This window comes from Lampetra fluviatilis, chromosome 6 (genome assembly GCF_964198595.1).
Source record: "Lampetra fluviatilis chromosome 6, kcLamFluv1.1, whole genome shotgun sequence".
NCBI classification, from domain to species: Eukaryota; Metazoa; Chordata; class Hyperoartia; order Petromyzontiformes; family Petromyzontidae; genus Lampetra; species Lampetra fluviatilis.
This window is the reverse complement of record NC_136280.1, coordinates 6,735,114-6,790,784: the sequence shown is the minus strand read 5'-3', so window position 1 is coordinate 6,790,784 and position 55,671 is coordinate 6,735,114. Positions and strand designations below refer to the sequence as shown.

Sequence of the window (55,671 nt, the reverse complement as noted above, 5' to 3'; positions counted from 1 at the left end):
TAAACACATTTTAAACAAATTGTCTCTAATTGTGCATCTGCTCCAACCCCCAAGCCACTATGTAAATGGGAAAATGTTGCCAATGATGTAAATTACTATACCAACATTTTTTTAACTCGACTATAAGAAATCAGAAGGGGGGAGGAGGGGGGGAGCTAAACCCCCTCCAGGCTCCCCGCACTCCTCTGCCATGATGCTACGGGGTCGCTTGCTCAGTGTGGCACTGAATAACGACTTCGTGGGTGTAATGGAGCCCACGGTGATGACAGTTGGAGCAGTGGTTCTTAACCTGGGTTCGATCGAACCCCAGGGGTTCGGTGAGTCAGTCTCAAGGGTTCGGTGGAGGTTAAGACACACACCCGACTCATATGATTGTGCACTAGTAAAACATATACCTATGTTTTGAATTTGAAAAAATCATATTTTATTTTTCCAATTAAGGGTTCGGTGAATACGCATAGGAAACTGGTGGGGTTCGGTACCTCCAAAAAGGTTAAGAACCACTGAGTTGGAGGGACAAATGCAACGGACCACGGTAGACAAGATGGATGCCATGGACCTCTAGGAGTACTGTACCTCCTCCGTAGCCGCCAATTCCTCGGCCTTGGTATCGAACCTGTTGTCCATTTCCATAGCCGAGCGGCTTGTCGTAGAGACCTGGTCGACAGCAGCATTACCAGGGGGTCACAACCAACCGCAAAATACAGCGGCATAGGGACGAAACCTTCAATGTACACAATTCCATTTAGAATATGCTTAACAGGCTCAAGGCACGGCTGGTATTCTAATGCATGCGTCAGGTGGAGTATATCTGATTTAATAAAAGTTCCATCCTTGCCAAAAATTGTGTTTAGAGATGTATACAAATTGACTTTGCTTAAAATTGTCCCCTTTTATCCCTCTCACGAGCTGCCAATCATCACCATTATAATGATCTTCAAACAAGGCACGACTATGAACGTGCAAAATGACTGTAACACGAACAGATCATTATTATGCTTGTTCATCCAAGGAAGCCTCCCTTAGTCTCCAGACTCCTTTTCAGGAGTGTCCTGCCCAGTTGTCTTCGTAGGGGGTGACATTGACGTGTGCAATGCTAATTGAGCATTTTGCAGGTCATTTTGCAGCGGTGTGAGTATTTGGCCAATATTAGAAACCAGAGAACCTGGAGGAAACCCAATGCAGAACAGGGAGGAGAACATTCAGACTTCACACAGAAGGGCGCGCGAGTTGCGAATCGCGAGGCGCGAGCGTTGCTACCACTCTGCACCACCCCACCGCCCGTTTATTTCAAACAAAAGAAATGTTGCACAGTCCCTCTCTTTATTTCACCCTAGGATAATCTAAATAAACCTGTACGATAACAACAAGACAACTAAACTATTTAAACTAAGTTAACAAAAACTATTTTAGCAGGTAAGGCCTACTGAGCTATATAGCTCTTTTTCAGAAGTGACCTGACCACAAATGATAGCCCGATGAAGTGGCTTATCGCGTGCAACATTTATAGCAGCTAAATACTCTAAACGCTTGTTTCTAAATGTGGAGGGGAAAAAACGGAGGACCCGGAGAAAAATCCACACGACCACGGGGAGAACATGCAAATTCGATAGAAACAGGCGCCAGGGGTCGGGATCAAACCCACGACCTCCTGCATACCAGACGAGGTAGTTAACATCTTGCCACAACACCAATTGCTAATATAATTATTACCAGTATATTAAGACTTTTTTTAGGAGGTTCCTGCTTGAGGCATTTGGGCCATGATGAAGTACAGCACTGGGTTTGCCAGCGAATGACATAGACCCTACAACAAATGCGTTGGAGTGTTTTTGTGTGTGCCCATCATCTACCAGCAACTGTACAACAACAAAACCCAAATCACATGGGTCACGTGCTTTGGAGGAAAAGCACGCTTTTGTTAAATTCATTCAAGTAAGATTGTAAAATTATTCTGCACAATAAAATCTTCGCATATCCTGGAGGATTGCAACTGGCTACAATTTTATAAAGTCTGTAAGAATACTCTTTGGTTCTTTCGGTAAAAATCACGTAGGCAGAAAAAATAATATATCACGACGTTTCGATCACCACACAAGCAATCGTCTTCAGGTGGTCCCACCCGAGGACGATTGCTTGTGTGGCGATCGAAACGTCGTGATCTATTATTTTTTCTACCTACGTGACTTACCGATAGAACCAAAGAGTATGGATTCCTGCAGTCACGAAAGCTTCAAATCAAGTCTGTAAGAATGTTTGGAAATAAGAACCCCTTCTAAATGTACTCCCTAATGACTAACTCGTGCTCATGTAGTTTATAACTACAAATTTGGCTAGACTCCCAAATGAAAGTAAACCAAAATATCCCTTCTGTGTTGAAACTGCACCGTTAATGTCTACAAATCCCCATTCGGATTAAAACGCGTTTGAGCTCCTGCACACACCACTTACAAGTCTTGGTGGAATTCAGTAGGTGCCTCACTGGTTGTAAATTTGTAGTGATGTTTGTTTCTTTTTTGCAATTCTCACACGGTATTCCGCAGAGAGATAAAAAAAGTCATGTGTAAATATTTGGGCAGGTAATTCGTTTAATTTTAACACCCACTGCATTGTGTGACTGCGTACTTGATCTCCCTTAAGAGCTACCCAATGGTGCATGCACATTTTAGCAGCTTGATGTAATAGCATTCATTAGTTCTGAAAATGATATATAATTCAACCTATCCAAACAATCTGCAACCCTGCTTATTTCATTCACAGGGACTTCAGATCTGCTTTGCATGGTCACCTTTCAGAGGTTAACATTGATGATATTCTGCAAATAATTTGAATGTGCCTGGAAAAAAACGAAAGCAGTCACTGTGAACTCAGCAATGGATGAAAAATATCCGAGTTTTGTGGACAGTTGTGTCAATTGATGAGGCTTTTAAAAAAAACATACGCACCCGAAATATAAATTTATAACCATTCATCCATGAAAACCCGCAAAAGCGGCCGTAAAATTGGCGCTTGCTGCACTCACTTTTCTGTGTCGAGAGGTGGAGCACAGCGAGAAGCAGGAGACCTTGCAGTAGAGCATGCATGGCTGCAGCAGGTGTAGCCGGCTGAACACGAGGGTTACAAGAGGCAGATGATGATGATGATGCGCTGTAGAGGCAAAGCACTCACAGAGGAAGAGACGCTACAGCACCGCAATGTGCAGATCGACGCCGGGATGCCCCTTATGACTGTCTCCAATTCCCGTGACTGATGCCTACTTGGCTCGCGTTCAAGCTTGCTCAATAGGCTAATGTGCAAATCTCCACGTGCCATACCCCATGAAATATTGATTTTTTTTTTCCATACTTAATGGTATATAGTGGTCACGCCTGACCCAGGCACTCTGCAAACATCTATAGTTAAATAAAATATTTCACAGCTTTGGGGGTGCACTGCAATGGTGCCCTTCACACATTCTGGGAATATAAACTCATAGGTATTTGCTTTATGGGCCTGATATATAATTAATACTGTTACATAACTGGTAGCCATGTAAGACTATATCCGAGGTTTTAATAATTGAAACAACACAATATATATAGTCAAGCATTGAAATCAAGGCATTCTTTGAAGATATATTCACGTGTAAATGTACATTCATTTCATTTTACATCAGCTCCTATGAGAGTTCACATCAATTATACACACCAATTATAATACCAACCATCAATAAGATTCGTTTTTTTACTCCTCAATAATAATAATTGTCAACAAATAACACTGCTAATTTGTAGGAATCTCCTTTTTGGCTCCTGAAGGGCTAAATAAAAATTGTGACAAATGTCTGAAAGGGGCACGAGTTGGGAGTATACTGCTCTATCACTCAGCCGTGATGTACAATAAGTAACCCATATAAAATCCCTTGGCTTCCTGAGCACAAGGGCCACACGGGAAGCGTTTCATCTGCATCCAGGAAGATGTGCCAACGGGGCCATGCAAAAGTAGCAGTGGGCTGCAAAGGCGGCGAGCAGACAGGCAGTCTCCACACGAACAAACACTGCAAGCGGCTGTGCACAGAAAGTGAGATGAGCCGCGGGGCAAAGACCGCCGGGGACATTTTGGCACCGCAAGGGTTCCGATCCATCCCAAAAGGGGGTTATTAACATGGGCGGGCTGACACACATGACGACGGGCCTGCTCGCATCGCTCAACGAAATGCCATTAATTGGTTCGTGCGATTCTTTTTTAAGCGAAAGAATTACGTAATTTGGCGCCGATCGTTGGACGAAAACGGTTGCGTTGAGTGTTGTTACTTTATATTCTGTCTGTTGACCTTGAGCAAACAAACGAATGTGGGGTTTTTTTTTAATTGTCGTAATAATTATTGTCATGAAATATAATAATCATCATCGTCAGCAGCGATCTATCTAAATGTATAAATATCATTGCTTAATTGTTGGAATCCTTTGTTATATGCCCTAATAATCGTTGGATATTGTCTATCCGCTGCTGGATGAAGGCCTCATGCTGTCTCCTGGTCGCGTGAAGTCACAATGCATCTCACTCGTGCATATAAGCAGAAAAAATATATATGGCGCAAATCAAATACATTTATTAAACACACATGTGTGTTTTTGTTTCTAAACAATATTATACTTGATTTGATTTAGAAATTTATGCATGGTTATTTTTAAACAGTATATCATATGGGATGATTGTGGACGAGCATTTTACTTTTTTTATATCAGGTTTAAAATCTATGATTGGTTTCTCATACTTATATGCAATGCAAGTTTAAACTTTTGGCCTGCATGTAATATAGTATTTGTGATCTCTGGCTCTGATGACTCGATATTGATTTTTGCGTGCAAATGGAGATGCTTATTACAATAACTAATCAATGCAGAAAATCTGAAATTAATTTCTGAAACAGCATCTCGCGTTCACCATACCGTGGCTGGAATTACGAATATTGTACTGCTTATTAACATCTATAACAATTATATAACCAACATTATCAACACAGCAAAACCTCTTATCTGCGACGATGTGGGCCGGAAATTTTATAACCGGGATATAAATACTGTATACTAAAATTTTCACACAATTCCTCTCATCCGCAAAAATAATACCAAATAGGAATCCATTCTGCAAAAGCGGGACAGGAAAAACGCTGTTACAAGGCTCTTAAGAAAATCTTGATTTGAAGCTTTCGTGACTGCAGGAATCCATACTCTTTAGTTCTTTCGGTAAAGTCACGTAGGTAGAAAAATAAGAAAAAATGCATGCCTCTTTAATGCAACTGAATACAAATATGCATTGGCAGCATTTGGCTTATTGCCACTTTGATGTGTGCATCAATTCAATAAATCCGCACGCTTCATATTTTAAATTGCAATTTTTCCTCCGATTGTTTCTGTTTCACGCTGGCTCAGACTTCACTAGGGTTGCCACCTGTCCTAGTTTCTCCCAGGATCTTTCTATTTTCAAGACCACTGTCCTGCGAAATCTGTAAATCTTCCTAGGACATTAAAAGTCCAGTTTTTTTTGTTAGTTACATAGTCATACACCGCTCAAGACAATGCATTTAAGTGTATTTATCCCCTCTTGATATGCCCCGGGTTTTCTTTTTATATCAGAGGTGGCAACCCAAACCCTAGCACAAGGCCTTTTGGCACAGCAAACAGGGGTCGTGTTCGTTCTTCACAGAGAGGTCTTTCTCTCGGCAAATGTCACTTCACACCCGATCTTTTTTTACATTCCCGCGAAATTCAAAGCCAATAAAAAGTGATGGCCAGCCAATATTTGTTAATAAACCTAGAAAATCAGCGTGATTGTCAGCAAACATGATTTGCAGTTGAAGTGCATGTGTGGCACATTAGGAATAGATCACTCTTTTAATTATATCCTTGTGCAGCAAGGGAGTAACGTGTGGTTCTGTGAAAGTCCTGATGTGCTGTGCAGTGCATCAATGCACGTGTGTACAGCAGCATGTGATGACTGAGTTGGGCCTGTAGGTGGCTGGCAGGGTTAATGAATAACCGCACGTGTAGACCAGCCACATGGTTAATGGCGTCTCGGAAGGATTGCTGCGTGTAACACGCGCTGTTGCATTTTACAGAGTGACGGTGCTGTTCTTCACAAGATTAATATTAACCACAATAAATAAATGTGCTTGCCCTCGATTTGGAGCACCTGCCCACGTCCTTCATTTCGAGTGTGCAACATATGAATGCAATTTAATACATTACTCCTCATGTGTGAACTAAAGAAACACTCAACACAGGCATCCAGGTGGCTCAGAGGTCATAGGTTAGAGCGCTGAGATGCAACTTCTGAAATCCTTGGCTCGAAACTAAGCGGCCACCAATGATGAAACTCGGTTCCAAAGTGTAGTTAGCTGATGTTCTCAAACCAATCACCACAAAATCCCCAAAATATTAAATGTGATTCTGCACTTACTTTGACGAATTAAAACAATCACAGTTGGAATGTCAAGTGACAAACATTACTTTGTTGTGGTGGGGTGGACGGGAAAGTGTTGCCCCCCATCGTGTGGATCTGAGGTCACTTGAAAGAATATCAGAAGTAGCTTCGTGGTTTCCACTTCCATGGACTATTCTCTAACATGCAGGCTTGTACTGCTCCGCAAGAGATCTGAACAGATTATTTCTCAAGCGGGACTTTCAGGGGAAAAAACGAGTATTTAATAGTAATCACAATATTTATTAGGTTGAGGGAAATTATCACATATCAGATTCAAGCCACGGAATAGACACACATGGATTACTCTGGCCAATTATGTAAATTGGTTCATTTTACAGTGCACTTTCATCGTGAGGTCCAGCGCACTTTCATATTTAAAACAGTTATAGAGCTTTTGTTGAAGGAGTTTGGAAAGGTGTGTTTGCTAGATGGTGCTGGACATTGAGGAGAGCTGTTTCGGTGGAATTGAGAAGGCAGAAACCGAATTGGAATTGGGGACAGAGGAAGTGAGAAGAATTTCGGAGTGAGAATCGTTTATGAAGAAGACGTTCCAGAATTTTTGAAAAGTAAGGCAAAATAAATAGAAATGGTGGTAATTGCCAGGAATGGTGGGGTCAAGTGAAGGGTTTTTGAGGGGAGGAAAAATGATGGAAGATTTGAAGGTGGAGGGGAAGACACCGTTGGAGAGGGAGGAGTTAAAAAAGAGTCGCAAGGTAGAGAAAGTTAAATTTCGATTTAAAGCTTTCGTGACTGCAGGGATTCATCGTCTTGGTTCTTTCGGTAAAGTCACATAGAAGGAAAATAATAAAAGAATAAAAATACAAATAAAACAATAAAATAATTCTCACGACGTTTCGGCCACAACGCAAGCAGCCATCTTCAGGTGGAAAACAGGTCTGTCAAGTAGACAGAGTCTGAATGGCACGCCCCAGGCTTGGAGCGACTTTTTATGCTGGGATGGAGGGGCGAAGAGCGCCTTGACAAAATAATTTGCATATCAAGAGGAATTTGGCATATTTATGGGAAATGCAGATATGCGATTAGTAAGGTAGAGAAAGATAAAGGGGGAGAAGGCAAGAAAGAAGGTAGGCAGGAATGGGGGTCAAGAGGGGGGGGGGAGAGGTTTGGTGAGTTTTGGAAATGACCATGGAGAGCTCAGCCGGATAAGTCAGGGTGAAGGTGGAGATAGGAGAGACAGTGTGCGCATAGAGGAAAGGAACGGGCAAGAGACAGATCAGTAGGGGGGGGGGGGGGGCAGGGGTTAGACACGTTGGACGACCGAATAAGTTCAATCTTAGAGGAGGAATAGTGGGAGAAGACCAGAACGGAAGGGGCATTGGGAGGAAAGGAAAGGGCATTGGGAAGAGGGATGGAGGAAGTTACTGATGGTGGAGAGGGAGTAGACGAGGGTGTTGGGGCAAGGGAAGAGGTGAGGGATAGGAAGTACGACTGATTTTCGCATATTCGTGATCTGAAGGAAATTTCGAAAGAAGAGAAAGGCGAAGTGCGTGAGTCTGCAGCTGAGGGATCGGCTGTCCAGCAGCGCTCGGCTCTGTGGACCGAGCACCGGTCATGTTTAAGGGACAAAGTCGTGACCGATGGGGGCCGAGGGGATGGGGGAAAGGAATGCAGAGGCGCAAGTGTGTCGAGAGAGGAAGAAAGTTGCGAAGCGAACGCAGAAGGGGCATCATTTGGTGAATATGATAAGATGGAGATCAGCAAAGATGGATCAAGAATAGGGAGATTGCGGTGGAAGAATGGGGCGAGGGGGTGGGGGATAGAGGTGGGAGGAGAGGGCAACGTGATGGTCAAAGTGGGAGAAGGTGATCGGAAGGGGGTGGAGTTCAGCGGTGATGGGGGAAGCTGTGCAATCGCAGAGGAAAATTAAGTCCAGAATGTTGCCTGGTGTATGGGTCGGGAGGGAATGAAAGAAAGTGGAGATCAAATTAACCGCTTGGAGAGGTGGAGAACTGCGGTAATGGAGGGTGAATTGAGGTGGAGGCTGAAGTCACCCAAGAGAACGAGGGGTTTGGGAGAGAGCGAGAATAGAGGCAAGCAGGAAGTCGGGATGGTCGAAGAAAGATGCGGGAAGGACAAAGGTGAGCAATGCATTATAAGGAAAGAAATAGAATGATGGAAGGAAACAGGAGAGAGTTGGCACTCGACAGAGCAAAAATCAAGATGTAACACAGCGAGTTGAGGGGTTGGAGACGAGAAAGAGAGGATGAGAATGTCAACACCACCACCTTTCATGCCAGTAGTTGCGGGGAGAGTGATCAAATGAAGAGCGTGAAGAAGAGAGGGCAGTAGGGGCTGCAGTGTTAATTGAACACATCCAAGAGTTTGGGTGAGGACCAGGGCATCAAGATGAAGGGAGAAGCAGGCCTCCCGAGTGGCAGCGGTTGTCCCGCAGAGCGTGAGTTCCAGAGACCGAGCTTGAAGTGGAGGTGGTGGGGAGTGGCGGGTGCAGATGAGATCTGGTGGGTGGTGGGAGGGAAAACATTGATGGGATTGTCGGGAATGCAACTAACGGCGACGGGAAGCAGATGGGTGAAAGGAAATAGGCACGGTGGATGGGAGTGGGTGATGGCCGGGGGTGGGAGCGTGGGTGGGGAGTGAGAGGAGTGGATTGCAGCGAAGGTACTCCCCAGATTGGAAGGGGTGGGGGCCGCAGGTGCATGACGCGCGCCACCTGCTGCCACGACGTGCGGAATGATTCACAATGTCATCTCTTGCTGGCCCGTTGTCTATATCTATTAAAGGGAAATTTGTGAATATGTGTGTCTGTTCGAAATGTTTAGCATACTTCCCGACATGCAACAAATTTCAAATTTGCCATGTGGGTACTTTCCAGACTGTACACCATGCAAAAATTATAAAAATAGACTTTTGTATTTTTTGGGGGGGGGGGGGGGCGGGGGCGCAATAATGCATATACAGTATTTTGCACGGCAAGTGAGCGGTGACGTCACATCTGTGATGTCACCCGCATGCGGCAGCATCACGCAGTGTGCCTGCTGACGTCACGCATCCCCCCCCCACCCTCCGCGTAGGCCGTGTATTAATCCAAGACAAGAATCCAAGTCTCGGGCGAAGCCGGGGAGTAAAGCTAGTTTATAATTAAAAAAAAAAGACCTATACAAAAATATCCGTATTCTTTGGTTCTTTCGGTAAAGTCACGTAGATAGAAAAATAATAAAATGATGAAAAAATCACGACGTTTCGATCGCAACACAAGCAATCGTCATCAGGTGAACAAATACAGCAGGCGGACTGCTGAGGCAGGAAGAAATATCGCGAGAGAGCTACTGCAGCCAAAGGTTATATATGCTTAGAGTGGGCGGGGCTAGAGATGGAATTTGCAAGTAAATGCAAGATCGCAGAGCCAGAAATACCTCGTCTAACTATGTCCGTATTAACCACAATACTTGCGGTCAGGATGCAAACAAAAACAATTCGTTGGATGTGATGCATGTCACTCGGATGCTTCGCTTATTTCCATGTTTTCCTTACCATTTAAAATGTTCCAGATTAGATTGGTTACGCACAAGCCAGCAATGGTTAAAACAATACATATTTACAGCTGGATGAAGGTTTTTATCATGCCGCATCCGTCATGGGATGGGGGTTGTTTGACCAAACTTCACCACGCAGAAGGTGAGGCTGACAAAGGGGAAAACGACGCCCAGGATAGATTCAGATATTTACTTTCCACTGATGTTAACCGTGGCCAGGAAGCGAACTCAAGTCGCTGGCTTCATCGTGCACTCAGCAAACAGCTGCACAACCATTCCACCCAGCATTAATAATCAATATTCATTCTCAAGCCATCAAACGCATTGCATAAATATAGAATAAATTTTATACCAACGTGACTTTACCGAAAGAACCAAAGAGTATGGATCCCTGCAGTCACGAAAACTTCAAATCTAGATTGATTTTGAGTAACTGATTAAAATAACCGTTTCACTGCCTGATGACAGTAATTCTTATTTTTTTAATGTTTGCATTTACGTTTTATTATTTCAGCACAATTAATGTAACATGAACAGAAACATTGAGCCCTTTACTTTAAATTGTGCACATGCAGTAAAGCTGTACCGTATTTCAACAAAATCTATTCACGTGATAATAACAATAATGTTCCAGTAGAGGACAGTCAGACCTGTTTTTCTTGCAGGGCACCATTTGCAAAATCACCAGCATCAATAGCTGTAAGCACAAATAAACTTTGACCACCACCATCTAATCTAATCTGTATTGAGGTATAAAAAAAAACAGGCGTTGTCTGGACCCTATGACAACGGTAGAATGTTTCTAAAGTCCGTCAACCGATACCCATCAGGCGAAGCGCGTCCTCTGAGGTCAGGGTCCTCTGCATGTAACGTGCTGACAAGCACTTTTATTCCAACAATAAACTTGCCCTGTGTTATTTTTGCTGTTGCATATAGATCTGGCACCTAGATCCACATTTACGTGAAATGTTGCACTTTTTAATTCGCCTCCAGTTCCCTCGTCGTCTTTCTAAAAATCGATGGGGGGTAGAGTGAAATATTTCCAACTCACTTTAATCTTGCACCAGCTTCACGGCTCGCATTTTTTGTGTCACCCCGTTTGTTCGGGATCATTCGTCTTGTTTGAGGTTAATGACAAACATTTAACGAGACATATATTATTGAGGTGGCCGGGGGTGGCTCAGTGGTCAGTACTGAGCCGACACTGCTGAGATGCTGGCTTCAAATTCAGGGTTTCAGATGCCTGCTATTGTACAGAGTTCTCAACTGTAGCACATTGATGACGACAACAACAACAGCAACAAAAACCCCATCATGAGAATGCATCTGGTTTTCCACTTCATATTGACAAAACAAATGATGGCTCCGAGAATAAAAACACGTTTGAGTTTTACTGCAATAGGATTTGGTGAACATTTCTAGAGCAGGACATGTGGGAAAGTGCATACGAAGTCAATGTAAGGCATCACAGAAGCAGTTATATAATGCTTGCTTACATTGGCTGTTCTCTAACACTGCACTGCTCTGTTAAATTTCTGTCTGTGCACTTTGTCTCATGCCACAATGTTGGTAGAAAATCTGGAATAACATTGGGGTTTATTTTTTGTTACATGTTTTGTTACCACAATGAGTCAAACATTAAAACATACATTCATGAAACATTTGTATTCTTTACCTTTCATTTCAAAAGTGCGAATCGTTACACCATGCCAACATCGACGTTGCTTTTAATGCAAACTTTATGTAATACATCCACGATGCCCTATTCACAACATTGTTGAATGATTATTGTTACGAGACCTTAACAAAAACTACACCAAGGTCAAAGGTGAAAAGGTCACCATGGTCAAATGCCACTTATGCCATGACACCTCACCATGGCTTACTGTTGCTGGATCTCGTAGTTACATATTGCCAAGCCAACGCCCAGACATTACCATTCGCTTTTACAGTGGACCTATCCCACAACCATCATATCTGGCTTTCAAATTCCCCCTCGGTTAATAATCGGTCAGTACACTCAAGTGCCTTTCTCGGAAACATACCCTCCCCCATTATGCACGCGTGTCTTTGAATACAAGCTGAGGCTGTCGATGCTCAGAAATGAAACCAAACTATTTGAAACGATTGTTTATTTTGCCAATTAAGGCCCAATGAGCGACATTGGGGCCGTCCATAAATGACGTCACGCGATTTTTGACGATTTTTGACCCCGCCCACCTTCGTCACACGGCGTCACAAGAGTCAGACTCCCCCTCAAATATGACGTCACAAAGCTCTGCCCCCCCCCCCCCCAAATAAAACATGCTTCAAATCGCTTTAAACTATTGTCATTATAGTGCGTATTTAATGTGGCGCTGCACTCTCATGTTGTAGGAGAAAACATTTATTAAAAAGTCAATTTAATTAGGTAGAACGTGTTGTCCATATTTATTTATTAAAGTTGCGCATTTTGATGTGACGTCACATTTCTCACACCCCCCCCTCGTCACACATCGTCACAAATGTCTGACCCCCCCCCCCCCCTAGTTGCATGACGTCATTTATGAACGGCCCCTTACGAAAACACAAAGAGTTTGCATTTGGAAAGGATTTGCCTCTTGCCCAATGACAAACGACTGCTTTAACCCCCCACTCGGCATGATCATCACGAGCCAACACTGTCCACTCAGCAGTGTAAATAAGTACACCAGTTCTTCAATTGGCGGGTCACGTGTGGTGGGGTAAAAAACCGTCGAGCCAGCATCGAAGAGTAGGTTAAATATCCTCAAAATGGGCTATCTTAGAGTTCCATCTATTGGATACCCTAAACATGCAATAAATGCCATATATGGTAATCATATACATATACTTTTTTTATTTGCCCAAAAATTCCCAAGTCAGCAAACATTTGTAAAACAGATCAAAGTACATTTAATCCGATAACAAATGGCACTGCAGGTTACAATAATGTTGCAATAATTAAGTCGTCGACTAAAAAGACAAGTGCAATGAGTATCTATGTACTGATACTATTTGTAAAAGCATAAAGTAGCTGTTTTGTAATACGGTTCAATTGGGTCATGCTAATCTAAAGTTAAAACGGACACTCTTGTGAAATATTTCACAATAAAGCATCATTATAACACACATGCTACTCCGACACACATTCCTGATTGTGATGAGTAATGAAATGTCTGTGGTATTTATGACATCATAAAAAAATCTCCCCAAGACGGCCTCGACCTTGACCTGGTGGTGAACTCATGCTTGTCGAGAGCTCTGTGCCCCTGGTTGCAGCTGTACCCCCTCTGTGCCCCCACCTCCCCTTTCATTCCCCTCTGGTCCGGGGCTACGTGTTCTAACAATCTAACACTTGTAATACGGCACCCTTCAACAAGCAAGACCAGGCCCACTGGGGGGGTGGTCTGTCTTCACCTTTACAAGCACGCACGAGTCAACTCATACAAGCATCCAGAACTTTCGTGACTGCAGGAATTCATATTCTTTGGTTCTTTCGATAAAGTCACGTAGATAGAAGATAAAGTGAATCAAATTGAAGCTAAAAATAATAAAAATAAAGTGAATAAAAATAATAATACAGTTATTATTTAATTATAAATTAGTATTATTTTTATTTACTTTATTATTATTATTCTCTTTACGTGACTTTATCGAAAGAACCAAAGAATAAGCTTATTCTCAGTTCATGGATTGCCCTTCGTGGCTCACTCAGAAGCGCAGACGGTGTGGAGGAGGGGGGTGGGGGTCACAAGCAGCAGTTGATCCCCCCCCCTCCCTTGGAAGTTCTAGACGGCCACTCTATGCCACAGACCAGTTGTGGTTCCAAACCATTTGAGCCTCTGGAACTATTTCGTGTCACCCCGATGAACACACGTCCCGTCAGACCCTCTCTCCTACGCCGGGTTCCCTCCTTCACCTCAGCCAGTAGCTCAGCCAACCTGACATTTGATTTCTTTGGAAGACCTGTACGCTGGATTTTTAAACACATTTTCTCAAAGTTTTCACGCTCAGAGTGTTCACCTGTATGTCAAATATTATTATCTTTTGGAATGCCGTTAAGAAATGTGCATTATAGAACAGCAATTGTGTTTATATGTAAACGTTTAAGTTATTCAAAAGTTACCAAATATGGCCTCGATGAAGCTGCATGGGCAAGGGCAATTATTCTGACAACTTTATAGGTACTCTGTGTTATTCATTAAGCCAATTAAATAGATTTTTTTTCTCTTTTGGCTCAATAGTCTGATAGATATATACCTACGTGTATAGCATTTGCCTATCATGTCATTTGCCTATCATGTCATTTGCCTATCATGTTATTTGCCTATCGATAATGTTATTTGCCTATTATGTTATTTGCCTATCGATAATGTTATTTGCCTATTATGTTATTCGTCTATCATGTTATTCGAATAAGGATGTAATGATTTGCACACTGGACTTGCAATCCAAAGGTTGCAGGATAAAACAGTGCTGGATTAAGCTAGTGCGGGGCCTGTAGCATATGTTATAAAGGGGCCCTAAATAAATAAATAAACACGTAAATATTTAACAAAAATGTACTTGCATAGTAAAGCAATTGTATTTTTTCCTTTGCTATACAGCCAGATAATATGGCAAATCGCTAACCTTAAACACCCAGTCGTTCATAAATCTGAAGGCAGTATAGTACTATAGAAATGGAGCAAGTGCAGAATCACTGAACCGGAATTGATAGCTTGAAAGCATTTAGCGCGGGGCCTTTGAAAGTGCGGGGCCCGTAGCATATATAGCTACTTTTGCTACGAGGATAATCCGGCACTGGGGGTAAAGCGTGGGTACTCCAACTGGCCAGCTTAATGACAGTATTGGCATCATCAGCCATGTCACGATTTACTTGGCTTCTACGGGGTTTTCCTGCCTTCGGGAGACAGGATGTTAGGACATTTGCCAATTTTACGAGGTCCATAAACACATATCCCAAATACTGTAAGTATGTGATTACAATATTTGAGTCTACTAAGCTACTTAACTACCTAATCGTCGCTCCTCTAGTAATGTACATCAAGCCAACTAATATAGAACATTTAATCCCCTGAACGTTTAATTCATGACAAACACCAGGCCATGGTTAACGCAGAGGACCACTGAGCATTTGTCCCACAACGGTCGAGTTCGCGTCATTGCCATTATCCCGCAGCTGCCTTGACACTTCAGAATGCCCTTTGTATTTACTTATAACATCAGCCTGACATGCAGATCCATGGACCCAAACCATTGCGCAACAGATTACCAGTGTGTTAGCAAGGGCAGTAACTAGATAATAAAAGCAGTGTAAGCATATGCATTTCCAGCCAGTACGCTAGGGGTGTGTGAACAATGCAGTACAATATACACGACCTTTAACCACAATAATCTTTCACATTAACATCTAAAGCCAGATACATTTGCAAACACCTCTCTAATTCATAATCAACGTTTTTGGGTTTAGATCGCGTTATTTATAAATGTGTCGTAACCCTCCACCACCCGACACGGCCAATCAGCAAAAAAGTGTCACGTTGACAAAAGACAAATAGTTCACTGCTTTAGCCCACCGGTGTGTTGAAGCCACAACATTTACAATTTGAGTACGACGTTTCGCTGGTGATGCTGGATGCAATTACCAGCGAAACGTCGTACTCAAATTGTAAATGTTGTGGCTTCAACACACCGGTGGGCTAAAGCAGTGAACTATTTGTCTTTTGTCAACGTGACACTTTTTTACTGATTGGCCGTGTCTAAACCCAAAAACGTTGATTATGAATAACATTGGTCGCGAAAGCCTACGTGTTAAACCTCTCTAATTGCAGATTGAAACCTGTAAATTACATAACAAGAAGTAAGAGTGCAGGTCAGGAACAAAAAATAGTTAACAACAGAGATCTGCACCAGCTCCAAAGGACCGCACGTTTGCCCATTTATTATTTTTAAACCACCAACTCAAAAGAGTCGAGAAAATGTGGTTAGCAAACAGGCAGCAAAAACACAACTGTTGACTCGTTTTAACCCTTATTAGGACTCATCAGTTCAGTAGGGTCACCAAATGTTTCTGCTGTTACAATATGCTTTTGAGCACCCGATGTATGGAGATGACTATTTGTGAAAATGGCAACACATACAGTTCTTTGGAGTTGGTGGTCTGGAAAAGGCTGAGAGCTTTTGTACATGCAATTCAAATTTCAGTGTGTCGTTAAACAAGCACCTTTCTACTTATCTTAATCCACCACCTGGCATCATATTTCACACAACGGTATTCTGAACTCATATACTCTAAAAAACTAAACTATTTATGTATCTATTAGCTACATTTTTAGAGGTGACCTGGCCACACATGATAACTCATCGAAGTGGCTTATCATGTGGGAAATTATAGCGGCAAAACAATCTAAACGCACGTTTCGAAATGCGAAGGGCAAAAACCGACGACCCGGAGAAAAATCCATGCAACTACAGGGAGAACAAGCAAACTCCAAATTTACAGGAGTCGGGGTCAGGATCAAACTGACGACCTCCTGCACACCAGGCAAATGAGATAACATCTTAGGCCCTGGGGAGCCCGTTAAACCGCAGTTGCCTTGAAACTTGATTTATGACTTTCCGATCCATGGAGTCAACCCATTGCACAACGGATTACCAGATGTTTAAATAAGGGCGGTAGCTAGATTATAAAGGGAGTGTAAAACATACGTATTTTATAGTCATGTTAACATGCTGGGGGTGTGTATAATGCAGTGCAATATACACAACCTTTAACCACAATATATTTTTTTATCATATTCAGCTATGCTGGATGAAGGCCTTCGAAGGCCTCTGCCATCTCCCATGATCCCGCGGCGTAATAATCCACCAGCACTTGTGAACGAGCTGATTTAAACGCTCCATCTCCTCAGTGGGCGACCTCTTGGAAACGTTCCATTCCTTGCCTTAATCGACCATCATCCCTTCTCGCTACGAGTTGTACACTTACTTTTCTTCAGAGGTTGAATGATGTAATCTAGCACAGTACCGTCTGTTTTCTATCAGAGGGGTAGGTGAAACTTGAGTTGCACTTGCCTAACATACTGGAACTCTACGGGGTGGGAAAAACCATGTCAGTTTTGCCCAGTGCCCCTGTACTTTTTAAAACAGCATGGTTTGATCATTGGTTCTGAGAACTAATGTGAATCCGCAGAGGTGGAGCTAGTGGCGAGGCCTTCAATCCAGCTAGATCATGGCCAACGGTACACAATATGAGGGGGTGGCCACAGTGCACGAAGCACTGCACTACAAACCAGCTGACATCGAGTTCGATTCTCGGTCAGGGAGGACATCGGTGACGAGTGATGTCTGCACAGGTCCCGGGTCCCTTGCTTCACCAACCTGCATTGACCAGCAATGTGAAAATTTACCAAACAACCCCCATGACTGACACAGTGAAGGTAAAAGCCTTTATTCTAGTAAGGGACTAAAAAAATGGCTGTAAATATAATGGACAATTGTAAACGAACTAAAGCAAGTGCAGAAGCCCAATTGATGTCACGCTTGGGATTTTTTTTTGTTATTCACAGTTTATGAGCACAGGCCCAAAAAGTCCAAAACGCCAAGTCTGATGGTTATGCGTCAACAGGTTTCCTGAATTGAGCAGGATTCATAAGAACTTGGCAAAAGAGTCGGTAGGACGGAATTCCGAAGTTGAGGAAAATAAGAGCAAAGAGAAGTGTTGTCGTCTGCGGTGAGACGGTTTGGACACGGTTTGGTCGACCGAGACCTCAACATGAGCGGAGGAATCAATAACCTGACGTTCACAGCGATAGTAAACCACGGGCAGGGTAGTTGTGACAGTAGAGAGAAAATAACTGAAACGGCACAATGCCATCGTACTGGGCATTGCACCTCTGCTTGATTGTAGACGTCTTCCACGTGGTATTTTGTCAAGTTTTGATGTACTGTATTAGTTGTTTGCACGTGACTGCAGCCGAATTGCTTTCCTATGCAGGTCCTTTAGCTACAAATGAACAATTCTACAAAAAAACATATAGCTAGCTACCTTGAAATGAAGTATATGGTGGATTGTAAAGCACCAAATGCTTTACGACCCTACATAGTTGTGTATCTTAGCAATTACTTTGAAAACGGTTTCATCTTGAAGAGGATGTTACTCTAAATCTTGACTTATCTACGTGACTATACCGAAAGACCCAAATGATATGAATGAAGTTACTCTGTTTCCTTGATGTTTAGAGTTGTGCGTAGCCTGGCCACTCGAAAACAAATGTAGCAGACACACACTGAGAGTAAGACATTACCTAAAACAATCCCATGACCCGGTCATGACCAAGAGATAGAGCTCATTGAAGGACCACTAGTGTTAGGCAACCCATGTTATCTAGCCGACGATGCACTAGATTGGGTGGATTGCTTTAGGATGACGTATTAGGGTTCAAAGTTAACAGTTGTGTCCATAACCACTCAAATAATAGAATACATTGCTTTGGAGTTTGGCATTTCATGGACAGCCACATATATAAACTGTACATCAAAACAGGATACGTATTTTTTGTATCGGGTTGACATGCTGTAATGACCCCTCTTTTAAAAATGTCCAGAATAATTAATCAAAATGAAAAAATTGTAATGAAAACCTTAATAAAATCATAGGATTAGGAGCAAATTAGTTTGGCATAACTGAACGGCTAGAATATGTTCTTTGAAATCAAATACAATGTGAATTGATGTTTAATTTTTCTGAGGTTGCATTGCCTGGATCCTGGATGAAACTGCTTGCGTGTAAAATAAATAGTTGCAGATATTTCGATTTAAAGCTTTCGTGACTGCAGGGATACGCTCCAAGCCTGGTGGTGTTTCATTCAGACGCTGTCTTCCCGACAGACCTGTAGCTCACCTACCCACTCACTCACCCATCCACTCACCCACTCACCTACTTACTCACCCACTCACCTACTTACTCACCCACTCACCTACTCAAAAGTCCATCGGCTTGGAACTCACCTACCCACTCACTCACCCATCCACTCGCCCACTCACTCACCTAATTATTCACCCACTCACTTACTCAGAGGTCCGTCGGCCTGGAGCTAACTGCCACTGCGCGATGTTCGAGACTCTTCACAGACATTTAACCAGTTTAGTAGAACATGCAAGACAGAAATGTTCAATTGAGCTCACAATGTTTGAATAATGCGCATTCTGATATAAGAGTTGTGTGTCTATAAATGTACTTGTCCTGCCTGATGCCTCTTGAGACCTCACATGATAACTATAACCAGTGTTTAATTTCAACCGGCACAGTTTGCAACACTGTTCAGGGAATAGTTTTTGCACACCACATCCATGTCAGCTTATTTCCCCATAAACCTGTTGATGGGTACAATAACGTAGAATTAGAATGGATAGGTGTACCTTGTACTCCCACAGTTACGGAAAATATTGGATGAGAAATTAAGCCTTACCAGCAACCATTGGTACAAAATTATGCTTACGGACGAGAATATGTGTACATTACTTTGGAAAAATGAATCTATTTGGAGTGTTCACGTTCTCCCCATGGTCATGTGGATTTTTATCCAGATCCTCCGTTTTTTCCCTCCACATTTAGAAACATGCATTCAGACTATTTAGCTGCTATGAATTTCCACGTGATGCTTGCGGACGGGAGTACGTGGACATGACTTGCCTGGTACAATAAAACGTAGTTTAGTTTTAGTTGAGTTTACAATTCGCCGTGGGATTTTTGTACATTCTTTGCCACGAGCATAGGTGGAGTCTGCATTCACCTTTAAGCTCCTCCCTGTCGATGATTAACACTGCGAGATATAAACCCCTTCCTTGCCTGTCCCGCACCACAATGCATTCTCCATTCACTTTCTTCCAAGCACCCCCGCACCTGAATCGGGAACGATTTTCGTCTTGAACGTGTGGCGTCGTCGTGAAACCCGTACGCGTGCCACGATGGAATCGACGACGACCACGCTCACGGGGATGCCGACGACCCCTCCGTTTAAAAGCACCAACAGCATCAACAATGCGGCCGACATCGCCGTGATCGCCTGCTACTTTGTGTTTGTCCTTGGTGTCGGCCTGTGGGTAAGAGGGGGGCGGGGGGGGTGCTCTGCCATGTGTGACTTGCATCAAAGATTAAATGTCACGTATGCGTGTGTGTGTTGAACTTCTTTCGCACTGCGATCAGTTGTATTCAGTTTTTTCAGCGAGAATCTAGACGGCGATCATTTAATTGTCAATAATTTTTCTAGTCCAGTCTACTAAAGCAGTCAAAAATTAAGGTCATTCTTAGTAAATGCCGATGTAAAATAGAAGGGTGTGTAATTACCCCCCCCAATATTATCAGGTAAGCCAATCGGTAAACTAAGTAAATTGCACGGTACAGAATAGCCCATAACCATTTTTGTTGTTCGTCAGTGCACTGCAGTCTCCAATGACGTGACTAAATAATGATCTCAGTCTGTCTTCATTCTTTCATCGGCATTCCGTGGGTAGTTGTCATGATTGATAACATTTCCACGGTCATAGTTGGGTTAAAATAAACTACTTTGTTGGCGGGAATTGTCGTCACTCGTTGCGTTAACAGAATGAATACTTGTTGTGTTGCATAGCATTCAATGGAAGAAAAAAATTCAACCTGCTTGGGCAATGCAAACATTATTAAGTTGGCACAAAAATTTTATAAAATAAACTTATCTAGTGCAAGACGGTAAATGATTGTGTATTAATAAAAATAGAGATTTCTGAAACATCTTGAATCCATGGAGATCTCTGCGTCATACTGCTGAAGCCTGCGTTTTATTGTCACGCTTGTGGGAATAGCACTTGAACGTTCTCAAGTTGGGCTTCTTGAACATAAGCTCACTTTGGGGTGTTGACTCGAGGCTTTTTCCCCCCCTAGCATTTTAGCACAGATACAAAATGTGTTTACAGTTTGTTTTCACGGGGGAATGTCATTGAATATTTATAAATCAATTGAGGGTGGAGTGATGGTACAATTGTTGGCATGTTGGCCTATTTATTTGTCCTGGCATATGCTGGAAAATAGGCATTTACATTATTGCCCAACTGACTTGTAACGTTTTGGCCACTCCACAGCCCCTCCAGTGAAGGTTCTCCAAAATCCGGCGAAATGTTGGGATTGTGGACTGGGGGTATGGAGGCCGAACGGATTTATTAATTTTTTATTTATTTTCTCCGTGATTATTATTTTTTATTTATGTATTCATGTTTTTTTTATTTGATAAGTAGTGGCTTTTGTTTTTGTATTATCTGTTATCTAGTACGAAACTAGATAATTGGTGTGCAGCGTTGTGGGATGCAATTGCATGAATTACGCTGGATAAAAAAATTGTATTATAGAAACCTGGCAAGCCGAGGTCTAACATCAGTGGCGAGTGATATCAGAACCGGTTCTGCCCTCTGTTCCCATCACCAACCTGCATAGTGAAGTAAAAACCCACGAGCGATATGGCATGGGGAGGTGTTTATCCGTTGGTGGATTTAAAATGTCTGGAATTCATCTATACACATATTTCATGATATTAAATCATGCGCCATTAGCATTGATACCATTGCATTCCTTACAAGCCGAGAAATGAACAGTCCAAATTAGGTGCAGTCATTTAATGTCAATTTAGCGTACATTCCACAAATCTGAATGGGCTGCTTAGGGTATTGACTGTGTTTTATCTCAGTGTCGATAAACACTTTTCCACGGGTGAATATTTCTCCTTCTGCTATGGTTGAACATTTTAAAAACTTCAGTTTATTTACTAAACAAAATCTGTACCCAGGTGTGTGAAGTGTAACTTTATTGCATTGGAAAACTGATATCACCTTGATTTCGGCACAAAGCTACAGCCTTCATGCCACTTGCTCCTGTCAAGTGTTTCTGTGCCTACACGTTATGTGCTGCTCATCAACACAACGAACGTCGTCAAGAGGTCACCAGACGTCACAACATCGATCACCTGCTATAACTAGCAACGTACAAAAATTGGCCTCGACAGGGCCAAGGTCAAATACGTTTTTGGTCGGTCCTCCGCATCCACCAGCTGAATGCAGAGCAATTGTCAACATGTACCTGTGAATACCTCTCGAAGATACTCAACGACAACAAAATAGATGTCATCGCTCTGCAAGAGACTCGTACCGGAATCGAAGAGATTGCCGCAAGGTACCGGATCCATGGCTACAACCTCACCGCCTCTTGTCAACGCAGCGAAGGGCTGTATTGCCACATACATCAGATGCCGGTCATTGAGATAAAGAAGGCCACAGGAACCTATCACACCGTAGTAAGAGTAGGCCGAATATCCCTGGTTTATGTCCATAAGCCACCGAACACCGAATGGCTAATCCCACGCTCCCATCCCTCCCTCATCCGGCAGTATAACGGTGACAATGCAGATTGGGGATAGCACACAAATAATGCAGCAGGCAAGCAACTGGCAGACTGGGCCTCGATTGACGATGTCCATCTGCTCTTCGACCCCAAAAAATCCGATACTTTCTCCTCCACAATGTGGAACACAGACCACAATCTGGACCTCTGCTTCCTCTCAAAAGATAACAGAAGAAGCATCCTATCAGCTTCACGAATCACGCTTGGACTTTTCCCCCAAAATCAATATTGCCCAGCCGTTGTGCAAATAGGCATCGAAGTGCCACTTATAGTATCTGCACCGAAGCCAAGCTGGAATTTCTGCAAAGCAAACTGTGGCTGCTTACACATGCCGAAGTTGAAGAACGGATAGAGCGTTTTGAGTCTAGACCAGAAACCTTTGAGCAATAAACCTAAATCCTCATAACAGCAGCCACGAAATACATCCGCCGTGTGACCACCGTAAGCCATACACATACTCCAAGCTGGTCAGAGGAGACCCCATAGGCAGTACAACAGGAGAAGCAACCCGCTGAAAGAGTCGCTAAACTCTGAACACCTCAAAGGATGGAGTGGAACGGTGGGGTCACGAGATTTTGCTAATTCCAGCGCCAATGCATGGGCACTCCTCGAACCACCTTGGAGCTCTCCTTTCTCAGTCATGTACCACCGGACAAAAAGAACATCGGAAAATTCTGTCACTGCCTTGCTTCTTCAGAACACGAAGACGCCGCCCGACGAGACGACTCGACAGGAGGTGCAAAAAAGAAATCTTCCACAACCTTCAGCACTGCCCTGCCACCTCCGCCACGTCTTCCCCTTACACCCGGCTCTGTCGGCCATGAAAACAAATCGAACCTTTGATTTGCCCAGAAGAAATTCTAGGTCGTTGAAAAGTTTGTTCGTTTTTTTTTAAAGTATAACACAGCAGACTATTGACAACGAGGATATTTTACGTTGTTACTCAAACGTTCAAATGGCAGTACTCTAAACTGACTACAATGTGTAAACATAGAAAAAGCATAACGCAACAAAAATACTTAAAATAATACATCTTGGGGCGTTTGACACATTTTATTTTGTTATAAAGGTTTTTTTATTAGTTTATGAAACTCATAATAAACGTTGACAGAACAATCCCCGATAGATAGCAGAAGAAAGGCAATAGTTTAAATGTTACACTTTAGAAGGAGAAAAAACGGGCAACAATGCCTTTCGACTGCATTTGAACTCCAAAGTTCACTGAATATCTTCAGAATGTTTCTTAGCACAAGAAAAAACAAAGAAGTGGTGGCACATTGATTAGTGCACTGGACTATCAACCCAGCAACCTGAGTTTGATTCCTGGCCATGGCTAACATGAGTAATGAGTGGAGAGCTCCCCCCCCCCACCATTCACCTAGCCGCACTGACCAGTGTGGTGAAGTATGGTCAAACGTTCCCGATGATAGGGTGTGGGGAGACCTTCATACAGAAGTGGATTGACAATATAATGTAAATTAGAATCATTAAATTATGTACATACAACATAGACATGAACAACACTGCTTAGAGTCAGTATGCATTGAACATGTATACTGATTTGTTTTAAAATATATGCTTTTAATTATGTGTTTGCAAGTGCCATGATAATTGACGGGTTGAGAATGAATAGCAGACAAAACAATACTTATCACAAAAGTTAATTTCATCATTTTTATTGCAACTTATAACCCTTTAATTCTTGGGACGAAGTTGCCATTAGACGCTATATAATTTCAAATTATAATTGCATTTTCATTACCGTATAGATGTAAATCAAGTACTAATATTAACATAATATTTTAAAACCATTACCCATGTACACTCACTGACGTTTCAAGGCTTTTCTAAAGGTTTGCTTAAGATGTTGAGCCAACCTCTCTGAGTATTTGTCTGTGTGGAAGGAAAGTTAACTGTGTGTGTGTGGAAAATACATACATACAAAGAAAGAACACACCTATTGATTACATCTTTATATGACAATAAGACGAAACTCATAGTTGTGACCATTGATTCACATGGACATTAAAATGCACATCAGAATTTAAATGTTACGGGTACCGTGCAATGCTCTAAACATATATGTACAGGTACACTGGTGTTGCTAACTCCCTATCTACAATGTGTTTGCTGTGCCTTAAGAGGGTTTATACAACTTTCGAGTGGCCGTTGAAAATAGAGTGCATTGTAAAAGTGTGAGCTGTTGCTGAATATGTTGTGCTTTTAAGTAAGAGTTTTGCATTTCATAGTTCCTACGTTGACTTGGAAGACGCTTTAACAATACCGATGGAATATACGCTTAACACGTAGGCTTTCGCGACCAATATTGTTCATAATCAACGATTTTTGGGTTTAGATCGCGTTATTTATAAATGTGTCGTAACCCTCCACCACCCGACACGGCCAATCAGTGAAAAAAGTGTCACGTTGACAAAAGACAAATAGTTCACTGCTTTAGCCCACCGGTGTGTTGAAGCGTGGAACCACAACATTTACAATTTGAGTACGACGTTTCGCTGGTAATTGCATCCAGCATCATCAGCCTCACCATTCTGGCGAATTGCCCGATGATGCTGGATGCAATTACCAGCGAAACGTCGTACTCAAATTGCAAATGTTGTGGTTCCACGCTTCAACACACCGGTGGGCTAAAGCAGTGAACTATTTGTCTTTTGTCAACGTGACACTTTTTTCACTGATTGGCCGTGTCGGGTGGTGGAGGGTTACGACACATTTATAAATAACGCGATCTAAACCCAAAAATCGTTGATTATGAGGAATATTCGCTGGTTACTTCGTAATGATATGGCTGTGGTATTGACGACTGTGTCAGAGTCTTTGTAATTTGTACTTTGATTATAGCATGCCAGTACCCAAATTAGATGTCAGGGCGAGTCTTTGAGACATGTGGAAATTAAATGGACCCATAATGATTTTGTTTTAAAATACACCAAGTCACATGTAAATGTAACGTCATTCATATTTAACATTCATTTATTACTGTATCTTTCAGCTATTAAAAATCCCAAATGTTCCAGTCAGAGACTTCTGTTAAGACATTATAGGATCAGAAACATAATGATGATGATGATGATAATCAATTGCTTTTATGTAAAATTGTGTCGTGTTCACAGGCCATGTACAAAAGTAACCGGAGCACTGTGGGAGGATTTTTCCTTGCTGGTCGCAGCATGGTGTGGTGGCCTGTAAGTGCCCTTCATTTTCAAATGTTTCTGACAGATTTCTCAAAAATATATATATTGGATCATCTGTAAGAGAAGTATCGTGTCCCCTATTGCAGGCAGACTGACAGAGTTAATGCATTAAAACTTTCAAACCTTACTTGAAAAACGTGTGAAAAAACTAATGGTGTCATTCGTCTAAATCTTTAATGGCATGTCATACCAATTGCATTTTCAACTCGTAATAAATATAATGGCCCATAATACGCCCAAATTTATCCAAATATTAGAAGCTGAGTAGGATTGAGGCAGTGTAGTGATTGTTTGGATGACCACAACGCTTGAATAGGTTGCCATGGGGCTGCAAAATCAGTTGTGTTATTGTACTATACTTGTATTCGTCTGTATCTAATGCTCTTAAGGCACACTGATCACCATGGGGAAGTATGGCCAAATAACCCCCATGACCCGCACAGGGTGAATAGGTCTTAATCCAACAGAGGATTTAAACTATGGGCTCCACACGTACAGTGCATTGAACTCAAAAACATTAATGTTTGAAGCATTTGTGCTTCTCACCTTCGAGTTTTAAACTTTACACCGCCAAGAAAATGCACTGGCTACTCCCTCACCGGCCCCCTCTTTTCAATGGATTGATTTATTCACATTTAGCACAGAAGCGGCAAATGGAGCAAGGGTAGCCTAGTAGTACATTAACACATACATAGCAGCTGCCTCACTGCGGTTCGAGGAAGTGTTTAACCAGGGTTGTCTCTTAACTACATCGGCCCTGACTTTTTTTTTTGACACATTAGCTGCATTGAGACCTTTATTTATTAACTGTAAAGTGTCACACAAGGCAACCTTCAGAGCTACTGTGGGAGCAGTGGTTGGTGCCGAGAGCTGACACGTGCATGTTTTGCAGATCGGTGCCTCCCTGTTTGCCAGCAATATTGGCAGCGGACATTTCGTGGGCCTGGCTGGGTCAGGAGCCGCGGCCGGGATTGCTCAAGGGGGCTTCGAATGGAATGTACGGCTGGCACCCCGATGGAACACTGCAATTCTTTGTCGAGATGACACACGTCACCGGGAGATGCCACTTTTACACATTGGCTTAATTGGAAAGGCCCTCATGGAAAAAAAATGTTTTGTGTGTAACATTAACGTTCTTCGATTGTTTAGTTGGAATAAAAGTTGTCATAAAAAACCCATTAAAGTCGCAGTCCCTGCAATTGCTTTCTCATGCTACCAATTGACTGTGCAAAAAAAAATCCATGATAGAAATGTTAAACATTCACTTAAATTACATTATTCATTAGTTAAGTTATTCTTTAATTCATTTGATTTGACTGGTATATGATTAACGCTTTTAAGGGCCTATTGAAGTGAATTCAGAAAGAGTTCGGTGATGCAATCTTATGGAGCTATTCTCTGCACAAAGTGGCATTCTCTGGTGGTAACTTCCACTTTTGTTGAGGGAGTCTAAAATTCTTCTTATGAAAATGCCATTCTTATATAGTGGTTCGTGTTATAACAAAAAAGCCATCTTGTTCAGGAAAATAAAAAAAAACCTTTCTTTTGTTGCAGGCTCTGTTTATTGTGGTGCTGCTGGGATGGCTGTTTGTGCCAATCTACATCACGGCAGGGGTAAGAGCCGACGACGTTGCAGCTGATAAAGTGAAGAGGAAATATTAACTCTGTGATTTTAATCTGAACAATGCAGATTAACATCCGCAAATACCGCAAGGGGGAAATCAAACCTGCACAGATTGTACAAACGTCAATCATCCAAAAAACTTTACAACACCTGCACCTTCTGACTATTTACGTGTCAAGTAGTTTTGATTACTATGTCATTCGTGAGATTTCCAGTATTAGCATAACTTTGTGTACTTGCATCTATGCCTCATGTATCTGCTCAGTGTATTCATTATGCTATCATCTGCAGATCTACTTCATTATGTTAAGGGAAACCACTGTGGATGAATTAGGCAAATATATCTTGCAATTACATTCATGTGCATCGCAATGTATATATGAAATGTATCTACATTACCAGATAATTCCAGATGCAGCATTTAACTTTTACCTTCCTCCATTATCGGCAGGTTCAGGTAGCCGCTTGCAGAGTATGCAATAACTTTTAAAATTAAACAACCTATTCATTTTCAAACTGAAAATCAGTTTTGCTTCTGAAATGTGCCAGCGCAAATAGGGGAACCAACCCACTATGCACCAACGCTCTGCACGTTCATAATCAACGATTTTTGGGTTTAGATCGCGTTATTTATAAATGTGTCGTAACCCTCCACCACCCGACACGGCCAATCAGTAAAAAACGACACATTTATAAATAACGCGATCTAAACCCAAAAATCGTTGATTATGAACAATATTGGTCGCGAAAGCCTACGTGTTAAGCTCTGCACGTCTTTGCGATAACATCACCTGTTGTTTGTTTGTGTTATTTTCTGACAGGTCGTTACAATGCCAGAATACTTAAAGAAGCGCTTTGGGGGAAGCAGGATACAATATTACTTGTCTGGCCTGTCTCTCATTCTCTATGTACTCACCAAAATATCGGTAAGCCATCATTTATTCTCACAAGGAACGGATTGTGTTTGGTGGCATCATCGTCGCACGTATACATAAAGCAGACTGCATTGTTCATTGAGAGGAGCATGAATCATCATCATCATCATCATGTTGCAGTCCATCCTCAAGGACGATGACCTATCTTGCACCAGGAGTCGATCATTCTTTGGCATCTCATACGGTTGCTCATGTTTGGTTTCTGTGAGTTCACTTGTGACGAGCAAGACCAGCATATTAACGACAAGCCACCCTTCCACAGAGATCACACGCACAGTGGGCTAAGTGTAACTCCTGAGATCCAGCTTCACCACTCGACAACCACCACTTCTGACCCTCGCCGCCTAGCTTGTTGTTTATTCGTGTCTTCAAGACACCATCTCTCAAGCAACTGAGCAGTGTGAGAACAAGCCTGCATGCCATTGCCGTCTGTTTTGAGTCAGCTTTTCTCATGAACCCCGAGGAATTCCACGTCTTTTCAATTTTGAGTGATGTACATTCTTATAGCACAAGTGTTAACCTCCTCTACTTCTCCAACCTCCATGGAATTGAGCAAAGAGCAATTGTTTTTTTTCTATTATGACGATGTGTCCAGGCCAGCGAGGCTGCAGTCATTCCTGCTCTGGAGTGGACTTTAGTATTAGCTACTCTATCTTGCCAGTTGCTCCCCATCGGACTTCTCAGATGTCTTTGCTGGAGATTGTTGAGTTGATGTAAAGGGCGATGGTAAAGGGGTCCAAGTGTCAGAGCCATAAAGCAGAGCACAAACGAGGACTTCTCTGTAAACACTACACTGTATCCTGAAGGTGATGCCTGGTTTGTCCCATAGACGCTCTCGAAGACGACAAGGTGGACAGCTCAAATTTGGTACACATGTAGCTTTTAGGACAAAAACAACAGTAAAATATAAAAAAATATTTTTTTCATTTTAAGGACCCCAAATCTCGATTTTAAGTCACTCATGAACATGTTTGTGCGTGTAATTCATAAACCGTTCAAAATATAAGATTGATTTTTTCATTTGATAGAGCGTTAAACAACAAATACAATTAAAGCGAGAACCATTGTGCTATCTATGATTGTTTTACAGATCTTCGGACTAAAGCAGTTTGAACGAAATTTTTTTATACATTTATGATGTTCAAATCTGACGGTAAAATATAGGAGCTTCCCCTCAAAGAGTATTAAGTTTATACGTTGTTGTTCTTTCTCATAAAAAAAGAATGGAATCTTTCAATTGAGCTGTTTCCAATGGGTACGTCTTTAACTGTAAGTAGTTGAATCAAGTCGTCAACATTTTTTATTGCAGAAAAATCTAATTTTGAAGTAGTTGTTAGTGTCTGATCGTAGATAAAATTTGTAAAAAAAAAAAATATCAGGTTAATTATTATATTTATTGAAAACTTTTGCCGGGCGATTGAATCTGTGAGATGTGGATTGCAAGTCGAGTCCGCTAAGCATTATACCATGGCAGCGCCACTAAATGTGTGCCTCGTATAATTAGTAGTTTGGGAAACATAATGACCTATTATCGTAAAAATAAAAGTTACGTCGTAATCCGAATGTAAAAGGATATCCAAAAAAACTAACTGCAAGTGCATGCATTACGCATGTTTGAGAATTAGCGCAGTGTAGACATTAGTAGTTCAAAGTAAATCATTATCTCAGTAGGTTTGCACCTTGGCCATTGCAACTTATGCAATTGAGAACGTCACCTTTTCCATGACTGTTTCACAGAGCAATGGAAATGTTTTACAGAAAAATAAAAGGGTTAAGAAGCCATCTTATTAACAACAAATGTATTTATTTACTTGTTTTACTATTCAGAGCAAAAAAAATAATCAAACGATCAATTCTCAAGTTATGGAGCTGAGCAAGATCACATCCTCCTCTGGATGGGAGACGGGAGGTGGGCAAAGTGTGAAAAGTCGCTTCGACCATCAATTATTTTTTGTTAATCAAAATTTCTGAGCACAGGCCTGAAGCCTCAAAATGCCAAACGGCCAGTAACGAACAGAACAATTGAAGCCATTATACTGCAGATAAGCGTTAACACACGTCTTCAATTGAGTGAGTTTGTGTTTCGACCTGCGGTGTGGTGGGTTAAGCACCCATAGCGGGACGAAACAGTCAGTTTGGTACACTGAGTCACCAACGTGGGTGGATGGTGGAATGAGTGAGCGAAGTTGTAGGAACGACGTTAAACCGTGATAACAGCGAGCGTGCACTCCGAGCGCTAAAGCCTACCGCTGACATGTTTTGTTACAGGCTGACATGTTTTCCGGAGGAATATTTATCCGTCAAGCGATCGGCTTGAATATCTACTTGGCTGTCATCTGCCTCCTTATAATAACCGGCCTCTACACTGTGACTGGTGAGCACAGGGCATCTGTGACATTGCCCCCCCCGCCTCCCGTGGGGGGTGGAACGAATAATGTGGCACTAATTTCACTGTCATTTAACGCCTTGGCAATTTAAAGGAACCGAGTGTCGTGTACGCATCGCACAGTAAATTGAACGTGACGTTTCTTAATGAGCCCTTTAGTGTGCGGATAATGTTTTTCTTATCGTGCAATTACCAAAAAAAAATAAAGACCAGATTATTAAAAAATTACGCAGAGAAAAATGCAAGGGCATAAACCGTGTACTGATATGACTATGTTATTTTAATTCCATGCAACATTAAAGGTAACAATGTGCTGCAGCCATAACTTTTTTTAGAGGTTTATGTAAATAAGGATATCAATTCCTCGCAATGGAAAGGTGTTCATGAATCAATTTTAACATTCTCAGTTTGTTTGTTTATACCTGCACCTGCTTGAATAGAGATGGGTGCAATTGATGCCTAAACTATTCTAAATCATTTGAAGTGATTACGAATAATTAGAAAAAACATTTTGGATCGGTGAAACAAGATTTTTCAACTGTATTATTTTGAAGGAAGCTAAGAAACAGGAGGATTTCTCCACAAATCTGGCTATCGCCTGATGAAGCTAGTTGTAATTACTGGCGAAACGTCGTACTCAGATTGTAAATGTTGTGGTTTGCTACGTGACAAACCTTACTAGTTGGCTTTGTCGGGTGGTAGCGGGTTTAACGACACATTTATATATTTACGCGATCTAACCCAAAAAAAAAAGTATTTTTAAACAATACAACATTTATGTACAGCTCTATATCCACTGCTGGATGAAGGCATCCCCACAGGGATGGGGGTGTTTGGCCATACTTCACCACGCTGGTCAGTGCAGGTTGGTGAAGATGGTTTAGATATCTCTCTCCACGAAAGCCAGCTGTGGCCAGGAACCAAACTCGGGGATCCGGCTTCACAATGCAGCAGGCAAAACCACTTCTATCCCTCCCCCCACCGCGCATAGAAACGTAATTTTCGGAATAATACGTACTTAATTAAGGAGTTTATGGAAGAAACTTTGAAAAGTCCTCACGATAGGTGTGTACAATCTTCTTCAAATGGTGATAAATTTGTAATTCTGTCTTTAACTTTCACCACCAGGTGGCCTCACCGCGGTGATTTACACCGACACCGTGCAGACTGTCATCATGTTGGTGGGCTCCATGATCCTCATGGTCTTCGGTGAGCTCGGTCTGTCAGGGGACAACCCCAAATGTCCCCTATCGGCCGCACACGCTGACTCCTGTTAATATCACCAACATGATGCCAATTGCGACAATCCCCATCGGGGTTTGTTGACACAGGTTGTACATATATATAAAAAAAGATTCCACGTCGGTGGTTGATCGCCAAAATGAATGAGACACAATACGGACAAGAAAGTATAGTTGAGAGAAAAAAAAGATTCTACTCATGAACTTGAATCGTGACCGTTGGATTGAGATCACAATCGTACTTGCAAATAATAATCAGGTTTGGACTACCACAACTTTTTGGAATGTGTAAATAAGACACCATTGGAATACTGCGAGTTCCACCGTTGGCTCGCAAACAGAAATGAACACCACCCCAATGCTGGCTTGCCAGAGCATTGAGGCACGGCTCTCTCTTGTCCTGCATAAAGTTGGGGATATGTGAACACAGGTAAAGATCAATTTACCAACAAGTATGAGGTAAAGGTGCAGCCCTGCAATTTCTTGCTCATACCTCTGCTGGCCAACAAGGGCCTCCACTAGATGGGAGCTCTAGAGAGAAACCTCTAGAGGGCATTTTGGTCTACTTTTACACATTGGCCAGACATCTTGGAAGAGGTGGGAGAAGCCACACTTTACCGTGCCGATCAACTAACTGTGGTGTTACCCATTCATACTGCTGGGTAGACAGTAGCGCGGGAATATAAGACTTGTGCCTGTCGTTTCGATGGCCAGGTAATGATATCGAACCGGTGACCTCTGGATAGCAAGATCAGTGTGCTAACCATGACATCACGGCAGCCATAAGCGATAAAGCGTGAGGAGTTGAGTAACACTGTACAGTAGTACAATACTGTAGTCTAAAGAGCTCATGCGTACCTCCACGTCTTACATTTATGAGTTGAAGCCCCAGGCCAACCTACTCATGTGTTTCTTAAAAGAGAAAGTTTCTGCATAAGGACGATAAAAAAACCCATCCCAAACTTTGGCATATCCTGAATCGTCTCAACTGCGTACTGCCAATATGTAATATTTTATATACGCTGACCAGTCACTGCACATGGACATCTTACTTTGCTGAATTACTGACTTTAAACATACCAACACGTTTACACCAAGGCCGTAATTATCATATATAATGGGGGGGGACACAAATATTGGGGGGCGACACACCCCCCCCCAATATTCAAATATGCTCAAAATGTCCCCCCAATATATTGCTATAAAAAAAATGTTTGCTATGCTATGTAAATAAAAGCAACAATTTGCTAAACATTGGCCACAATATCTGGACTCGTCTTTATATAAATCAATGCATAGATTTATGTTCATATGATTGTGGTTATGGTTGTACTTTATTAATCACTAATATCTGCCATTACATACAATGAAACAAGAAATGGTAAAAAAGTAAAAACAGAGCAATGTAATACAATACACTATTAGACATCATTGTAAAAAATAAATAAAAAGTCCATCCCATGTGTTAGTGATTTTTTTTAATATTTTAGGCAGGAAATTAGTTTTTAAATTGAGATATTTTTCTCGGTTGGGACCCCCAGACACCCTGGAAGATTTGGTCCCCCCCAATGTTAACTCCGTGGCTACGGCCTTGGTGTACACAAAGGCAAAGACAATAAACAATTGAACACGGGCTATATATTTTTGGAGGGAGTCTTTTGTTTTGCAAAACGGTGCGACGTTAATCTCGTGCATTTCCCTTCACGCGCCCCTTTTCCGGACAGCGTTCAACGCTGTGGGGGGCTACGATGCCATGTACGATAAATACATGCTGGCCATCCCGACGCCGCCACCGCCGGAGATGAACATCAGCGAGGAGTGCTACACACCTCGTCCGGATTCTCTGAACCTACTGAGGGACCCCATCACGGGCGATCTACCATGGCCCGGCCTCCTATTTGGCCTGACCATCATCGCGACTTGGTACTGGTGCACCGATCAGGTGAGCGACGCGCAGAAAAAGAACACGCGAGCGTTTCCTCCATATCACGGGCAGCGGGGTTTTGCAGAGAGACGGGGCAAAGCGGGACACGGGAAACGGACTTCGGTGATATAATTGCCCTCCAACAAATCTTTACCTTCAAATCAATGTGTTCCTGCAGCGTTACGTCGTTTGTGTACTGGGATAGATTGGTAATTTTGTTGACTACAAGTACAGTACTTGAGTCAAACCACTGCTGGATTAGGGCCTCCCCATGCAGTGCAGGTCGTGAGGATTGTTTGACCATACTTCATCACACTGGTCAGTTGCTGGTGAAGATTGTACTCCAGTACCACAGTAGTAGAGCGAAAATAAATGTATTTGGCTTCATCACATATTTGAATGATCACAATCAGGTCTGTTGAATTGCTTATGACGAGGTCATATTTGTATGCTGCTATCTCATGAGCAAATGGCAATGTGATTAATCCTGATGTCACAGGTAATTTCACAAAAGCATTCAAACCACTGCGATGCATCTGCTGAGGCCAAATCCCAACCACTTTCAGGATTATACATATCATTTATAAAAACACTTCTCCTTTTGCAAGACTTGATGTTCCTATATAAAAACAAAACATGTGCACTTGACTTGGTTTACCTAAAAACCCTCACTGGTTTTGAAAATTATTACGTAAATAAATTCCCAAGTGGTTAGGGTTGTGTGGTGTCTAGTTTTTAGCTGACAGCAGAGAGAGAATCTTGACTTAAAGCTTTCGTGACTGCAGGAATTCATATTCTTTGGGTCTTTCGGTAAAGTCACGTAGATAGGTTCAAAGAAAATAACAAAATAACAAAAAAACTACGACGTTTCGATCGCAACGCAAGCGGTCGTCATCAGGAGGAAAAAAGAGAGGACAGCTGCTGAGGCAGACTGTTTTAAAGGTTTGAAATGGGTGTAGCTCAAGGGTCAAAAACGAAGTGGGCGGAGCTAGTGATGTTAATGTGACAAATTAGCGTGTTAATGGCAGATCTCACATTAACATAGCCACCTCCGCGTGCTCGTTGTGGAGGTCGTCCTCCATCGTACATTAACATGCTCATTATTGACATAACATCAATAGCCCCACCAACTTATTTTATGACCCTTGGGCTACACCCATTTCAAACCTTTTAAACAGTCTGCCTCAGCAGCTTTCTTCTCTTTTTTCCTCCTGATGACGACCGCTTGCGTTGCGATTGAAACGTCGTAGATTTTTGTTATTTTTGTTATTTTCTTTGAACCTATCTACGTGACTTTACCGAAAGACCCAAAGAATAATCGCAGAGAGGGACCTTCTCTATCTGCTATTAAGATCATCGCTCTGCTATGAAAAAATTCCTTTGCCCAAGACGTCGCCTATTTTATTTTACTTTCCCTGTTTTATGGCAGGCGTTATAAACGAATGTGTTTTGAGTTTTTTTATCATTTGTCTTTGTTGCACCACAGCCAATGCAGTAGCAACAGTTTTGTTTTGTTTTACCTCATATCTCCAGGTGATTGTACAACGCTGCCTCTCTGCCAAGGACATGTCCCACGTTAAGGGTGGCTGCATCATGTGTGGTTACCTCAAGCTGATGCCCATGTACCTCATGGTGATGCCGGGCATGATCAGCCGCATTTTGTACACAGGTGAAACAAACAAAAAAAGCCATACCAATCATTATACAGTGCCATACAATTATTCAAAACATGATTCAAATACAATGTTGTTACTAAGGAAAAGTTACAGGCCTGCAATTACTTGCTCACACCACTCTTGGCAGGAGGGCCTCCACGATTTTGGCTTACTTTCCCATGTTGGCCGGATGTATTGGATGAGGTGGCAGTACCCACACTTTACCTCACGACACGTGACCTGCCGATTGACTGTGGTTTACCCATTTATACTGCTGGGTGGATAGAGGAGGGAGGTCTAAGAAACATCCACCATTATTTAAACTCCAATGCCTGGGGATTCAACCAGCGACCTCTGGATTGCACACCCAGTGTGCTACCCATTCCACTACGTACGCAATTCATGTCTTGGGTTATATAAACTGGCGATAAATAATTTGGGAATACGGTATTGTAATATGATTAATGATGCTATTCGTTATTGGATTATCATGCTGTCAACGTGTTTCTGTCACTGCAACTTCGTGTCTGATCACATGATATTTAAAAATTTGAGATATACAGTTACTGCTTCAATGAACATATTGGGGGTTTCAAAAATAAAATAAATTAGTGGTGTAGAATTACTGCACCTAGATTGTGTACCGTTTGCTATACGTATACGGTACTCGATCAGCCTTGTTAACATTACTAGAACTGCTCTTAATTAAGCGTATGAATTAGACGCGTTTTGAAGTATTTGAGCACGTAAGACACAACTGTGTGTATTGTGTTGCTCTTCGGTGATCTCTTAGATGTTGTGGCATGTGTGGAGCCTGAGAAATGTAAGGAGTACTGCGACACGGACGTGGGCTGTACCAACATTGCCTACCCACTCCTTGTCATCAACCTCATGCCAAACGGTAAGGCATCACACATACACACCCCTGGGGGATATCACGAGCGATTTTTATTTTATTTTAAATCAACTGCCTGTTAATCCAATCTGGATAAGGGCCTCCCCACATACTGTGTGGGTGGTGATAATTGGCCATACTTCACCACGCTGGTCGAGGATAGGGAAGTTAGTTTGTAATTCTGGGCAGTTTGGTCATAAAAAAGTGGTGTCCCTATGAACCAATTCAATTACCACAGCTCAAATGCTACAATATGCGCAAGAGCGTGTTATTGCCATTGTCTACGACCGTGTTGTTTGTTGTGATTCCACCTCTTTCCACTAACGATCTCTTGTGTGGTGCTGTGGATCGTGCAGGCTTACGAGGCTTGATGCTGTCCGTAATGTTGGCCTCCCTCATGAGCTCCCTCACCTCCATCTTCAACAGCGCCAGCACACTCTTCACCCTGGACATCTACAACAAAATTCGCACAAGTGCCACCGAGCGTGAACTCATGCTTGCTGGCAGGTGTGTGTGGCTAAGTGTGCATCTCCAAGGCAGTCGTCACTGTATTCTGCAGATTATAAGACACGTTTGATGACCTGTAATTTAAAGCAAGAGTTGGGGTTGTTTTCTTTATATATGTAATATTGTAAATTACAGCGGGAGACCACTTGACGGGTAGCACACTTTATTAACACTTTCCTTAGCCACAATAACACGTGTGGTCAACTACAGCTCACGCTACACGTTCCACCCGGCTACACACACACGGGCTCTCCAGCCCCGTAGCTTCCAGGGGAACTCACAGACCCACCCCCAGCTGGGTATGGATCACGGCCACTGGGTCCCAGAGGCCCGGCCCTCACAAGGACGTCCGGCCGCGGGTCCCAAGGTCCCGCCTCTGAGCCACACAGCGTCCCGGCCCTTACAAGGACAGCGGGGCTAGGGTTCTCAGGGCCCTATCTCTTCCTCCTCCGTCTTCCGTCTTCACTGGTTACCAACTCCCCGAGCGCCCGCGCGCATCGCCTTTCATAGTCCTCCGCTCCCGAGGGGGCGGAGCCTATGCGGACCGCGATGTGAGCACCCACTCTAGTTGACCAATCACCACGCGCTGCCACACGATCCCTTACTGCCAGCGCGTATCACCAATACACATATACAGGTAGTCCTCTACTTACGATGAAGACGCGTTACGACGACCCCATCGTAAGTCAAAAATATGGTGATAATTTAGCAAAACACAGCAATTTTACAGTACCGTACTGTATAAACTATATACTGTATGTATTTATTAATTACAATACTGTATTGCACAGTAAATGTAAAGTAAAAAGAAACAAGGTAAATTCTTAGCCTACCTATATGAACTGCAAAGTTAATAGAAAGTTTTTAACATGTATTGAACGTATCGTATCGTGGTAACCCTAAAATGAAATCGCTAAAGCTACGTATCATACATGCATTGAACGTATCGTAACGTATCACATTGTACTGTAGTCACCAAGATTCTGTCCGTCGTCTGCATACGTGAACGATGTTAGGTTGTTGATGGAAATTTTGTCGTATCGCTATCACCATCCTAAGATCGAAATATCGTAAGTCGGACCATCGTAACTCGGGGACTACCTGTATGATCCAGTTAGTCTGCATGAGTGTGGCACAGTAGGGGGCACGGGTGGTGCCTCTGCCAGTCATCTCAGACAAGTCAACCCATGGCACCTGGGTCTGTTCCGTGACATCCTGTCAGTGAGCCTTCAACACTCATACTTGTTAACCCCTTAAACAGTGCCCTACTTTATTACAGACCAATTCAGACCTTATTGGTTATAAATCTCAACGTTCATCCTACAAAGTCCCATCACAAGGGAGAAACACAAATAAATAGAAAAAAATTGCCCGTATTTAAACGGCTGCACGCCATATGGTGAAAACTCAATTTGCCTGTACACGAATATGGGTAAACTGTATGGTTTGACAGGTATGTCCACACTTCACATGGCCTCAGAGTGCACCTAGCCTGGCACAAGCTCCATGATAACATCACCGCCACTTAGTAGTGGATGGTGGCTGTTGTTCTTTGACCAGATTCACGTAACTTAATGGATAGGCAAATTTTATGTGGGTCTTACAATCCAGTACGTCGTATTAGGCAACGCAACTATAATATTTCGATGTAAAGCTTTCGTGACTGCAGGGATTCATATGCTTGGTTCTTTCGGTAAAGTCACGTAGAAGGGAAATAATAAAATAATAACAATAAAACAATGAAACTCTTTTTTCACTATTTCCCTTCTACGTGACTTTACCGAAAGAACCAAGAATATAAAAAACTACAATAATCGTATGTATGTAAGCAAGCACATAGGTACTCGCTATCCAACTGTACTCATTTAGGTTAGACCGCGTGTTGAGCAAATCTTCTGGCAAGCTTTCGCCATGCACTGATGCGGACATCATCAATTGCATATTCACGAGTTCGCCCCGTGTTGCTTGCATATTGCACGCTCACCAAAGTTCATGCATATCCCTTTGTGTCAATCCCCTGCTGTACGAGGGTCTCCCTATGCCGTGCGGGTCGTGGGTGTTATTCGGTCATACTTCACCGCACTGGTCAGCGTGGGTTGGTAAAGATGGGCACCAGTGGCATGGTAGTGTGGAAGGATAGTACCCGCACATCAATGTAGCCCAGCAGCAGCCTATAACACCTGTTTACACATGGCGCTATGCGGACTCAACGATGCTTAGCTTTCTGAGAACGAAGAAAAGTGTATTTCAGGTGATTTGGTCTGTTTATCCAGTGGATACGTACGTAATATACAGTATACTTAGTATACATATACAGTCGTGTATGTGGGTGGGTGTAGAGTGTTTATCAGGAAACCATAGTCCGCACCCAGGAATGGTTGCTTGAAACATCACACGTGTATATGTGAATGCGCCAGAGGTTAAGTCGTGGGCTATAGGCGAGTTATCGAAGTCCGCGAATTTCATTGGCACGGCTGGATGTGTGTGTGTGTGTGCGCGCACACTCGCAGGGTGTTCATTCTGGTGCTCATTGGGATCAGCATCGCCTGGATTCCCATCATTGAGGGTGCTCAGAGTGGGCAACTCTTTGACTACATTCAGTCCATCACCAGCTACCTGGGGCCCCCCATCGCAGCCGTCTTCCTGCTTGCCATCTTTGTCAAGCGTGTCAATGAGGAGGTAAGGGTCCTCTGGTGCCATAGGTATTGTATTCGTTATCATCGTCGTAGTCTGCCATGATCAATCCACTGCTGGATGAAGACCTCGCCAAGCTGTTACCACCTCTCACAATCCTGCGAAGTAACAATCCGCCTGGCACATGTGCAAGAGAGCATTGTTGAAAGTTAATGATTTCATTTACTCATTGCTAATTACTGTATATACATCATTCTAGAGCTGGGACGATGTGTCAATTAAGTATATTGAAAATCAACCATTTTCTGTGGTTGATCACTTAGGCCCATGTATTCATGGCCATTGCACCACAAGCCAGACCAAGTGTAACACTCCTGACGATGCTGGTGATCTCACTAAGCGAAGCCCATCACCTCCCATCCATCGGCACATGTGGAAACAAAAGTGACACTTTTTTTCCCCCGGAACTATTTTTATTTTACCCGAGGTTCGAGAAATCGGACTCATGAACGGTTGGGTAATCAATTACTGAAACAATAAGAAAGCTCAGCTTTAAATCATTCCTAACATTGTTTTTAAGTTACAAAACAGCAACTAAAGTTGCACGGAACCCAAGTCGATCACAAAAAAATGTTGCTGCATCGAAGATTGTGCAGTATATGCGCTGAATGTTTTACGCTGTGGTGCATACAATCATTTTCACGAGTTTCTCTTCAATGTTGTGTCTGTGTTTATGCCTTTGCAGGGAGCCTTCTGGGGCCTCATTCTGGGCTTTCTGATTGGCATGTCCCGCTTGATTGCTGAGTTTGCTTATGGCACAGGATCTTGCAAAAATAAAACCAACTGCCCCACTATCATCTGTGGTGTGCATTACCTCTACTTTGCAATTATCCTCTTTACCATCACCTGCGTTCTCGTTGTGGTCATCTCACTTTTCACAAAACCCATTGACGATAAACACGTAAGTACCATTGCAAACATATATGCACACGACACGATACAGATACTTGGGGTGCCGATGTTGTCTAACGGCTTGCTGGTTTCGATCTCCCCTCGTGGCAGTTGAAACAATGGAGCAAGTTTATCAAATCGCCTCGTTTATATCGACGCAGAAGTATAAATGGGTGCCCTGAAGTTAACCGATAGGCAAGTCAAATGTGGTGGGGTTCAAGACATCTGGTCAGCATGGAAGAGTAGGCCAAAGACACACTCGAAGAGCTTTCTAGAGCTGCTTCTATTGCAGGCCCTTCAGTCAGCAGTAGTGTGAGCAAATAATTGCAGGATTGCGCCTTTTTTACCTTAAGTCCACTTATAAGAAGCAAGTTAAATATGAATGCAAATACAAGGTCTTTTGAGCAATTGAAATCTGGGTAACATGCAGCAAAATGCATTGGTTGCGGGTTATATTCTGACATATTGGAAGGTTGTGAGTTAAATCCTAGTCGGAGTTTGGTTTAACTCTTCAGCCCTCTGGGATCAGTATTGACTTCGTGGGCAAGTCAAGAATGGTTGACCTCTGGAAATAATCATCCCCCCCCCCCCCGTTAGAACGCAGGATTTCTGAGGTGGCCAGGTGATCCAGAGGTCAGACCTCTGAGCTACCACCGATAAGATCCTGAGTTTGAATCCAAGCAGCTGCCCGTAATTAAGCCAGAATCTCTAGTGTCTCGAGTTGATGGTCTCAGTTCTATGACCAATGACTGCACAAAACGCTATCACATACAATTTGGTTCTGAACTTAATTTTGGAAAAATCGCAGCTCTGAGCATTAAAACATCGGTTTTACTGTAATGTGATAAACATTACTGTTTGTCGCAGGGCGGGTGGGAAAGTTCTGCTCTCTGCAGTGTGCAGGGCCGGATTAAGATTACTGGGGGCCTCACAGTACACGTACTGTGAGGCCCCCAGTAATATTTTCAAAAGGAAAACAAAGTTAAATAAAAATAATTTTTACAAGGCTAACAACAAATAAAATTCAGCATTCACAAATTAAATAATTTTTCACTTAATCTCTGGAGGCCTTAATCTGGCCCTGACTGTGTGGACCACAGATCGCTTACAAGGATCTCGGTAGTAGCTCTATAATATCCACTTCCATGGGCTGTTCTCTACGAGGAAGCGTTGCATCGCCCTACAAGAGATCCAAATGGATATTTCATATCATTGCATGATGCTGATAGTGCAATGTAGAAAAAAACAAAAAGGCATTAAAAAAATTTGTTTAAATGAACAGCTGCCACCAGTGGTCCTCTTGGCTATACAATAGCAGGAAGAGTTAATCTGAGGTGTGATTTAAGGCACTTTGAGTTGCGGGGGCATTGTTAGTGACCTACAAACGCAAATCCCTATCCTCATGTGCCACCCTACAGCTTCATAGGTTGGTGTGGAGTCTCCGCCACAGCAAGGAGAAGCGTGAAGATTTGGATGCAGAAGAAAAGGAGATAAATGCACAGAAGATGAAGGAGAAACTGGAGGCGAAGAAAGCAAAGGAAATTGAGGAAAACAAAACACCACCAGGTAAAACCAGAGCAGGTGCATCCAGGAGTGAATGCTGACACTGTCCTTTACTCATACAAAGCCTGAGTTGCCAGCCTTTTTTTCAGGAAGGTCTTGCATTGGCATATTTGTTCAATTTCATTCGTGAGTTTTTGTCGGCTTTCATGTGGTAGAAAACCGGAGCACCCCGAGGCATTCCCACGCAAAAGGGTAACACATAGCTTCACATAATCCAACACAAGTCAAGTAGTGATATTCGCAGGCATCTCATCCAAATACTCACCAGACTCAACCACGTTTAGCTTCCGAGATCTGACAAGAAAACTGACAATATCGGGGCCATCCGTGATGATTTGAGGTCGTAAATATGCAGATGGTTTGCAAATCCAAAGCACCACTAAAATCTATGATAAATGTGATAACCGAGTGTGGTCTCGTTGTGTTATTAAAACCAGAATGTACCTTTTCAGGAGGTTGTGTTGGCTGCCTGAGAAAGGCGGGCATGTGGTTCTGTGGCTTGGACTCTGGCCCCCAGGAAGAGTTCACCAAGGAGCAAATGGAGGCCCAAGAAAAACTGCTCACAGATATCTCTGAAAAACCTCTATGGAGAAACTTTAACAATGTCAATGCAATCATAATCATGACAGTTGCTGTGTTCTTCTGGGGGTTCTATGCATAATTATTTCATGAACGAGTTTCGAATTGCAGTTTAAGTGGCACATATTGCTCAAATAAACATAAGCAGCAGTGGCAAAACAATCACATTTGGATAAAAAACAAGAGTGAAACATGATTTCTGCAGTATGCAATTTGTTCACGTGACTTTTTATCAAAATAGTTTTTTAATTGTGCTATCAGTGTCATAGCATGAGATGAAAAATCCATAAGAAACTCTCAGAGAGGTCAGTGCATATGTTAAAGAACAGCCTAAGGAAGTACATAGGACAAAACTACCTCCGAGATTACTTCAAATAACCTTTTTTCATCCACATTAGGGTGGGGGGGGGGATATTCCTAGACAAGTCCTCCGTGTGGCAGTCGATCTGATAGTTTTAATAACCAGAACTGCCATTTATTTAAATTACGTAACAACATTTTTTTACGTGACTGGATTTTTGTGCAGTCATTGCTGACCAGAGACCATCCACGAAGGCATACTTGAGATCCTGGTATTATCATGATTCAAACTCAGGATTGCAGTGATGCCAGTGCAGTGCTCGCGCCACCTCTTGCGTTGTGCAATTGATTTAAAAGGTGCAGCTTGTTCCTGAGTCTGCATCATATGAAATAACTGTCAATGCATGGTAGTACATGTGTGAAAAAGTGTGAAAAACATCAATACAATCTCTAAAGGAGCACAATAATATTAAGATTGGTAGAAATAAAATACATGTTTTCTATTATTTATGTATATTTACAATAATTAATCAGTGATAGCCTGTATTTTTCCCCTTTCAATGAACCAGGTTGTCTATACAAAATATTTTACAATTCATTTGAAATAACGAATTTAAGATTTTCAAACATATTGTAGATATATGACATCAGATGCTTCATGTTTCAACTGCACTGGATATATAGGTAATGTAATTGTACTTGAATAAGGTATAGTAAACTTGTGCCCGCCATAAAAATGTGTAATTTGCACCACTATATCAGGGCTGTAAACGGGAGATGGGCACAACATCAGCGCCCATTTGAGCAGGATATGAAAACACCACAAATATAGAATCTGAAGACATGTATAGACAATATTAGATTGTAACTTGTGTATTGTACATTCCAATCGATAAGAAAAGTCACGGATTTTTTTATGCAATTCTGACCATAAGTCACGCTGGTGAAGACAAGCATGGGGGCATAAAAATCAGGCTCGAGACCACAATAAATTGTACTCTACTGCTCTCTACTGCCCAGCGTATAGCCCCGCAGGCAATAACAACCTGGTGAACATGGTGGTGACCCATCCCTATCGCTATCCAGGCCCATTCACCTGCTTAGCTTCCAAGATCTGACAAAATTGGGTACGTTCTGAGTGATTTGGTCATGAGAAATGTATATCAATTGTACGCCTTTATAATATCATTCTTAATTATCTTTCCACATTATAGCCTTGTTAAAAAAAGTCATTGAATTAGCTGCCAATTTTCTATGTTCAAAATCCCGCACTATATTACACATTAAGTACTGTTTGCATTATGCATATGTATTTTAATTATTTTTAATTGAAAAAATAGATCTGGTAATGCAATACTGTTTTTATTGGGAAATGTTACCATAATAAATGTACTTTAATTAGTTTTTTCATGTTCCTTTCGTATGGTAATAAATGAAATGCTGCGAGGTTATCCTTATAATGGACATTTCAAATTAAAATTCCATGAGCTACACATCTATGTATGAATCAAGAGACGAGTGTGCGATGTTTGCGGTGATTAACTGAAGATTAATTTGCGCACATTGAAATATCATTCTCGTCGAGATTAATTTAATTTATGTTCATGGGGACAATGTTGCTACTTGGTAGCTCAGCAAATTCTTCGTCATTATAGCCAATGGGATGTTTTAATTTTTCCCCTCTAAAGTTATATTATCTTCTAACTTTGTTAAGTTGCACATTACAGTACTTGTAGTTTTTTGGGAGGAGAAAAAGAGGAGTGGGAATTCTTTGTCGCTCTGGAAATTAAACAGCATTTTTAATTTGAAAGGTACCGTCAGATACAAATTTCCCCAGAAAACATGAAAGCTCTCGAGACACTATCAGCTAAAGATACTTCCAAGAAATGCCCCCCAAAAAAACAGCAATGAAGATGAATAAATAGGCCAACCTTACAAAGGAATGAAACAACGTTTAATTGAGGGCAAAGCACACTCTAAAAAAGAGAATATATAAGGATGAGGAATACATTTGGTATATGAGAACGTAATGAGAGCATCCGATGCAGCTTATACAACCACCACAAAGATATTGATCACCTAAATCTATTAGCACGGAGGAAGCAAACATGTAAATATTATAATTGAGAATAGGTTTTCCCCTTTTTTCTGGCAACAAAACAGTTGTGTTAAGATGTCAAAACACCAAACTGAAAACTGAAACAAGGAATCATGTCTGCATTAACCACAATGCTTGTGGTCAGAATGCAAACAAAAACATACTCTCATAATATATGCATTGTCTTTGAAACTGATTGGTCCACACGATTCCTTGTAGAAGGTTTCAGTTTGGTGTTTGAACATCTTAAGATCTGTTGTTGCCAGAAAAAAAGGGGCAGACCTATTCTCATATTTTAGTACTGGCAAAGGAGGTCCCATGATATAGCTGCTCAACCCGAGCTCTCATTACTCTGATAGTGCATTATCTTTTGAAACGCCTTTTGGCATCCTCTGGTCTAACATCGCTTGAGACTAGGCTCGAACGAAAGCTGTCTCTGGTGTGGACCAATGAGTTTCAAGGACAATGCATATATTATCAGAGTATGTTTTTTGTTTGCATTCTGACCGCAAGCATTGTGGTTAATGCAGACATGATTCCGTGTAAAAGGTTTCAGTTTGGTGTTTTAACAACTTAACACCTGTTTTGTTGCCATAAAAAAGGGGAAAACCTATTCTCATATTTTGGTATTGGCAAAGGAGGTCCCATGATATTAGAATTTAATTTGAGTTCTCACGGATAAACCACAAAAATGTCGGACGTAATTGCCCTTGCAAAATTTAACACAAGGTTGATTGGATGCAAATGAAACGACAATATTGCCAGAGGACAACGTTAATTCGAGGCAAACATAAGACAGCCAATATCAAACATGTAGTTCAATAAGTAAGATAATTGTGACTGAAAATATAACAGATTATATTAAACCCAGCCCCCTTAAATGTGTACTGTAGAAACAAGTCAACACATGTTGGTACAATATCAACACCAGTGCCAATTAATCAATTTGCGTCCCAGGCTTTTCTCTTATACTTGGATGGTGACAGCTAGAGCATAATGCGCGATAGGCAAAAGCATAGGAGAGCATTACTCGTGTTTATTTTTTTATTGACTTTTGTACAACCCCTGATTTTACTATTTAAGGGCCGAACCACATTTTGCGCTGTGCATTGTGACATACATCAAACCGTGATCCATGGACTGTGACATCCCTGCATCAATCAAAGAGAGTATGATAACGGAGCATTTTTGGAAAAACTTAATTCGATAATTAAAAACACCGCACTAATGCGACTGCAGAAAGTTTTCAATCAGTAACATATATCATCCGCATGCCGATTAAACATGACCAAGGATGTGACCAAGAAAATGGAATAAAAAAGTGAACGGCACGCAAAGTGGAGGTAACAGCACTTACAATCGTTACATCACAAGTCCTAAACGCTTACAAAACAAAGGGCATGCAATGATTATTCTGTTATTCATAGCACAGTAATGTTAACGCATCCATCCACGAATTTAAATGAAGGATACAATCATCCCTGGAACGTACACTACAAGGTAGTCCAGATGTCTTGTGGCCCACAATTAATTGACCCCAAATGTGTGCGTTTCCCTTTGAATATTCATTTTTGTTTTAAATAAACCATACTTTAAAAATATAAAATTTTATATAATTAAATTGGGGGGTCACGAGACATCTGGACCACGCTGTACAATGAGCATTTAAATTTTTGTGTTTCAACAAGGTACAGCAGGGGGCATCAGTGTACAGCACAGTGGGAGTGATACAATCACACTTCAGTCCTACACAGTCTACCGTACTGTACTTACTGTCACCTTCCACTATTACGAGCTCTAATTACACCAAACCATCGCTAACAGCATCGGCAGCAGCTACGTTGGCCATAAACAGCATGAGGCAATTAAGTGAGGTGTCCAAATGTCAATTGGTCAGTCACAGGCCTCGCGACTACTGGTGTCAGTGGGCACTGAATAATAAGCACAATACAGTATCACACATTAAAGAAAAAATGAGTCATCCTGCCTGTTACAAATGCTTCAATCGGCAAAAAGTAATTACTTTAGCGGTAGCTTCTTAAAGGCTTCTTAAAAGTGAAGGTGCCTTCATAATGGTCGTATCATGGCAATGATTGTGAAATTACCATTCATCGGGTTTATCCGTGTAACACAAATTCCACACTTAACCCATTTAAGTTATTTCATTTCACTGCTTTGTTTCACAGTTTATGTTTTAATGATGCACTACCGCATTTATTTTAGTAAACATTGGGGTGTTTTTTTGTACGAGGGTCTAATGCCTTCATTACTTGCTAAAACGCGTCCAGAGTGCACATTGAATGTAACCCTATTATTTATATTAAACATGACACCACCTGTGACAGCGCTGAGTATAAGCCCTTTTATTAATCATTACACCCACACATTGCTACTCACTGAAGTCATGGCTCACTGCTTTGAACATGACTCATGATGCCACATTGGCTGTTCAGCCTGCTTACGTTACGACCAATGGTTTATACTGGTAGGAACCTCCTGGTACACCAGCCCATAAGGGGATTATTGTGTCCGTCCGTCGTGCAGAGAGGGGCTGGGTGGGGAGGGAGGGGCTGGGTGGGGAGGGGAGGGTGGGGAGGGGCCGGGTGGGGAGGGGCTGGGTGGGGAGGGTGAGGGGGGGCTGGGTGGGGAGGGTAGGGTGGGGAGGGGCTGGGTGGGGAGGATGGGGCTGGGTGGGGGGTGGGAGGGGTGGGACTGGGTGGGGAGGGGCTGGGTGGGGAGGATGGGGCTGGGTGGGGAGGGGTTGGTCACCCCGTGGTGCCCTTATAAAACTCAACGTTTAACCTACTCACGCCGGCTTGTGCCCGCCCTCACAGTCGGGCATATTTGTGGAATACACCACGCTGCCGTTGACCCTGGCCATTGACCGAGCAACCCAACGTTCCTACCAGCTCCCTCCGCAGTAATGTGTTCCAAGCAGATACCTCCACCTTCACCATACCCTGGCACACAAGAGTCCTTTCATCTTTTAGCTGCAGCCTTTACCCATTAATTCAAACAATTTACACCAAATTTTTAACCAACACTCTTATCCGTGACCGGAAACTCGGCGGCCCTATTCTTACAATTATGAGCGTTTTACCCCAAAAAAGTAGTTATTTATGAAACGGCATACTATTTATCTGCAATTTTTTTCAGACGAGGAGTTCAACAGGAAATGCATTTAATTCACCATTAGACACGCTTTCCTGATAAGTGGAGTAAAACAAAGAATAGTCCCACGGATACGGATCGTAGGATTCACAACATTGGTCCCCCATATCACCATGCGTAAGAAATTATTCCCGTATCCGTGGTATTATCACTGCTCTTGAGAGGACAAACATGGAATTTTACTGGTTATAGCACAGAATAGAAAATGCATCAGTCAATAAGCGTTAAGGTTGTGATACAAGGTGCGGGCTTAGATTTTGTGTGGCATTACAGGGTGGATTGAGACTTAAGGGTGGTTTGCCAGCCAAAGGAGAGAGCACGCTCCAGGTTATCCTACCGCAGACTTGGAGCAATTAAATCAGCGAACGTGCAGGAGCCAGATGGATGTTGCATCGTGAGACCGTGAGAGATGGTGATAGCTTGACATCATCCAGCAATGGATAGATCGTGGCTGCTGATGATGATGCATTCTATATTGGGTGAACCCGGTGACTTGAGTTCTATTCCTGGCCACGGTTTCACATCAGTGACAGATACAGTATCTGAATTGGTTCTGGCTCCTTCCTCACCAACCCACACAGGCCAGCTTGGTGCAGTGTGGCCAAACAATTCACACAGTTGAAACTGGAGTGAGGCCTTCATCCAGCAATGGATTCACGATTGACTGTAAATCATTACTGTACTTTATTGTAGTTATATACACTGCACTACTGCGGTCTAGTGTGTGCTGCATTCAAAGAAGAACTGCAGCGTTGCATACAGTCATCGATTAATGGGTTCGTAAAAAATGAATCTATTATTGATTTAAAAAATAATCACAAGAGGGTAGAATCATAACTCCCAATATCTGGAGACACCCGTTTATAAAACCATATAAATCCAGATTGTGTAGCAGATAATATACCAAATGAGTTATTGTTATATACCATATTTTATGTTATGTATCCTACATACTCTTAATATAGCATAAATTGAACATTGGGAAAACAAATCTACCTGTTTTTTTATTATATGATATGCCACAAATGTTCGTTTCAAGCGACAGCAAACGTAACAAGATTTAAAACGTTCACAGTTACCATATAAGCTTAGTGATCTCTTCACAGACAAAGGTATGAGACACCTAATGGATACGTTAATGTGCAGAGAGAATGACGGCTGGCTTCGTTGGTAAAGACCCAGCAAAGGAGGATTATAATGTCGCCCAGACAAAATATGTCACGACTTGCAATCTTCCATGTGATCGCCAAATACATCACGATGAATATTTCGTCATACAGCATGTAGCCATATCCAACAGACATCTGTGGAAGGACCAATACCATTTCAACAGAATGGTGGTTATTACATTTTTTTTTAATGCAGGCATTAGAGACGAGGTAAAACAATTTACACGTAACCCCGAATCTAAATATCCCAAGTGACTCTTCATGACAAAAATTATAAGATATTGTAGGACCATGATGTCAACGCTTCCGTGCAATTTTCCCTTCTTGTTCATACCATTGGCCCGGGCCATGTTGCCATAGCTCTATTTAGCGAAACAAAAACAGTCTGTCACCACCTACACACTGCTTTTAAGGTGTGTGCGCCCGAAGACACCATCCATCCAAAATCACAGGAATTATCACGTGAAGCAATACTTTATTGGCAGCAATACATGTCATGTGCATATTAAAATATGAATTAGGCATGCAGTACTATCGAATGATAAATACAGATAATATTGCTTGTTACATTTGTAATACTGTGCAATATGTTTATGCAATGAAACACATGAATTCACAGCTGGCTACCTAGAGAGATATTTTAATCAAATCGTTATAACCCAGTAAAGTACAAAGAATTACGGTGGTACAAAAACGCTGCATTGTGCACTTTCCTGATCCGATGTTGCTTACAACTCAATTACAATGTGTCGGGCATTGTACTGTCCTGGAAGCCAAACATCAAGTTATTCCATCACATATTGATTGTGCACTAATTAAAGTACATTTCATTGCCCGGATGGTTGGCGGCTGTTTAAATTTTAGAGTGGGTTTTAAAGCACCTTTTTATTTACGTTACAATGCTCAGAACTGTAGCATACGGCCAAAAAAAAAATCGAAAGACGTTTAAAAATGCCAGCAGCCTAATGGCACAAAATTGAGTATCGAAGGCTTCAAAATTCCCAGAGTGAAAGTTTTATGGCCAGTTCAACACTGCCACTCGGCACAGAGAATTGCTATCAGTACCACTAGGGGGCCTGACCAATTGGTTCTGGGAGCTGTGGAAAAACATGTGCTCGTTTACAGAACTACAGTACAGGGTGGTTCAGATGTCTTGTGACCCCCGTTCAATTACCTAAAATGTTATGTTTTTAAAAGTAAGGTTTACTTATAACATGAACGAACATAAAAAGGAAACAACATGTTAACCCAACAGACCTCTATGATGAACATATTAGGAGTCAATACATTGGTGTTCACAAGACATCTGGACCACCCTATACTATAGGATATTTATGTATAATTTACTGGCTTTACAATACTCTGTGGTCTAGAGGTTGACACATCTTATTACACGATGGTTTGAACAAGAACTGTACATCTTTGAGTGGTTTTAAATTTGAGTAATTCCAGATTGGATTTAGAGTACTGTACTGTAAAAGCTTAACATGTGATGCAGGTGGTTTATATTTTTTGGATTGGTGTACATCAATTACTGCAGAACTCATCCGCAAACATTACCTACAACTACAGTATCACCAACTGTGGGACCAAAATAGTCGTCGAAAGCTATTATCTCCAGCCCTCTTATTCCTATTATCCACAATTATCCACAATTTTCCCATCCTTACATTGCGGTGTCACCCACGCATTGTTTGCAGATAATTGGAGTCACACAACAAACGTATCCCATCATTTGAGGTTATTATCCCTAAAAGTATTTAATTACAGATCGGGGGAAGAATGCACATTTTGCGATAATAGTAAAAAAAAAACATAATTTTGAATCAAAGGATTAAATCAGTAAATTCACCCGCCTACTCCTCTGTGCACCCAAATGTCCACCATGGTGATCAGGGCAGCGTGTGTTGGATTTACTCTCCAACACATTTGGATTTACTCTCCAACACACCGGTGTGCTGTACCAGTAACGAATTGGCATGTTCTGTTTACGTGACAAACCTTACTAATTGACTGTGTCGGGTGGTGGCGGGTTTAATGACACATTAATATACTGTATTAACGCGATCTAACCCCCCCCCCAAAAAACCGTGTATTACGCAGAGCATGCGTGTTTAGCCGAGCAAAGAGACAACTGTGAAATAAAGAATCTGATTCTGTTTCATCAGCATTGATTCCTCCTGAGTCGCCCTGAGTCCTGAAGTCACCCGAGTCCAGCCGAGTCCAGCCGACTCAAATCAGGTGGCACTCATCAATAATGTGCGACATCGCCTTTCGCTGACCACATGCCCTGTAGGGTGGGTTGTTGTTGGTGTTGCTGCTGCTACGTTCCCCAGGTGTTAAGAGAGGTTGAGGCCACCTCAATTCCACCAATGGGTCCCAGGTGTTGCCACCCTGGTGGTCGACACGGAGGAGGTGTCTCGATGGAGGGAAGGGGGCCAGGGTGTACGCAATGCATGATGCAGGCTGCACCGTTTCAGTCGCCACTGAAATGCCCCTTATAATTGGGATTTTTTTTAAATACACGTATATGTATCTCAAGCATAGGTGTGGAAAATTCATCCTCCTAGTCGCATTGTTTTGCGTGGATTAAGAGCCGTTCATGAGCAAATCCGTCCTATTATCTGCGGATAAATGTACAGAAAATTCCCCGCCCGCGGGCTGAAGTGTGGTGATTTCACAGATGATAACCTCCCCCCAGCGTTTCATATGTTCGCCCTCCACTTCGGTGTTGCCAGGAGTACTATTATTGTCGGACAAACATCGTGTGAGAACATAACACATTCCTGCGGAGGGAGCTGGTAGGAACGTTGGGTTGCTCGGTCAATGGCCAGGCTCAACGGCGGCGTGGTGTATTTCGCAAATATGCCCGACTGTGAGGGCGGGCACAAGCCGGCGTGAGAAGGTTAAACGTTGAGTTTTATAAGGGCACCACGGGGTGACCAGCCCCTCCCCACCCAGCCCCACCCCTCCTACCCCCCACCCAGCCCCACCCTCCCCACCCAGCCCCCTCCCCACCCTCCACCAAGCCCCACCCTCCCCACCCAGACACTCCCCACCCTCCCCACCCAGCCCCTCCTCACCCTCCCCTCCCCACCCAGCCCCACCCACCCCACCCAGCCCCACCCACCCCCCACCCAGACTCTCCCCACCCTCCCCACCCAGCCCCTCCTCACCCTCCCCTCCCAGCCCCACCCAGCCCCACCCAGCCCCTCCCCACCCTCCCCACCAAGCCCCTCCCTGCACGACGGACACAATAATCCCGTGCGGGCTGGTGTAACCAGGAGGTTCCTACCAGTATAACACTATATTGTACGAATGCCCTTGTGCCAGAAACTAAGGCCCCCTCGCTGACACCACCTTCTTTTGTGGGTGGGTGGTTGACGATGATGTATGGCTTGAGAATGTTTGCCGGTTGCAAATGCGAGTCTCACGACGTGACCGTGTAAGTTCTGTAACGTCGAGCCGAGGAGGTGTTGTGAAGTTCTTCTTTCCCGTCCCACTGGACAGTTTATATCAATCGCATATTGACACGATCTGTAAAGGGCAGTTCTGCAGCGGTTACAGTCGCCATAAATAAGTACAGTACAGGAATTTAACAGCATACTCTAAATCTGGCTTCCAACCAAGGGCAGACGTAGCCAACCCTAATGGTGTAAGCAATAGGCTGGCGATGTTTAAACCCGTCTAACTATACACAGACTCTTTTTTTTAAAGATAATAGTATAACTTTATAACATGTTTGAAGTTAATACAAAATTTCGCTGTGAAAAACTGGGTATGCGGTGAAATGGTTTAAAATCGACAGCGTTACTGCTGCAATAGTTAGGGTTATGAAGTAAGAAAACTTTATATTACAGTACTGTAGGAGGTGATAGGTAATTTTGTACAGGGTGGCCCATATGTCTTGTGCCCCCCCCTCCCATTTAATTCTCTAAAACCTAACACTTTTTGTAAAAGGAAAGTCTATTTAAAACATAAATTCATATCCTAATTAAAAATGTATTTGGGGGTTAATTAATTGGGGGGAGGGTGTCACAATACATCTGGACTACTCTGTACATTTCATAATTTACACACCACAAAGGTTAAATGAAGTTTTCACTTGTGAAATGATGAAAGTAAAATGGTGCCTCTTTACAGACAAAGATAAACAGGTCAGACCAGTATTGGCCTTTAGCAGCAGCACTTTGGCTTGGCACAACTGTAAAGGCGTGGTGGGCTGAACTTAAAGAGTTCATTGCGTTGCACTGTACAGGTGTCTTGGTTTGCAGGTTCACTTACCAACACGAGGAATATGATGGCGTTACGTATTTGACAAAGCTTAGGGGTTCGTGGCATTACACTGGGTGAGGGGGAGGCACGTCGTGATGCTATAACAAAGCGTGCGTGACTTTTAATGGTGGAAGCAAGTGAATGTGTTAGATTGGTTTAAGAAGATTAAATGTTTCTCTGCTGTTGAACAATTTTCCCCATCATATTGTTTATACAGGGTGGTCCAGATGTCTCGGGACCTCCAAATAATTGACCCGGAATAATTTTTTTCCCTTTCCACATTCATTTCTGTTTTAACTAAACCTTATCTAAAAATATTTTGAGTTTTAAATGGGGGTCACAAGACATCTGGGCCATCCGGTACATTAGCTTCAAAAGTTTTAATGTGTCTCTGGTGTCGAACCAGTTCCCTCCCCCCCATCATATTGAGTACACAATGGTCAGGCAGGTAAAGAACTTACGAAGGAATGTTGCCACTGACATCCGTAGTCACAATTGTTGGTCCAGTACTTAGGGACTATTTTAAAGATCTCTATCCATATATCAAATTGCATTTGGATGTACAGTGATAACATTAAAACGTATTAAGATGTTATTGCCGCTAAAGTTTTTGCCACTTGGAGGTGGTATCAGTTTATTCTAGCGCCAATGGACCAAACCTTTGTATAATGCAGTCAAATATCACAAAACTGTTTTCGTTTACTGTAAAATTACAATATTCGCAACAGCATGTTTTGTACTTAAAACTACAATATTGTAAGTCTACAGTGTTTTACACCAACGGGCCTCAATAACTTAAGGGCATGGTAGTTTCCTGCCAAAAACATCGATAAACTTCACAGCACTGGTTGAACAAGCCTGACTGCTGATGTGACCCATAAGGCTGAACAGTCCAGAGTTCGCCAGCTTCAATGACACCTGTTCTGGCACATTGGCCCGGAAGGCCGATAAGTTGATGTAATAGAAACAGGTAAAAAAATATATTGGAAGAAAATATGGGTTTTGTTTTTATTATCCTCAATACTGTACAATGTTTTAACAGTGTTATTTATGCTGTTTGGCTTTTTCGTTAAAGTCACGTAGGTATAAAATATAATACTGGTAGGAACCTCCTGGTTACACCAGCCCACAGGGGATTATTGTGTCTGTCCGTCCGTTGTGCATCCAAAAATGGGAGGGGTGGGGCTGGGTGGAGAGGGGAGGGTGGGGAGAGGCTGGGTGGGGTGGGAAGGGGCTTGGTGGGAGGGTGGGGCTGGGTGGGGAGGGGCTGGTCACCTCGTGGTGCCCTTATAAAACTCAACGTTAAAAATACTCACACCGGCTTGTGCCCGCCCTCACAGTCGGGCATATTTGCGGAATACACCACGCCGCCGTTGACCCTGGCCATTGACCGAGCAACCCAACGTTCCTACCAGCTCCCTCCGCAGGAATGTGTTAAATCACGACGTTTCGGGCGCAATACAAGCGTCCGTCATTGTGTTGTGCCCGAAACGCCGTGATTTATTTTATTTTATACCTACGTGACTTTACCGCAAGAACCAAAGAGTATGGATTCCTGCAGTCACGAAAACTTCAAATCTAGAGTGTTATTCATGGTTTACACTGACGTGCCCCAAAATGTAAACGTATGGCTCCTTCTTATAACATTGCTTTAATAAGCCACACGTTGCTGATGAGACCCAAAAGACTAAAACCGATGAAGCGTTTGCCCGTTTGAACGGTCCTGTAATATACCATACTGTAGTGTAGAACAATTGGAATGCATTCCTTTTGCAAACCATACCAGTCAGTTCTATACTTTAGTTGGTAGAATACGCAGGTATCTCTATCATTTTTGATCTTTCATCAACATTGCAGTATATACTGGACAGTGCAATGACAAGACGGGCTTGGCACAACAACTTTTTGGAATATGTGACCTAAAAACAATATGGATCAGAGGGGGGGGGGGATATGCAAGTTAAGGACATGATTACAACAGTTACCAAAAGTGAACTTGGGTAGGATACATTGCTAGAAAGGATGATGGCCAATGGTCCCTAATAATGATGGAGGTGTTAGGGGCCGTCCATAAATGACGTCACGCACCTAGGGGGGGGGGGGGGGGTCAGACATTTGTGACGATGTGTGACAAGGGGG

At 42.5% G+C, this 55,671-nt stretch overlaps 1 protein-coding gene across 5 annotated transcripts; it reads left to right on the top strand.

Moving 5' to 3' along the window:
* Window positions 1-26,517: 26,517 nt before the first annotated feature.
* On the top strand, window positions 26,518-42,601 carry LOC144932905 (sodium/glucose cotransporter 1-like). 5 transcript variants are annotated; one of them, XM_078857303.1, is made up of 13 exons: window positions 26,518-26,622; window positions 27,180-27,239; window positions 28,071-28,175; window positions 30,453-30,558; window positions 31,699-31,779; window positions 33,536-33,753; window positions 35,269-35,404; window positions 36,184-36,291; window positions 36,642-36,792; window positions 39,303-39,471; window positions 40,172-40,387; window positions 41,796-41,873; window positions 42,476-42,601. In XM_078857303.1, exons 3-13 carry the CDS (start codon window positions 28,080-28,082, stop codon window positions 42,599-42,601), a joined length of 1,485 nt encoding a protein of 494 aa, XP_078713429.1. In that variant the 5' UTR covers window positions 26,518-26,622; window positions 27,180-27,239; window positions 28,071-28,079. The 5 variants fall into 5 exon arrangements, with proteins under 5 accessions (XP_078713429.1, XP_078713428.1, XP_078713427.1 ...); XM_078857302.1 differs by having other exon boundaries at window positions 41,796-41,906; window positions 42,404-42,601; XM_078857301.1 differs by having other exon boundaries at window positions 41,796-41,915; window positions 42,404-42,601.
* Window positions 42,602-55,671: the final 13,070 nt, after the last annotated feature.

Bases quoted from the DNA above. Each gene is read 5' to 3' on its own strand.
- LOC144932905 (XM_078857299.1), top strand. From the start codon at position 28,080: ATGCCAGAATACTTAAAGAAGCGCTTTGGGGGAAGCAGGATACAATAT. The intron at 30,559-31,698 runs GTGAGCACAGGG...TTTCACCACCAG, and splicing joins CGGCCTCTACACTGTGACTG to GTGGCCTCACCGCGGTGATT. The intron at 33,754-35,268 runs GTGAGCGACGCG...TCATATCTCCAG, and splicing joins GGTACTGGTGCACCGATCAG to GTGATTGTACAACGCTGCCT.